The sequence below is a fragment of the Anguilla anguilla genome, chromosome 2, assembly GCF_013347855.1.
Source record: "Anguilla anguilla isolate fAngAng1 chromosome 2, fAngAng1.pri, whole genome shotgun sequence".
NCBI classification, from domain to species: Eukaryota; Metazoa; Chordata; class Actinopteri; order Anguilliformes; family Anguillidae; genus Anguilla; species Anguilla anguilla.
Window position 1 is genome coordinate 37,388,067 of NC_049202.1, and position 72,089 is coordinate 37,460,155.

Sequence of the window (72,089 nt, forward strand, 5' to 3'; positions counted from 1 at the left end):
CCGAGCCGGGGCCTCTCCCAGCCGTTCGCCCGTCGACGGACTCTGCCAGACTCTGCCCTGCCCCTGGGAGGGAGGGGTGAGCGGGCCGTGGGAGACCGGGTCTGTCTGAGGGGCTCGCTCCTCCGCCGGCCTCGTCAGGTTACGCCAAGAAAAACAACCCAGCAGGAGTCAGAAGGAGCCCTCCTCTCCTCCGAGCGGGGGGTCCGCTGGGTAGGCTCTCTCCGGCTGGGGCAGGAGGTGGAGAGGTGAGTGCAGAAGAGGAGGAGGAGGAGGAGGTGGGGGGAGACGGGCTCGGCTCCTGGGAGTTTGGCAGGTCTTGGTTGGGAGGGTGTGTGGACTTCACCCTGGGACTGCGCCCTGGGCCTCCCCTTCTCTGCACCTGGGCCCTCTCACTCTCTACGTCTCATTCTCTCTGTCGCTGTCTCTCACTCTCTTCCTGTCTCTCTGTCTCTCTCTCTCTCCATCAGTCTCTCCTGCTCTCGGTCTCTCTCATTCTCATTCTCTCCCTTTCTCTTCATCTCTCTCTCCCTGTCTCTCTCTCTCTCACTCCCCCAGTCTCTGTCTCTCTCTCTCTCTCACTCCCCCTGCATCTCTCTCTCTCTCACTCCCCCAGTCTCTGTCTCTCTCTCTCTCTCACTCCCCCTGCATCTCTCTCTCTCACACTCCCCCTGTATCTCTCTCTCTCTCTCTCTCTCTGCGGTGTGTCGGCGGGAGTGGGCCGGGTGGCCGGGCTCCTCTGCGGAGCGCTGAGGGATGGGCAGGCGTTTCGGCTCAGTTGGAGGCGCTGCTGTTGAAGGAGCCGGAGGTGGAGGGCATGGCCCCGCCCGGCGTCCCGGTGGTGGACACCGACTTGCGGATGTGGGGCATGAGGAAGGGGTCGCTGGCCAGCTGGTGCACGTCGATGCGGTCCTCCTTCCGGTACGCCAGGCAGCGGCGGATGAAGGCCTGAGGGGCACCAAGCGCGAGTCAGGTGTGCACACACACACACACACACACACACACACACACACATGCATACACATACACACAGACACATAGACACACACACACACACACACACACACACACAGGCGCACACACACACACGCACACACATCCAAGCACTCACACTCTCACACACACACACAGGTGCACACACACAGACACACTCACACACATGCATACACACACACACACAGACACACACACATCCAAGCACTCACACACACACACGCATACACACACACACACACATGCATACGCATACACACAGACACATAGACACACACACACACACACACACACACACACATGCATACACATACACACAGACACATAGACACACACACACACAGGCGCACACACACACACACACACATCCAAGCACTAACACTCTCACACACACACACAGACACAGGTGCGCACACACAGACACACTCACACACATGCATACACACACACACAGACACACACATACACACACACAGACACACACACACACAGACACACACACATCCAAGCACTCACACACACAGGTGCACACACACAGACACACACACGCAGGTACACACATGGCACACACACATACGCACACTTGGCACACACATGACGCTGGAGTCCCCACGTGGAGGTCCATACCATGTGTGTGTAACAGCAGAAAAGTGCGCGCGCCCCGGGCTGAGTACCTTGGCTTCGGGCGAGACGACAGGCTTGGGCGGGAACTGCACCTCCGTGGCCTTCAGGATGGTGTTCTCCTGCAGGATGTCCTGCTGGGACTGGTTGTGTCCGAACGGCTGCAACGGGGGACGGAGGGAGGACCGATAAACAGAAACAGGAAGTGAGGCGGAGCTGTGGGTCCGCGCTCGTCGCGTTTGGAAGAAGAAGGAGCGGGGCGGCGGCTGCCCTACCTTGCGGCCGTACAGGCTCTGGTAGAAGATGACCCCCACCGACCACACGTCCACCTTGTTGGAGATCTTCGGCGGCTCCTTCCCCACCACGAAACACTCGGGCGGCAGGTACCTGCGAGTGAGGGAAAACGTCACACACCCAATACTCACACCACTGACCAATCACTGTGAGGTTACAGATGACTGCTGTCAGTGAGGGGTCACCTGACCTGGGTCTCATCATTTATCTGAAATAGTGAAACCCAGGGTTCCCACGCTTTTCACCCATTATTTTCCAGGACATTTTACGTGACCAGCAGCTGTACAGAGGGGGACACCGTGATCGCAAACGGGGTGGGAGTGGAGGGGGGGGGGGGGGAGTGGGGGTGTTGGGGGTGTTGTTATTGTGATCGCAAATGGGGTTATGGGAGATTTCAGATCGCGATCGCAAAGGGCACCCATGGTTTTTGTCTATAACATTACACGAAAAATACTCTCCAAGACAACTAATCGTTTTCCAAGCCGTTTAGGCAAATGACTCATTTCCCATGACTTTTCCTTGACTGGAAATAGGCCTTAAACAATTCCAGGTTTTCCAGGACGTGTGGGAACCTTGTTCCTACCGATAACTGACAATTTAAAAGAAATATCTTTTCACAAATACGAATAAGATTTTCTTGTGATCGTATATTTTGGTGGAAAATTCTCAAAAACCCGAACGAGTTCTTTTGAAATGCACTAGCAAGTTTATGTAAGCATTTAAAATAAGTATTTGATCCAGGTCGGAGGCAACATTCAATTCCCAAACGAGCAGAGATAAGTATTCAAACAGATAACCTGTACAATGTCACGGCTTCACAAACCGATGGTTCACAATGCACTTAAACTCACTTATTGAACTTATTGACACACAAGCCTTTTACCACAGAGAATAATCCGTAAACTTTAAATTTCCAGTTTTCCCAATTTTACCGTTTTTCCGATTCCATCAGCAAAGCAAGCTTAGCACCAAATGAACAGTAGACCCCCTGTAGAGTCCACTGTGCATCTGTGATGGTGAGACGGGGCCCGCTCGCTTGCTCTCACCAGTAGGTCCCGGCTCCCTGAGAGGTCAGCTCCATCCCGTCCACCGAGTTGTAGCTGTCGTCGTCCATTATCTTCGAGAGGCCGAAGTCGGTGATTTTGATCTCGCCGCAGGCGGTCCCGTTCACCAGGAGGATGTTACCTGCCCAGATTTATTCAGAGACCAACGGTAAAAAAACCAAACTGCACCCACGCACCTTCTTGGTCATGAAACAATAAGATCCATGCACAAAGCTAGACACAAAGAACCAGCGTTTACAATAAAAAAAACTAACAGCTGCAGATCTGTAACCCTTTTTCAATCATTTTTCATCAGTTTTCAAAATAAGAGCAAAGAGCCCATTCATTAAGACCAAGCAATAGATTTCAACTCTGTGTTATTAGAAATGATCAAGCCAAGTAATAGGTTTTGCATGTCTTGGTGACTGCTACACAATACAACATTAAATTACACCAGACATATTATCTCAAGAAAGGCAATATTGTAATACTTTATTACATAATTAGCTCCACCCCATCTCTCCCACTAAGCCCCGCCCACTAAATGCCTGTGAGCTTTTCCGTGGGTTGCCAGGTTGGACGGCGAGCCGAGCCGAGCCTGGGCTGCAGGCGGGCGACGGCGGCGGACTCACCGGGCTTCAGGTCGTAGTGGATGATGGGCGGTCGGATCTCGTTGAGGTACTTGAGGGCGTTGACGATCTGCATGATGATGGAGCGCCCCTCCTTCTCCGACATCAGCTTGTGCTGCTTCAGGTAGAAGTCCAGGTCGTTCCCCTCGCAGTACTCCAGAACCGTGCAGAACCTGGGGCAAAAAAAAAACGGGCCACCGTCACGGCAAGCGCGGGCAGACCCAGCCGTGGCAAAATTTACAAGATGAGAGACTCTGCTGCAGTGCCCATACAGAGATAATAACGTCTGTCAAGAACATCCGTTACCAAAGACTAAAATTTAATTAGTTATTTTAACCCAGTGCGCCTACTCGTGTCAGCAATTTTTCATGGAAGAAATTTTTAGAGTTTTTTTACTTTATTAATACGACAGCCTCAGATCCTACGCTGCAATGCAGTTTATCACGTCAGCACATAAATGGCAAGAGACTTGACCTGGTTAAATCCATTAAACCCATGACTAAAATGGGAATTAGCTGACTGTTTGTGTGACCCTTTACACAAAAACACGTCTAAGTAACTCTTTCGCAACGTACAAACAATTAAAATGGCAACAGAAAAATGAACATTCATCGCACGTTTGGGGAACAGCTGGCCTACTAGTACAACACCAACAGATGACAATCTATTATAATGTCACACAGATAACACATGCATTCAACTTGAACTAACTAAACTAAAAATGCGTATGAATTCACAAGATCAGTGATTTCTCCTTTAACAGAAAATGGCCATACTATGCTACTGGCCATAAATGGCATCTAAGCAATGTTTTACCAATTAGCCAGCCATATTACCATTCTCTTTGAATAAAATGGATATATGATTAAACATCAGCAATTGGTGAAAACCTCTTGTTTTGACAATCATCAGTAGTAAAATTGAAAATACCAAGATATGACCCATGTGCCGTATTGTACTGCATTCTGGGATCAAAGTGGTTCTGAACAAATGTTCCTGATGCATGCTGGAATCTGTAGTCATTTCTCCCAGTCAGTGTGACACTATCACTCCATAGCATAGAAATAGATGGCTCAAAGACAACCGTAGCTTGCAGTGGTGAATTGTTTTGAGTGTCTGAAATTGCTAATTATTTTTATACAAAGATGGACACCACGGTGTTCATTCACGTCCACCGCAACTGAATGGGGAGAAGGACAAATACAAGCAAAAGGGTTCGATTATTCGCCCCCGCTGCAGCAGCCACTCACGAGTCGGTGTCGAGCGAGAAGTAGTCGTAGAGCTTGACTATTCTGGGGTGGTCCAGCTCCTTGTGGATTCTGTACTCCCTGCAGGCGTGTCTGAGTAAACGGCAAAAAAAAACCAGACCGTTAAAACATCATCACAACAGGCATCCAATGCACCCTGCAAACCCACTGCGTTCACCTCTGCCAACAAGCACCGATGACGATCGACAAGCAGAGGAAAAGCGCCAGAGGCACATGACTCATTGCTAAGCAAAAGCCCAATTTGGGTACATTAAATGAGTGTGTCACTTTTTGGGTTTACTAAAGTATTACTTCACTAAAATAAACTTCAAGTAACTCCAAAGCAGCTTTTACGGTGATGTTAATACGTATGACCAGATTCATTTGATAGCGTTTATTCACAATTATAAATGTGAATGCCAGATTTTATATCATGTGGGAGTGTCTCTGACCCAGCAATGTCAGGCTGCACACATAGAGGCTGGGCCAGTCAAAAACATGTACCAAATCTGGCAGTGAAATATCATCAAATCCCTACCCAAGGAAAAATTCTCCCCATTTTCTCAAATGCATATGTTGTTACTTTCATATATTGTGGTAGTAATCTCACCAATTATAGCTTATAGTGGTATATCCGTGGTAAATTGCTAAAATAAGTGATTGCAGAAAGCACAAATACTGTTGTACATATATTTAATATAAAACAGGAATGAAGTCCTATATACATAATCTGTACACAGGGATATTAACACAATCAACCATCTTCCAGTGATACAGGGGAAAACGTTTATATGAAAATACTGCTCCACAACCACAATACACATTCCACAACGGAAATGAGTAGATTTTCTAAATGGCAAATTAAGCACGAGTCTTCCCAATTGTGCGTTTATGAGAAAGTCATTAACTACCAAATGAAAACTAAATATACCAAAGGACTAATGCTTGTTCTTGTAACCTTCCCTGAAAAAACTGGATAGCAACACGTCATTTAAATTCTTTTGGTTTGCTTTATAAATTGGTGTTTGCGAGCTGTATTATTTAAACAAAGTGGAACTGCACGGTTCAAAACACTGGCAGTAGAATCCTGAATGTTTTCTTCTCCATTTAAAATGGGCACAGCACACTACTGCCTTCTACTATCAGGGAGTGAGGGCAAATGGCTACACATATCAGATCACATAAAAGCTAAAATAGCTGAACTCTATACACATAGCATAATACAAAGTCATGCAGCTCGGCACTGTCCATAAAGTTGCGGTAAGCGTGTCTTTATGGGAGACCAACGGTTAATGTAACACGGAAGTCTCTTGAGAAAGAGCCTCAAATGTAGTTCCTGAAAACAAGCTGGTCCACACAAGGGCCGTGCCAACAATCTGCCAACCTGTGATAGTAAACGAGTAACCGCGGTAACATGCCCCTGTGACGGTAACGGAGTAACCGCGGTAACATGTCCCTGTGACGGTAACGGAGTAACCGCGGTAACATGCCCCTGTGACGGTAACGGAGTAACCGCGGTAACATGCCCCTGTGACGGTAACGGAGTAACCGCGGTAACATGCCCCTGTGACGGTAACGGAGTAACCGCGGTAACATGTCCCTGTGACGGTAACGGAGTAACCGCGGTAACATGTCCCTGTGACGGTAACGGAGTAACCGCGGTAACATGCCCCTGTGACGGTAACGGAGTAACCGCGGTAACATGTCCCTGTGACGGTAACGGAGTAACCGCGGTAACATGCCCCTGTGACAGTAACAAAGTAACCGTGGTAACATGTCCCTGTGACGGTAAAACCCAATTAACCGTTGTTCATTTTGTCATTCTGCAGATACCATAAGACACTCCTACAGCTATTATTCCCACGCAGCACACTAGCGCTTATAAACATGTAGGGTGGTAACTTACAATAACAACACATTTATTTTAATTAAAGCGGATGATGTTATTCTTGTCAAGGAGAAACGCAGCTGCTCAGAGCCGTTACTTCGAGGTTGCTGTTCCGCTGTCTGTTTACTCATGCAGATTCATTCAGTTTTAGTTTTCTTAAATCACCTGTAGGCCTACGGCAGGCCTGCACAACGTTACTGCTTACACTGTAATGGCAAGTCATCTACGAGCAACTGAAAAAGTAACGAATGTGTGTGGCGAATGTTTCCAACTGAAACAAGTGAAAGGGCTAAGGAAGATTTCCCACCCCCGGTTTAACCGTTTAACCACGGTTACTTTTAAGTAGGGTTAACCGATTATTCCAGTTCGGTTACCGGCACAGGCCTAGTCCACATTATCAAGCCATACGCACAAGGAGCCAAGATTAATAAAAGGAAACGGAAGACAAAACACTGTGCTGAGCCCCACGTGTAGCAGGCAACGTACATCAAAACGATAAAATGAGAGGGGGGCTATAATCTAGTCTGGTGCGTCTCAAGGCCTAACATTTGAGAACATCTGTAAAGGGAAGCAGGTGTTTGAGGCGCGCGGTTGAGGTTAGCGCGCGCTGCTCTGCGGCGTCCTTCGCGCTCGACGACGTGTGACGCGCGAACGCGACCGCAGCGGCGGCGGCGGCGGCGGCGCACTCACTTGTGGTAGTTCTCCTTCTTCTCGTCCCGCCAGTTCTTGTTCAGCTGGTGGATTTTCACGGCCACGTACCTCTGCTCCGTCAAGTCGAAGGCCTGCGGCGAATCCAGACAGACGATGTAACCAAGCACTCTACAAATCAACCAATCACCACCCCCCCCGCCCCTCACGTGACCAGTACAAGCAGCTGTGATGCGCCACCCAATGGGATAATAGCATGGTATCCTGGGTCTTTAATGTGAGGGACATGCAGCAGTGTGGAGCTACATTAAAGCCATTGGACAAGACGGTATGACACTCAGAGGGGATCCGTAAATTTTGGGTGATCTGCGCAAAAGCACCGAAGACAGGCCTCACCTTGTAGACTTCGCTGAAGCCTCCTCTGCCCAGTAAGTGTAAGAGCAGGTACCGGTCGTTCAGCGTCGGGTGGTCTTTGAACCTGGAGACACAGCCGCGCAGAGGGACACGTCAAAACCGCCATCGTCGCCGAGCCGTAGAAACAAGCAGAGCGTTTAAGCGACTGTCTGTAGCACCCGGCCGCGTACGACCTGCAACTCTGGACGGAGTGTGGCACAGTGGGTAAGGAACTGCGCTTGTAACCGAAAGGTCGCAGGTTCGATTCCCGGGTAAGGACACTGCCGTTGTACCCTTGAGGTACTCAACCTGCATTGCTTCAGTATATATCCAGCTGTATAAATGGATACAATGTAAAATGCTATGTAAAAAAGTTGTGTAAGTCGCTCTGGATAAGAGCATCTGCTAAATGCCTGTAATGTAACAGGCCAGCTGAGATACAGGTCCGCTGCGCTCACGCAAACCCACTTACACTGAGGGTCGCTTACACTGCAAGTCACTTAGAGCGCCTGCTCAATGAATGTAAGGAGTCTAATGAAATTCCAGCTTACGAATGTAACATTTCCACTCTTAAGACTGAAAGAAGTATTAACGCGGCGTTCGTTTCTCAGAGAGAGAGAGCGGTTGTAGGAGGAAAGGGGCCGCACTGTGAGTTGTCTTCGTTGTGTATCCTCTTCAGCTCGCGGATGTGCAGGTTCCGCACGCGCTCCAACCGCTCCAGCTCCGCCTGGATCTCCGCCTCCTCCTGCGGAGCGCAAACCAAGCGCGTCAGAGACGGACACGTTAGCCACGCAAACCAAGCGCGTCGGAGACAGACACGCAGATGGACAGACAAACAACAAAGTCATCCACGGGGGGTGGACAAATGGACAAAAGAATGTCAGGCATGCAGAGGGATGGACTAAAGTATGTCAATCGCATAAAGCCTAATAAACAAATATAATTAGAAAGAGACCGACAGAAGCACATTGATTACACAGAGACAGATACGAACACAAAAACTCTTTCGAGCTGGACACTTGGGCCAGACAATCAGCTAGGAGAAAAACTCTGGAACCAAGGCCATGGGAAAGATACATCCACACGCCCTGACACACAGGAGGTCACAGACAGAAGAGAGGGATGCTGGGTACCTTCTTTAGATGTCCCAGCCTCAGTTTGAAGATCTCCTCCTGCTCGTGATACTCTGCAAGCGTCAACCTGTGGAAGCCAGTCACAGAGCAGGGTCATGACCTCATAAGAACACAAGCGAGCGCTCATCAACAGAGAAAACAAGTGCTTTTTGAAGGTAATGACAATTTGCAAAAGACAGACTTTTTTTCCCTCACTGTTCTGGGCCTCTCAGTTCTTCTCAGGATAACCCTGAATTAACTGTTAAAAGATGCCACCCGATATCCCCCAGTTTAACTGGCTAAAATTATTCTCTCCCTCTCCACCACAGCTGACGTGTCGTGAGCGTTCTGGCACAAAATGGCTGCCGTGCATCACTCAGGTAGGGGCTACACATTGGTAGTGGCTGAGGTGAGTTTCCCCCTCATCGCTGCAAAATGCTTAAGAGTTTGATAAGCATGCTATGTGAATACAATACATGAATAATGTAAACAATAATAACAACAATAACCATATTATTGTTATTGCTATTATTAATTACAAACAGAGGCTGTGAGACCGGGCCTGCTTGTGCAGGGCCGCGCCCTTACGCTTCGTTCTCCGAGCCGTTGGTCTTGCTCTTGCGCTTGTTCTGCTCCAGGCTGGGGGGCGGGGTCTGGCCCATGGCGGGCGGCTTCCTCTTGGCCAGCAGCTTCCTCTGCCTCTCGATGTCCTCGCGCTGAGAGTTGATCCTCTCCTGCTGCCTGCGGGGGGAAGGGAGGGGGGGGGGACACAGATCCAACAGGTCAGCGACACGGCACAAACGGCGGGAATGGAGGGGGGGGGGGGGGGGGTCCCGTGAAGTAAGAGGCAGGAGAACCACGCCCCTCCGCGTACGTCTCGCCCCCGTGCGTGCACTCGATCGATTTACACGACTGGATTTCCGCCACTGCGTGAAGCAACGCTATGGTTTTTGGATGTCCCCACAAGCGCGGCTATTTAGGACTCGTTTAATTTAAAAGGACGACAATTCTCAAGCCTTTAACCCTTTGAAGACTAGGTTTTTTTTATTTTTTATAATGTTTTTTTCTAAATTCTCAGTGTTCTAGAACTCCACTGCTTTCAATTGCCAGAGTGTTACGTCAGCATTAGAATGCTCAGATACACTTCCCTCAAATACGCGTTTCACACTGCACATAGTTTAACCCAGGGTTATCTGTAACCCTGGGTTTGAAGTTGACCTTTTCACACTGTACATTGTTAACCCATGGCTAGGTCTGAACCCAAAGTTAATGATTCTCACTGCTTCTTGTTAGCCCCGTGTTAAATGTCAGTGCAAACACGTAACCAATGTTTGCATTCCAGAATGAAACGCATTTACTCGCTGCTCCCGATGTTGCATTACAGTCTTTAATTTGTTTGTATTCTCTTACATCTCTTTAGTTTTCCCCCCCACAGCTGATCAGCAGACCTCATATATCCCTGCCTTTGACAGCTTTGCAGACATCTGGTCAAAAAATCCAGTTTACTTCTACAGGTGCCATCAAGTTTACTTTGAATGGATTTCTCAGCTTACAAACTAATAGATAAATTTGTCTCCTCCTGGGACCAATTAGTTTGTTTCGTTACTTGTTTAGACATGCTTTTTTTGCTTGGTTTTGTTTTATTATTATTATTATTATTATTATTATTATTTAGCTAACGTTAGCTGCCTCTCATTTTTAACCAAAACAATTACACCAGAGGTGCCGTGTTTGAAGTACAGAAATATATCATCACGCTCTTTGTTTATTCTAACCTCAATTCACATTGGCAACAGTTAGCCCTGTTCACAGAGATAACCCCAAAAATTTGGGGATAACCGTGCTCGGAAGCAGGGCCAGCTAACCCTAGGTTAAAGTCTGGGTTAGCCCACTTTGGAACACGCCAGGGTGAAGTGTGTTAACCTAGGGTTACAACAGTTCTAGAATGCATTTAGCCTAGGGTTAAGCACAGTGTGAAAAGCCTGATGTTTTCCTAGGGGTCAATTTGACCTCCATCAGTGTGACATGTTGTAATAACCAGTTAACCTTGTTTTTTCATCTTGATACCGTATGACATTTCCTAATTGGGTGGGATTAAATACTAAACATGCAATAAACAATGCTGCTTTCAAAAGTCATGTACCAACTTGGGGTCATTTTACCCCCAGGCTCTGTACCTGTATATAATAAATAAAAAAAATGAAAAAGGTTGTAAATTTTTTGTGGGTGATTCCGTAGGCACTTCACCATACTGGTTTCAAACTTTCTCCACCAACTTCAGGCTCTAAAATGCGAAGTTTCTCAACAAATTCGTAATATTTAGGAATAAAGGGCTAATCATTTTAGAGATATTAAGAAGGTAACACAAAAGGTGCCAATTTTCTATTACAATAATTTTGTGTCAGTTTAAACCACCGGGGTCAATCTGACATCAAACATAAAATACATACTAATATTCAACATAATGGAAGGGTTAAGAACATTCTAATCACATATTTGTGATATGACACCACAAAGGGGCAATTCTGCTAATTTCATTTTTAGTAGTAGTTCTTGATGAAACCATTCACAAATTAAGCTCTGCAGATGTTTGCGAGTAGCCGCGGGATTCATTTCGGAGAGATGTTGCCGGTGAATTTTTTGAATGTAAACTTTCGGCGCTTTGAGGCCACGTGCAGATGGACCCGCGAGGCCCGCTTTATCAGGCTGAGCTGCAGACCCACAGCCGCACCCTGACGCTAGGTACCGGCCTGAGGAGAACCAGTAGGGAAAAAGCGAAGGGGGTGGGGCTGGCGCCCGAGAGGAGAGTGAGGAGGAGGAGGAGGAGGAGGAGGCTCACTTGATGAGGTTCTGGAAGGCGTATCCGTCCGTCCACTGCTCGGTGAAGGAGGCCCCGTGCCGCACGGTGGTGAAGTGCCCCAGACGCAGCCTGTCCTGCATGCTCTTGTCCCGGCACGCCATCTTCTCCTGCTTCGACTGGGGGGGGGGGGGGGGGGGGGAGACGCGGGTCAGCCTTCACGTCACAGACCACTACAAATCGAACCCCGGTAAACAGCGCTTACTGGGACGGAACGGCGTCACGAATCGCGTGGCGGTAAAGGCGTGAGAAACCACAAACCCAGGGCCGTCCCAGTCCCGTTCCTGGAGACCTTCAGTCCTGTAGATTTTCACCTCAGCCCTAATTTGGCACACCTGATTCTACTAACTATCCGCCTCAATGAGATCTCCAGCTGTTGAATGAGGTGTGGCTGTGTTAGGGTTGGAATGAAAACCTACAGGACGGTACATCTCCAGGAGCAGGGTTGGGCTTCACTGGACTAGCCCCTTCTCAGTATCCCCCCCCCCAATTATATAAGCCGCGTTTCCACCAAAATTACCCGGAACTTTCAGTCCCAGGAACTACTTTACCAGGAACTAAAAGGTTCCTTCAGCCAATGGTTGTCTGTGTTTCCACCGGGGTCTAAAGTACCGCGAAGATTAGGCAAATTAGCCCACTGACGTTGTCGTCGGTCCATCTGTCATATGATTTCTTCTGTAACCCCATACTACCACCGAAGTAGCCTACATTATTTTCTAATAACCGGGACAGCCCGGAGGGGTTTATTCCACTTATATACAACGGGTTACCAACAATGACTATATATGGTTACTTTTGTATTTATTGATTTTCATATATCCTCTCAAACACATTCATTAACAGCAGAAAACATGCACACGTTGTAAACAATTAGCTGTTTTATTACTTTCTCGTCGTCAATTCCATATAGGCTAATCGCAAAATGACAAGAATAGAACGAAAACTCGGACTTGCGTGAAAATGTAAATTAGTAGTGGTACAGCCACCGTTTGCTTTCCTTCGAAGTTACTGCTAGCCGAGCAGCGAAGTGTGCCCTCCAGATGCGAACCATGCACCATAAATGAGTCCATAGTCTTCCTGGTCTTTTCGTGGAATTGAAAAATGGCAGTAAAATTGAGTAAAATTACGGCAGTCTGAAAAAGCTAAAGGGAAGATTACTAGAATTAACCTGTTATTTTACCCGGATAAAAAGTGCGGAAGGTGATTTCCAGTTTGCTTGTACTGTATCACCAATGATAATTATGCAGAACTACCGCATACCTCACATAACTGTATCAAACGTTTTGAGTCAATTACAACGGGCTAACAAAGAAAATCCGGAAGAAAATATTCAGCAACCGAATTAATCCGTTTGAATGTTTTGGTAGCCTACGTAATATGCTGTCCCAGCACGAATGCTTAGCATTTTATAAAACGAATACTAAAGCAAGAAAATAACAGAAGAGCACACGTTATAATTCCAAGACGTTGATAGGCTATAACCAAAAGTAGGCTACTGCGCCGCATAACATACAAGTTTGATTTGAAGTTATGAAAATAAATTGGTTTGCCGCTGCATATTTTCAAACATGGCGGGTAATGGCGGAAAATAAATACAACACAAACGCTACGAGTACTCGACCAATCAGAAATGTTCAGCGCTGCAAGCTCCACCCAAAAGGTTCCTGTACTTTCGGAAAGTACTACCCCCCGAGCAGGAACGTCTTGGGGGGTAAAACAAAGCCCCCAGAACTAAATTTAGACCCTAGTTCCTCAAAAGGTTCCTAGTTCCGGGGTATAGTTCCTGCGGTGGAAACGCGGCTAACGAGACACATGACCTTGCAGAAGTCACACAGATATACTACAGAGCGACAGCGGAGCCCGGCGACGGTGATGAAAGCCAGAGTGCGAGTGAGTCACCTTCTCGATCAGCAGCTTCTTGCTCATGGTCACACACTTGTTCAGCCGCTCCTTGTACCGCTCCAGCATTCGCTGCTGCTCGTCAATCTGCCGCCGCAAGTCGCAGTTCGCCTGGGGTGCCGACAGCAGGAAGCTGCCTTTCATTTCATTTCATTGCATTGCATTTTATTTCAGCAGACTCCATTTTGGCTCAGGCAGCCGGGCTGAAGAGTCGAGGCCGCCCTGAGCCGTAATGGATGCAAACACAGCAGCCCCGTTCGCAGTTCCTGCCTGACCCGCCAGCCAAACTTTAAGTTACCCAGCCACCGCAAAACTCACCCGTAACAAGTCGTCTATGCGCCCCTCCTTCTTCTCCAGGTCCGAGTTCTTGTTGTTCTCCAGCGCAGTCAGCTTCTCTATCGTGAGGTCAGACTGCGGAGACAGAGAGAGCACGCGGCTGCAGCAGGAGGACGCAGAGCGCGCAGGGAGCGTGTAGGGGAACGCGCGTCTGCGGCCTCTTTAAGCGGCGGCTAACGCACTCGCGCTGTCGCGTTCCTCGTTTGCCTGATGCCCAAAATCTGAAACCGCTCGGTCTGTATAACCACGGTGCGTTCCAGCCTGAGGCCTGGGGTAGCCTGAGGTAACATGCGCTTCTTACTGCAGCTCAGGTGAGTCGATTTTAGGGGGGGGGGGGGGGGGGGGGGTTGGGACACAGTGCGGAGACAGAGGGGAAATGGCGGGGGTACCTGTGTAGCTTTGTGTGCGGTGTGGAGCGAGATGGGCTTCAGAGAGCTGGTGGAGTGGTCTGTGTTAGCAGAGCCTACGGAGGAAGGGCTGCCCTGCTGCACCTGTAACACACACACACACACACACACACACGCGTGCACGCACACACACACACACACACAGACAGACATACATACAAACACACATGCACATGCACAAACACACACAGGCAGGGAAGGAGACACTAAATCAGTGGCCAACAACCTTCCAGAATGGAGACACGTAATAGATATATCAAACACACCATTTAACAGACTTTACTGACACAAACAAGTCATTATTCTGCAGCGGGACCATGAAGAGAGAGAGAGTGTGGAGAGGCTGAGTGAGGTGTGTGAGAGACCCAGCCCTCAGCAGTGAGAGACAGAGCAGAGACAGCCAGCGCTCACCGAGGCAGGGGGGTTAGAGAGGGAGTGCTGGGGGGAGGAGCGGACCACTGGCGGCACACACCGACCCGGACTGGTACCAGGACCACTACCACCCGCAAACTGAGAGAGAGGGAGAGAGAGAGAGAGAGGGAGGGAGAGAGGGGGAGAGAGACAGAGACAGAGAGAGGGAGAGAGAGAGAGAGAGAGTGGGGGAGAAAGAGAGAGAGAGAGAGAGAGTGGGGGAGAAAGAGAGAGAGAGAGAGAGAGTGGGGGAGAGAGAGAGAGTGGGGGAGAACAGAGGGGGGGAGAGAGAGATGGGAAGGGAGGAGAGATGATGAGGGACAAGGGAGAGAGAGAGAGATGGGGAGAGGGTGGAGGGAGAGACAGAGAGTTGAGGAAAGGGGAGAGAGAGAGATGGGAAGGGAGAAGGAGAGAAAGAGAGAGCAGACAGATGAGGAAGGGTGTAGGTAGGGAGAGAGCAAAAGAGAGAGATGGGAAGGGACATAGTGAAGGTGGTGAGGGAGGGAGAGAGAAACAGAGCAGAGAGGAATGGTGAGCGAAAAAGCCTCACAGAAAACAAACAGAGCAAACCCTAACCCTAACCCAGTGGAGAACGTAGCCTGGTGTTTTGTATGCTATTCTCTCAATAATGGGAGGAACTCCACATACAGCATCAGTCATACGCACTTTCCAAGCAGCCTACAGTGCTGAGGGCCAACGGGTGCTCTGTACTTCAGCAAGCCTCAACTCACCTCAAAATAATCACTAATTTTATGCCCTCTTGTTCCTCCTTTCCCTGAGGAAAAAAAGGGAAAGAAAAAACAATCAAAACGGATGGAATGGGCTTTGACCATACACGAGTGGAAGAGACTGAGGAACAGAGACAGCGGCTCCTCCTCTTCCTCCACCGCCGACATGTTCCTTCAATAATGCAGATGCATCGCTTCAATAAGACTGGGGGGGACAACTCGCCTTGACTGCCATCGTAAGGTTCTCCTTTCCTCTTCCTCGTCCTCTGGTCATTGGGCTTCTTCTCCGGTGTCTATCAAAAGACACACAGGTGCACACACACACATGCACACACACACACGCACACAGGCACACACACACACACACACACAAAAATAAGCTCCATGGTCCACTTCACTGGAGGCCCCAGAGACCACCCGGTGAAAACATAACATCCCCAGAACTCTGTGGCAACACTAAAGCCCGGTGATAACCAACATCACAGAAACATGAGAATGTTATCCATTGGTGGGACTGTGCTGAGGGGCGGGTGAAGTGGGAGAGATGGAGTGAGTGCGAGTGTGTGAGTGTGTGTGTGCCTGCATGTGCATTTCGGGTGGCAGGGGTCTTCAGAAGTGCTTGAAAAATAAGGGACACCTAAGCTTCAAAAACACAGGGCCACACCACCGAATCATAAAGACAATTTTGAGTTAAACAAGTGTAGCCAATTTGTACATTCTCTCATTCAACTAAACTCTATTTAAGTACAGTTAGTTTGAGTCAACATTTATATAATCTGTGAAAAGAACAAACATCACAAAACAAACATGATACTTTGCCATCTGTTATGTCAAGATAATTGCAGGTTTCGCAGAATTCACCATATCCACATGCTGCTCGCAAATAGACGGCATTTTTTTGCCCACTACCCGTACGTATAATACCAAGGAAAGGTTCAGGAATAGAAGTTTTAAACAGACCTCCAGCTCCTTGTCACTGAGAGAGCCCACGCTGCACAGGCTCTGATTGGACGACTCGTTGTGCGCCGAACCCTGGAAAAGACAAAAAAAACAAAACAAAAAAAAGAAACACCACAAATCAACCAGTGAACCCTGACAAGAGCCCGCGTTCACCAGCCTGACACAGGTAGCGGCGACGGTAACTGTATCTGTCCTCTTACATGCCTTTAAAACGTATTCAATGACTTTGCGTCACGAGAACATACGGTTCGAAAGAGACCAGAGCAGTCAAACTGAAATGAAAACAAAATGGCTCCTGGAAAGGCGTACCCCCGTTTGATCACCCCGTGCTACAATAAGACGCGACGGCCTCGGCAGCACACTGTCAAGGCAACAGCAGTGCAGTCAGGGTGGGGCACCTGCCCGGCTGGTAACCATGCAACCGGGATAAAGACGAGAACTGACAGGCAGTCCGGTGCAGTGGGGGCGGCGGGGTGGGGGGGGCTGACACAGATAACACAGCGCCCAAGGTCAGGACTCAGGAACAAGCCAACGGAAACCATTTTAAAAACCGAGACAGGCGCCACCGGAGTGCTCCGATTTTTAATCTCGTTTGTTCGACTGCGGTCGCTTTCTTCAGCTGGCCGCTAAAAGCGGGGGCCGCAGCTCGGGAAGGACGACTCCGGCCCGCGCGCCAGCGGCTGCAAAATGGCGGAGGAGGCACGCAGCGCAGCAGCGCCGCGTCGCAGCGCCGCGGCAGGAGAAGCATTTTATGCGACGGCATCCGTCCTCTAGCCGGCGTGCGACCGGGTGGCACGATCCGCTGCGACGCGACGCCAGGGCTCAGGCTGTCCGTCAGCCCAGGAGAAGCCTCCTGACTCACCCGGCTCCTTGAGCACGAGCGGCTTCGTTAACCGACGCTTCCCCGGGAGCCGGGTCTCAGAACGACATCCGCGTTCAGAAAGGGGGAGACGGCCCAAAGCGAGGCGCTGCGGAGACGGTGCCCCCGTACGGCACGGCCCGACGGAGCGCCAGGGCCAGGGGGGGCAGGGACCGCCACGCAAGCGTACCGCCACGCACGCACGGGGCCTGGCACCCTGCCCGCGGCTCAGCTCCCGCGCAGCGACCGCCTCCACAGCCCTGCGCCCTGCCGGCACCCCGCAGACGCAGACTCAAACGGAGGGACATCCCTCGCCCCTCGCCCCTCGCCCCGCGCCCCTATTTTAGCAAGCCCGCCGCAAAGCCTCAGGTCTCCATTTATACACAAGCTGAATGCAGGGAGCGAGGAATTGTGTGTGTGTGTGTGTGTGTGTGTGTGTGGGGGGGGGGGGTGTTAGGGGTTAAGGGAGGTGGTCCCCCTGCCAGCCCCCCTAATTTCCTTAAAGCGGCGACAGTTAAGAAAAGCCCGTCGTCGCCGGCGACGGCCCGGTTCGTGCAGAGGGTGGGGGAGCAGGAGGACCTCCCCGGGCGGAGCTCACAGACCTTGGCCACCCCCATGCCCGTGAAGCGCGCCTCCAGCAGCTCCTGCCGCCGCGGGTCCAGGCTGTGCAGTTCCTCCATCATGTCTGCGGAGAGAAGGGAGGGCAGGGAGACAAATGGGCCGCAGTCAAGAGAGCGGCGCTAACATTAACGGAGCGGGCCTAGCCATGGCGCGCCTAGCGCCTACGCGGCTGATGGAGGGCCACACCGATCGGTCCACTTTCGACAGAGAGCCCATCTACACGACACTGCGCAAAGTCACTTAAAGTGGAAGGCCCGAGATTCAGGAGGAATAGCTCTCACAATCGAGGATCGATCTGTGACATTATTTAAGGGGGTTTTTACTTGGCTTTGTTACCATAAGGACCGTAGATCACCTTTCCCTCCCAGACAATACAAGCCATAATATTAAATGATGCAGTAAAAGAATATTTCAAACGCCCTTTGCTATTTTATATTGAGCGCAATATCAGATTTGGCTTCTGGGACAAAAGCTAATGGGGGCAGGTTGTATGAGGAAGAATGTCCCTCACCGATTTTAGAAAGTTCTTTCCAAAAATACCGACCCAAAATGGACCCAAGTGCAATGGAGTCTGAACAGCTGTGAACCCTATCACACACCCAGTTTTAATAGGAAGAGATGTGTCTTTACCAGGGCTAAGAGCGTATCATACATTAATCCATGGGAATCGACGGGTTTTTGAAGCAAGAAAGTAGGACCATTTTCTGAAACCATTAAACTATTCTTGTATTGAGGTAAATCTGTTGCGAAACTGTTCCTCGGGCAGAATGCACACTGAATGATTCATGCAAAGCCCTTTAGGTAATGTTACTTAGCCAACAACCAAACAAGGTGATTGGAGGTTAAACTAATCAATTTGCAAACGTTACCTAACTTACTGCGTTGATAAACTATTGCAAATGAAGTCGGTTTTCACACAGCGACACAAGATATTTTCATAGACATGTACAAATACCCCGGACATGTATAAAGTATACATGACGGCGTAAAACGGCGTTTAAAAACCCCACACTCTTACTTTAGTTAACCAGTTAACCTAAGTTACAGTACAGTGCTCAGCTAACGTTGAAGCAGTTTATGATCCAAGCATCCTAGCTACGACTCCGTGGTATTGTTACTTGGCCAGGTTTTTTTTACTAACGTAATACATTTAGTTAAACCCATAAAGATGAAACAAACAGACAGCCATCTCTGAAGGAAAATACTAGCTTACTAGCCAGCTAACTGGCTCACTATTACCTAGCTAGCCACCTCGCTAGCACATTTCATCCAACAACCTAAAATGGAGATGATGATAGTTGGCTGGCTGGCTGACTGACCAGACGTCGTTAGCGAATCGACTAAATAAATAAATACCACTGCAACGCACTGTTGTTCGAACAAACGCAATGGAAATGAGTTTCGTTTGATCTGTCGGTATCTAAACTATGTATGCATAATAGTCAAGTCAGCTCGCCAGCCAAGTTACCATACTAAGAAGACAATAAAACCTCTCCCAATATCCTTCAGATTCATCTCGGCGTTGCAGCTAGCCAACTCGTTTAGACAACAGCATAATTTTGTTAAACGTTATATTTGTCGAGGTTATTGTCACAAAGAAAGCGAGCTTTTTTGTGGTGTCTTCCCTCTCGTTTTACACAAAATACATACGTACATCGCCATCCTCAATAAACATTAGACGAGGTTATAATCCCCCTGTCGCCAGCCAGCTAGCCACATCGTTTAGGTTACCTGCAGCGGTGTCGTTTTTCACGGGCCTCGGGTCTCTCCGGGTATCAACCACTTTCCCCTTCCAAACAGCCCCAACACTTTCACCAGAGGCCTTGTCGAAATCCCCGTCCTCTCCCAGATTCGGAGTCCAGAGTGAGCAGTGCAGGCCCTGTTCCTTGGGGGCTGATGGAGAGTCGTGTGTAGGCCTAGAGATCCTCGGGATTTCCCAAGCCCCTTTCTGCCGCTGCCCCTGCACGGGTAACCCCGGGCTTACTCGCCTCCGCTCTTTGTGGGCCCCAGCCTAGCAGGCGTTCTCTACCTCGGCTCACGCTGGACCCGACAATACCATTCACCTAAAAACGTTCATTTGGAGCAAGAAAAGTGCGTCGCTAAACTATATATCCAAGCTTTGGCTATTCTTTTTTTTCTTCCCAGGATAAATCCAGATCGATAGCTTGCTAATTCTAGCTAGCTAGCAACTTAGCTAGCTAACTGGGCTCATTGGTTCTCAGAGTTCGGTCGATGTAAAGCAGGTTCAGTCAGCAAACAGTCTTCGCCTCATCTCTCGTCTGCAGCGTGCCGCGGAAATGACCTCTTTCCGATCAATTCGGCCTATTTGGTAGCTTGTCAACTAATCCGGATCGATTCGGTTCGTTTCTCTATTTTTTTAAACAATGTAAACAATAATCAGTAAATCTCATTCTGTCTCGTGAGATTGTCGAATCGTTTCCCCCCACCGCGCCTGAAGTGTTTACTCGCGCCAATGAAAGACTTGACTCGAATTTGGAACTGATATAATGAGAGTCGATGTCCCTGACGAAAACTTCACCACGGCTCAAAATCGCAATTTACATACATCAGCACAATATCTTGGCCAGTGTAAGTTAATGCAAAACACTGGATGCACAAATGGCATTTTGCATATCTTTGCACATATGGCATTTCGCATTTCTGTTACTGTTGCTCTTTTATCACTACCCTATATTGTTCTTTGTGCTGTATCATTCTGTGACATTTTACGCACCTCAGTCATAGGTCCAACGTTAGGACTTACAGCTAAGAAATTCCACTTATTTTATTCTAATAGTTATTAAGTAATGTGATTGGGCAGCCACCAGTAACCAGTTTTATTTTTAGTTATATTTGTCTATATAAATACATAAAAATGATAAAATATGATGTATCGTATAGGCTAGGTCGGTACGTGATTATTTATGGAGTAGTTGTCCTGCAATAAAAATGAATAATTGTGGAATACCCATGAAGTAATACAATTAATTATTCAATGCATAAAGTCATATCATACACAAACAAACCTGTGAATACATATATCAATAGTAATTAATTTTTCATCATTTGTTTATTTATTAATATATGTCTTTCCTTTTATTTCCTTCTACTGACACATGCATTTATGTGGTCAACCAAACCACTCAGAAAAGTGCAATCAACTACGTGATGACTGAGTATTTGGTGCTTGGTACGAACTGGTATGATCAGAAGATCTGTGGCATTATTTTGAGAACTTACGCAAGGAAAAGTATGATTCGGCACCTGTCAATTTAGCTTTGTGCAGTTAACATGAATTTTATTGTAGTATTATTGTAAGTGTTAATTACTTTTCATAAAAGCAAGTAGCTCACAGAGGAAAGCAGAAGTCTGTTCATTCAGTAGGAGCACCCTGAATAACAGCTTTGGCATTCAGGCGATGAAGGACAAACTGTCACACTTTAGTGATACAGGGACCATGGGACAGCAGGTTATTTCCTCCCAGAATCAGTATGCTGTCTTACAGGCTGGGATCAGCTTTGTTAGCTGGTCACTAAGTGAGCACCAACCATCGACAGCGTTACCTGAAATGTAGCAACATCAGTGCCACACAAGCTAACCAGGCAGTTTAATGTTTTAATAAAATAACTAAACTTATTTTGTATATTTGAATCAATCACGTGACAAATGTGAAAAAAAATTTAATGTGACAACACAAGGAAAATGTAAGTATTACCAGCAGCAGCACAGTACTGGAAATAACTGTGGAGCTGAGCTGATCCAGTCAGCTTCTGGACCCTGAAGCCGAAGGGGTTCAGTTCAGGATATATGGAACCAATGACGAGGGGATCCTGGTAGCAGGAAGAAATGGGGAGGAAAAAAAAAAGTATATATATATATTTTCCGCCTGGAATATAATTAAACATTAATGTTACGTATTTGATTCATTGTTACATTTGGCCTTGATGTTTTGGACCAATGATAGTTTTACCAAAATATTTTCATCTCAACAAAAGAAATACAATAAAAGAAAATGATGACACTTGTCCATATACATATTTAATGGAACATTTTTTTCATTGAGGAATGCATAATGTTATATTCAGTAATGTTATTCAGTACATGAAAGCATTAAAATATCTGTACGCTTTGAGGAGCACAGACAAAACCTAACTAGATTACCTCTGAAGTAATTTAGCACTTGTTCTTTTCTATTCAATCTACACCTTATCATGTTTGCTTTTCCTGCATATATCAGGGCCAGGCGGTATTAAAACGGGAGGCGCCAGCTTGGCAGCGGTGCTGCTGCTCCATTCGGTGTAGGGATGGCATGGTGCAGTGTGCAGATTTGTGTCTGAGCTGCCCCAGTGATGCATATGTTGCATCTCGGTGCTGCACGTGCACAAGTTCAGAAAACCACATATGAATAATAAATGTCAAGTCAGTGGTGATGGAATGCCATTGTAGATATGAAACCATTAGTGAAGCTGACTGTGGATCCATTAATTGGCCTCTTGCTCAGGATGACTTTTAAGTGAAAGCCGATAAGCCAAAAGTGCGGTGGGGATTTTATTAGTAGGTTGCAACTAAAGCCTTGCAATCTCTTATACAACCTTGGGATCTATATAATTGCATTACTCTGAGCAACTCGTGCCCCGCAGATGGATCCTCTGGGCTTCTGAAGCCGCACAATTACAACAGGTTAATTCTCACGACGTTCCCCTTTATGAGTCCCGCCTCTGGTCTCCCAGCAGGCGGGGGTCTTGTGTAAAGCTTTTTAGAGCTTTTCGTTTAATCCGAGGAACGTGAACTGCCGGGTCTGCCGCACTTCCTCACAGATGTTGCTGCACTGTCATATTGCAGTGTGTCACCCTTCCGCAAGCCAAAGTGGGCACCGGGACTGTACAGGGATTTTGCCGCATGAAATTCATTCACCGGATAAGCTCTTCGGATTGTGACTTCACGACTCCTTTTCTGTTTTCGGAAAGGCATAGCCATTCAATTGAGAATCCTGGGAAAAGACTTTTGGGGAAATGGTCTTGATTCTCGACACACTCTGAGCTCCCCATTTCAGTAAAGAGGCTCTAAGGCAGGGAAGGTGAGGGAGAGTCTGCTGTAAGAACTTCTTCTGAACAACGCTGTGTAATTTCTATGTTAATGCGCCCGCTCGTTAGTGCTAGTGCTCCAGTCTATTGGCTGTTGCCTGCTGGGAATAGTTGCCACATCAGTGCTTGCAGTTTTTGCCCTGGCACTGGCTGCTGTGTGGAGATTAAATTTGCGCACTTACCAAAGTACATCTGCAAGTGTGATTAATTTATAAATTTTAAAAAAAACATTAATTGCCACATCTGGGAGGTGAGCCAGGGTGGTTGACAGTGGTTGACAGCTTGCACACTGCATTGTGGGATTACAGTGCAGCCAATCCAAGTGCAGCTAATTTGCCACTCTGCCTGCAGTAGACGTCCAATAAATATGCAAGTATGACTAGTAAAATCCAGGTCTATGAATTCAATTATCGTAACAACTGTGGTCCCCCCATGTCACAGCAGGAAAGCCCTAGTGCTGTAATTAACCCTTGTCTTCATATTATGCATGCACCCCATGTCCACAATGACCCACCTTTGCCAGACCCCTGTGATAAAGCCTCTTCATTAAATTTTAAACCCTAAATCAATGTTTAATGTGGAAACAACCTGTCACTCATCTCATCAGGGAATTGGTGAATAACTGTTGTCCTGTTTCACAGTCCAGAGAGACTGCAGTCTACACTACTATTTTTACAACAAAGCACACGTCATAATTGAATATATTAATTTACATTTTGCTGTAATAGATGTGTGGCACTTAACTTTGATTAAGACTTCTGATTTCATAACTGAAGGCTTAAAAAGACTCATAAGACAATCTTTGTACCCTGATGGTGTCCCTGTTTTATGAAAATATAAAAAGGGCAATGGTGAACATTTTCTAATGGTAGGGTCACTCCAAGGAAAGTCATCAAATTTCAAATCATTAAATTTACGGTTTTTCACTGCTCTTCAATTTCAAAGAGGGTTATTTTTGACCCTGAGGGCAACACAAAGGTTAAAGGTTTCTGGAGTTGGTTACTGAGGCTACGTTTGTGTGGGTGTAAAAAGCTTTGATCTCATGTACCGTCTTACCCAGTTCTGTTGGACATGTCCATTTTGTCTAAAATCTGGATGCTGGAGTAGTATCGGCGGACTAAAATGTATGGAGAATCTGTTTGACAGTCTTTAATTTACTGGTCTTAGCAAATTGTGAGATGTCAGGAGAGAAAACACAAGAGGAGTTGCTGGAATGGAGGTGGACACTGGACAACCCCCACTCTTGTTAGAAGCAGTATTTGTGAACCACAGAGCTAATTTATGGCTTCAGAAAGTGGTCTGGATCAGAGGAGTAAATGTGACCTTGGCACTTAGCATGGCCATATGCACATACTAGTAATACATTTTTCTGCACTAAAAGTGAAGTAATGACCTGGTCTACTATGCCATGAAGTTGGTGCACACTTGGAAATTGAATTGCGGCCATTTAAAGTGCGATATAAAATTCATAGTTTTGTAGTTTGTGTGATGATTGACAGCTTAAGTTACATTTTGCATATATAACCACAGCAGTACATGCATACAGGAAATTAGTGTCATTGGTAAATATAACTTACATTCCACAAATACAAAACGCTTTGGGAAATATGACTAAATCCAATATACCTCTACACATTTGAACATATATTTTCCCAAAGAAAGTAATAATTTGTTTTCATTTGAGACCAGCTGCAGGCCATATAATGAAATGAAGTCCTCAGTTGTGTGTGGAGGAACATGGAGTAAACTCCTGTCAGTATAAACAAAAAAAGAAGACACTCATGGCTATCACCAGAGAGGGGTGCCATTGTTCCAGTACTGAGATTGATGCAAGCTTACTGGAGAATGGCGGCTTTATTGACATCATTACATTACATTACATCACTATGCACTTCTATGCCAAGTGTTTTTTTATTCAAATGATACATGTTGTAAAATAAAAATTCAATACTATTAAGGTTACTTTTTAACCTAAATACATGATGACAAGAACATACCATTCAGCACATCTCGGCTAATGGCTAACACCAGAGGAGGGCGCTGTTGCTCTAATATTGAGTTTGGTATGAACTTACTGGAGTGTGGCTGCTTTATTGACATTGCTTTGCGATTTTACGTTGAGTGCTTTTTCCATTTAAATGATCCATCTTATTAAATGAATGTTTGTACTGTTAAGTTTACTTCTTACTTCCATTCAGCCCATCTAGGCTCCAGTGCATCCAGCACTTCATCAGGCTTGGACATGAGCAATCCTACCCATGTGAAAAAATAGTATGCTGAAGTATACCTGAAGTGTACTATTTTATACTTAAGAACACTTTGAGCATAATTACAGTTTATATCAAGCATGTTTAGTACGCTTTTTTTCTCACAAGGGTAGGGTCTTTGCTACATGACTTTGTAAGCTTAATAAAGAATAAATAAATGAAATTGCATGATACTTTAATAATTCAAGCATTTATTTAAAATCCATTCCTGATTGGGTAACATTGTAAACATTCCAAAACAGAAAATAAAATGTGTAAACTAGTAACAAAAGGCCTCCCTCCCCACAGGCCACAGTTGCATGTTTCTAAGAATGGGACGGTGCAAACAACTCCACCCTTGCCCTCAGTCAGAATCCAATTTGTTTTTAAAAGCACAGAAAAAGCAAGCGAAGAGGCATCAGAATATAAATAAGGAAAGTTATGTGATGTTCTTTGTTCTCCTGTGACAGATGTCCACTCTGAACACAATGAATCTCAATGTCAATCTCCTTTGGCTTATCTAATCACATTGCTTGAGTCCGAAGTACTGTAGGTACGGGTGGGATGATGCAAATACTTAGCCGACTTGTCAAATTTACAAAACGTTGTTGTGAAATGAAAGTTGCCTGACAAACATGGTACAATGTTACAGCATGTGAGAATGTTGTACATTACTTCCAATGTGACTGCATGCTTGAGTAACTCATAAAACTTTACCCATGCACATTTTAATCATTCACACAGCAGTTGTGACGAGACCTGTAGGTTCTGGAATTTAGTAACGCGTCTTCATGTTTAATAATGAAAACTGAGTGCAATGTGCACTGGGCTAATCAATTTAAATATATACAACCCGTATGTTTCTGTTTTGAGCAATGGGTCATTACCTCATTGTAACTCATTAAAAAAAAAAATCTTCACAAAGGTGACATACAGTCACTCAATTACTTTCTGAATAATAGCGGTGGATGGTGTGTCTACACCCACTGCTGACCTATAATTTGAACAGCAGACATTACAAGACAATTCCTTATGTACGTAATCAATAACATAAAGACTCCATTACTGAAACACCCAAGCAGAGGGGAGTACAGACTCAGATTCAATAAACATGACTCAAAAGAAAATGTATACAAATATAAATATAAAGCATTTCACTTAAAAGTTACTGAAAACAAGACACATAAGACATTTTCAATATCATTCAAAAGAAAAATGCTATTTCAAAAAGTGTGGAAGGGACAGTGAAAGCATATGCAAGACCTCACTTCCATGGCTGAGGGTACAGGCTATTCCTTATCTGAGGAGTTTCCTGCAGGAAGCGAACACAACGTATTTTTCGCTCTATGTACAGTGGATGACTAATCTCTGGCCCGCAGCGTTGCTGGCTTTCCATATGCAAGTGTGGCTGACAGTCCAGGTTTAGCTGCTCTTCCTGGGCACACAGCCGTCAAACGAGCTGCCGTTACTGCAGAGCGACTGCTCAGGACACACTCACTCCTGCTGAGGTGCATTGTGGGAAAGGCACTGTGTCTTCTTCACTGCGAAGCAGTGCAGATTCGTCCCTGGTTCTGGATAATATTTGTACCATTGGTACTAGAATTTATTTGACATTTCTTTTTCTTTTTACTTCAATGGGTTATTACAAAAGTACAGCGTATTTAATGTGTCCAACTAAAGCACTTGTCCCTAGTGCAGTGAGAGATGCTACAATATGTATTGCTTGGTATCCCCTGCCTTGTTGCTCAATGGCAGCTTGGCTACTTGATCGAGCTCATGCCATCTGCTTGCAGCATTTGTGCAATAAGCAGCCTCTGCCAATGGGTCAAGCCTACAATTACAATGAGCAATTCCACATTGAAGGATGAAGGTCAAATTTAAATAGTCATCCAGAACATTAAACGACCATCTTCTGAGTAACAGTATATCCTGGCAAAGGACTCCTTAAGACCAGCAGTACTGCCCCCAAAAAAGGAGCCTGCCCCACTTCCAAATCTAGGTGAATCAGTCATATGCAGATGCTATATGTAAATGGACAGGACCCAGTGGAGTACAAAAAGGGGAAGGGCAGCTCGTGATTGCATAGACTTCTTAATATAACCGACATGTGACCTAAATTTAATCCTTTAAAATTCTATACATATTTACAACCAAAAATAGCATCTCATACAGTATTCAGAAATTCTTCCCGTGAAAGCACAATCTGCACACATATAACACAAAACATTCCAACAGCTTCTAGGAAATGGATTGGTCCAAATTCACCCCGCCCCTTCCCCCCCCCCCCCGGCTCCCATTCACCGACCCTCGTCCCTTTAACCCCAGCACTGGTTCCACAGTTTTCGACCCCTGAGTTTCGCTGGTTCTGACTGGGTGGGGCCCACGTCACTCCTTGTTGCCGCGGTACGTCACATTGGTGAAGGTGGAGGTGGCTCCTTTGTACAGGGGATTATGACCCTGCAACATCAGACAGAACAGAATACCCTGATCAAATTACGGACAGCGCAGGAGACTCGATTACTACGAGAGAGCTGCAATTCATGTATTCGCCAGTAGCTGGCAGCACTACTAGCTGATGAATACAATAAACAACCAGTGCTCTTGAACATGTGGACACTACTACACGCCACACGGCACCTCCGAACAGAGGACATTAGTGGGCCTATGAAAATAAGGGGATTAGAGAGGCCCAGATGTGGGCAGAGAGACAGTCTGTGAAGAAATCAGCATGAGACTGCATGCCATGGCAGTAAAGCCTAATTAGCATTGCCTAATTTAAAACAAATACGCCCCGGGAGGCAGAGGCGTTCTTTTGTTCAGTTCTGAAGCAACAGTTCGCCACAAAAACTACTCCCCTCAGCTCCCACTTCCAAAATATTTACACATTGCGCGGAAGAGGAGAGAAAATTAACGTTGTCAGGATTAGCAAAGAAACTGGAAATCAGGCTAAAAACAACATACTTTGTGTATGACTTGCTTAATTGAATCAGTTAATATGGCATCCATTTGAAAGTAGCTCACACAACCATATGCACATTTAAGCCTATAAGCGATATGAGTGGTTTGTATTGGTGCTCACTGAAGGTAAATGCACTGTGTGGATGAGTAGGAGAACCTGCCCGCGTAGGAGTGTGAGAACATGACCGGATGTGTGTGCCCCCCAGTCAGGAAAGGGGGGGGGGGGGCAGTGTAGTATAATGGGTAAGGAGTCGGTCTTGTAACCTGAAGGTCACAGGTTCCGTCATGCCCTTGAGCGAGGTACTTAACCTGCATTGCTCCAGTATATATCCGGCTGTGATGTGACGTAACGGGGCATAAACGTGACCGGGGTGTCACGCTCAGTCCGCGCGAGCGCTCACCGTGTCCCACTTTGCGCGAGCGCGCTCCTCCTCGAATTTGGCGAACTCCCGGCGGTCGTGGATGGTGACCAGGAGCTTCCAGATGAGCAGCGCGGCCAGGCCCAAAAAGAGGATGGCCCCAGCGACCGAGAGCAGCACCACCAAGATGTCCGGCCCTTTGGGACAGTCTGGAGCAGAGAGAGAGAGAGAGAGAGAGAGGGAGGGAGGGAGAAGGAGAGAGGGAGGGAGGGAGAAGGAGAGAGTGAGTTTAGTTTGTACACCAGTGTTTGCTTCCATTTCTCACCGAATTGTACTTTTCACGATGGCGCCCGTGACTGCGTTGTGCAGTATTTGCCTCCTGTGCGTCTCATTAAATCGGGCCTTCACAGGTGTTCAGACCCTGTGTGCACAGTGACTCTGTCTCTTTCGCTATCTCTTCCCTTCCGTCCCTCTCTCGCTCTGTTCCACCGGCCGCCTTCCTGCCAAGAACGCCCGCCCTGAAGCAGGTAATTTGTCAATGTGTAATGAGCAAACTCAGTTTTCAGTCTAGACATAATAAGACATCGCAAACACATTAATTCAGCTGTCACACCCGATTCCACTGAATCAGCTCTTCCTCGTCGTCCAGACAGCAACATCAGCTTGAACCAAAACAAAGTAACCAAATTGTAACTTGAAGTATATGCACTGTAACACTGTAGCATGGTAGCAATTCAATAAGCTTTTCGTTTCCTATTTAATCTGTAATCCTTTATAAAGTACTACAATTCCTTTATATTTTTTATGAAAAGTATATTTTTCTACATTATACAGTATTTTACTTTTATTCTGCTTGAATCACATAGCATTACATAGTACTTATTGAAGTATCTATTAATTGTTTTCAAAAGCTCATTTAAACAGTAACAGTTTAAAATTCTTGTTGCAGTTTTTAGGCTTTCTGATAACTTTCCCATTAACCTATGACTAGCATTGTATTGTTCAGTCAGTGGTGTTTGTAGTAACTCTATGGAAAAGTGTGCGTGTGTGTTCGCGCGCGTGTGTAGTTCCTCTGCCCGGAGTATGTTTTCCTCTTAAATATGGCTCCATCAAAGTGAATGATTATCTTGCTTCTCAGCTCATGCCTATCATCAAAGGACATTCTCTGAGACAATACTAAAGTGGAATTTGTAGTCTCTCTCCCTCCCTTTGCTCACCCTCTCTCTCTCTCTCCCTCTCTCTCTCTCTCTATCTCTCTCTCTCTCTCTCTCTCTCTCTCTCTCTCTCTCTCTCTCTCTCTCTCTCTCTCTCTCTCTCTCTCTCTCTCTCTCTCTCTCTCTCTCTCTCTCTCTCTCTCTCTCTCTCTCTCTCTCTCTCTCTCTCTGATCAGCCGCCGCGGTAAGTGCGGTGTCAGCGAGCCGCGTGGAGGTGCCACGTTGTTTACCGCGGCGGTTTACGAGGAGGGGTGTTTTGTGTTCCAGAGACGTTCGCCCCCCTGCTTTGCCGCCGCCTAATCAGGACCAAACTACACGCGCCGCCCCGTTAAAAAGGCCCGGCCCGCAGACGCTCTCCACGGGATCAGCCTGCGGGGATCCACCTTTAGAGCTCTCACCACCAGCCAGCACCGACCCGGCTGGGCCCAGTTAACGAGCAGATGTAGGCCGGCATGTGGGATCGCTGATCAGAGCGCGGGGACTTCAAACGACTGGGTTAGCCGTCTCTGCATCGCCATGGTTTCCTCTACGGTTCCTCACAATGCCCGATTTTTTAAAAGCTTGCGCATATGCATCTGAATTTGTGACATAAAAGCGTAAAAGCCAGGAATTCAAACAGAAGCCTCTAATGTTAAAAAAAAAGTACATTTACAAAAAATACTGAGGGCAAAGCAATTTTCTAATATGTTAAGTATAGCGCTGCACACATTATTTATGTGATTGTGACATTCAAACAGGGGTCAAGGGGTCAAAAGCTTGATCAGAATCAGATGGTGGTATTCTCTGTTCATTGCTAGATCTAGATTACACTTAGTATTACCATTTATGTTTGGGGTAGATTTTTTTAAATAACAATTTTGGTTGTTGTGTTGAAAATTACAATTACGAAAAACTGCCTAGATATCACCACGGGAAGTGAAACAGTAACAGTACCTGGGAACTGCACAGAAAACTGGTCGAAATCCAGATTGCAAAATAAGTCAGTACTTTATACGATGTCAACAGCAGGTAATGCTGTCAAATCGTGTTTTAAAGAGCATCTCAGTGAATGATGGAATCGGAACTGCTTTGAATTGTGGGACAGGGTGTGAGGAGCACAGCTGTAGTCAGAGGAAGGCTGTGGAGGCTGTGCGTTGCTGGGGTGTTCTTCGGCACCGTGGGAACCGTGAACCGTAGGGAAGTCAGACGGCCAATCTGGGCACATGGTTTCAGTGGTGGGGAGGTGACGGTTAAGTCACTGAGGTGGCTGAGTCATCGCCGTCAAGGAAGCTGTAAAAGGCTTGAAAAGGCCGTGCCATCGCTGAGCCGCGGAGAAAGCTTGACCTGACACCCGGGAGCTGACGAGTCGTGGCTGAGAGCGTGACTTGTTCCCGGCCCCCTCGTTTCCCTCCCCGCTACAGACCCAGGGAGCGGGGCTTCAGAAGCCATCTCCCCCCTGCGGGCGTTCTGCATGGCAGCCGGGGTGGGGGTTGGGATTTTGGGGGGGGGGGGGCGGGGGGGGTCTGATGCAGAAGGGGGGCTTACTGCAGAGTTCGAAAACTTTTAAATGAAAACTTGTGTATTTTCAGAGTTGATGGGAGACAAACACTCCTGCTGTACACACACCCAAACCCACTCTCTTGGCTATAGGCAGTGCACACGCTTAACAACAACGACACACTGACAGGCATGTGTGTGCACATACACACGCACACACACACAACACATAAAGACAGTGTGAAGCATGTTCTTGAGTGCCTGTGCGTATTTTGTGAGAAATCTCGGACACCTGGTGTCTTACCTGGTTCCTCCACCACGTATAGGATGGATTTGCCACTGGCGTCTTCATAGTACTGAAAACGCTCCACGCAGTCATTCTCGTCCTTGTAGGTGCAGTTCACAGCGTTTTTGTCGTGGAACACTAAGGACAGAAGGAGAGAGGGTTGGAGAAAGAGGGAAAGGGTAGAGGAAGGTGGATGGTCCAAAACCTTTCTCAACAGGAGATCTAACACTCCACACTCTGTTGTTGTGATAAGCCAGAGCAAAAGGAAAGCCTTTTAAGTGATAAAGGCTCACAGGATTATGAGGATATCAGTATCTTCATATCTATACTGTCTTTCCCTTTGCTGGTATATTTTGGGAAAGGGGTATTCTTTTTAAAAAATAATTTATTTCCCCCGTTCATGCTGTCTTGTTCTTTTCTGTAAGAGGGAGCACAGCCAGCGTTGGTCTTATACGTTCAAATCCTGAAACTAGATACCTAGCTAACACAAAATGTTCTCACAATGTCACTGGAATGTTTTGTCGGTGTTACATTGCCACTACATGGCAGAAACATTGTCAGAATGTTTTGTGTTAGCTGGGTAACTCCAGTTGTGTGAGGAACGACAGTTTCCACTTGGAAATAGTATAGTTCTGAATATAAAGCTTCAGAATGTTCGATATATAACAACAATGCTTTGTATTGCAACTGTTTTAAAAAAATAGATCCAGGTGTTTGATCTATTCGATGGCAAAAAGATGCAACAAAAAACTATTTAATTTTAATAAATCATTTTTGACAAAAAAGGCCAAATCGTCAAATACCGTAGAACGCTACCCGTCAAAATTCTCTAAAGGCTATTTTCGCGGCTGCCATTCATCCACGTGCGTCTAATGCCCTGACTCACCCAGGTCGTCCACCAGCTGGATCTCGTCCCTGCAGATGCGAGCGCAGGTGTTCTTCTCGAAGAGGCTCCCCCTTTTGAAGTGCTTGCACTCCACGCACTCCCTGCAGGGGGCGACAGCGCACCAGTCATCCAACAGCCGAGGAGATATACCGCCCCCTAAGGGCCGTCCTCAGACGCCAAACCGCTGCCTCTGGCCGAATGAGCGACCGCGGCGTCCCAGAGAGGGGGCGGAGACGCGAGCTCCGCTCGACAGAAGAGCGGGAGGAGGAGACAGAAGAGGGGTCATGGTGTAATGCTGGGCCCTAACCCCTGTCACAGTGAGGGAATGTTATGAACGCTGAGCTGGAATCAGGCACCCTGAGTATAATCATTTCTGCACCGCGGGCTGTCAGAACCGGCCCTAGGGTTTCAGTGGCCCTAGACATTAATGCTGTTGTTGCCCAAAGTGCACCAACATAAAAAAAATAGTAATAGTAAAAACACTATCGTGTGGCCCAGGATTGGCTGTGGCTCTAAATAACGACACAGAGTGTATACACCAGCGGCTGGGTCAGCAGTCTGTGTTTCCCTTTTCCTAACACACGTAATGGAGAGAGAGAGAGGGTCTGCTTTCGGGCCCCCGGCGGCGGGGGCGGGACTCACTTCTTGATGGTGCAGGCGTCGGGGCAGGTGGGGCACTTGTCGCAGGTGGCCCCGTAGGCGCCGGGCTGGGTGCACTCGCAGCTGCCGCAGACGCACTGGCCCCGCCCGCTGCACAGCAGGCCCAGGCTGGACATGCAGGTGTCGGTGCGCGTGGAGCAGTTGCAGTTGTCCCCCTTCCAGTCCGGGTTGCACTGGCAGAACCCGCAGGAGCACGCTCCGTGACCTTGGAGAGGGGGGGTAGGTGGGGGGGTGGGGGGTGCGAGGCGGAACCGTCAACATGCGTTCCCTGTACGCCCCTGCTCGATTGATTCGGAGCACTTTGACAATTCACAGTGCTAAATGTGGCAAAATGGGCGATTTAGCGCTTTAAAATATTATGACAGGTCGTGCTTACAGTGCTAGGAAGTGTTTGAGTGCAGCTAATTGGCATACATGTGGCACATCTATCCAAACAGCTTTTCTTGGGTTTCATTTTAAATGGACTTTTCCAGATGGCTTGACACGAATTCCAGTAAGAGTGCGGGGAAGTATTGATCATCTTTCAGATACAAACACTGGTTACTCCTGGGATTTCAAACTACTCACCCATCACACACTCTTACTGTGGAAGCCCATGTCTGCATATTCCTCAATACCAAACCATAATTTTTCAAATGCTTCCACCCTCACGTATGCACATTGCTCTTTAAATTATTATGTACGTATAGCCGCGATTCCACCCAAAGTACCCGGAACTTTTAGTCCCAGGAACTACTTCTCAAGGAACGAAATGGTTCCTTCAGCCCATTGTTGTCTGCATTTCCACCACGGTCTAAAGACCCGCAAAGATTAGGCAAATTAGGCCACTGACGTATGTAAAAGCGACGTCGTCGTCGGTCCATCTGTCCTATGATTTCTTCTGTAACCCCATACTACCACCAAAGTACATTATTTTCCAATAACTGGGACAGCCGGAGGGGTTTATTCCACTATAATATATACAAGACTATATATGGTTACTTTAGTATTTATTGATTTTTATCGACTTAATCACCTGAAATTGAAATATTCTTCCATGGCCGTTTGGGCATATTATTTTACCGTTGTCAAGCAAAACTCTCGTTGGTAGTTCGACTTAGACCGTTGTTATGCAACAAATAGGATATAACAGGCCAATATACAGATTGTAACAGTTTTATATACCCTCTCAAACACATTCATTATGTTTTTATGCGAACATTCACTTTCATGTCTTGACATCCAAGGCGACAGAATGTATTCACATTCCACAAATAACTGGCAACAACAGCAGAAAACATGCACACGTCGTAAACAATTTGCTGTTGAATTGACTACTTCGACTCTCATCATCAATTCCATATAGGCTAATCGCAAAATGACAAGAATAAATAGAATGAAAACTCGGATTTGCGTGAAAATTTAAATTAATATTGCATTGGTACAGCCACCGTTTGCTTTCCTTCAAAGTTACTGCTAGCGGAGCAGCGAAGTGTGCCCTCCAGATGCTAACCATGCACCATAAATTAGTCCATAGTCTTCCTGGTCTTTTTGTGGAATTGAAGAATCGCAGAGTAAAATTATGGCAGTCTCTATAAGCAAAAAAGACGATTACTAGAATGAACCTGTTATTTTACCCTGACAAAAAGTGCGGAAGGTGATTTCCAGTTCGCTTTTACTGTATCACCAACGTAATTACGCAGAACTACTGCATACCTCACATAACTGTATCAAACGTTTTCAGTAAATTATAACGGGCTAACAAAGAAAATATTCAGCAACTGAATTAAACCGTTTGAATGTTTTCGTACGTAACATGCTGTCCCAGCACGAATGCTTAACATTTTATAAAACGAATACTAAAGCAAGAAAAGAACAGAAGAGCACACGTTAAAATCCTCAATCTTAATTTCTCATCTGTTCCAAGACGTTGGCAGGCTATAACCGAAAGTAGGCTACTGCGCCGCATAACATACAAGTTTGAATTCAAGTTATTATGAAAATAAATCGGTTTGCGGCTGCAGATTTTTAAAAATGGCGGTTGAAATAAAATACTGCGAGTAGTCGACCAATCAGAAATATTCAGAGCTTGCGCCCCACCCCAGACGTTCCGGTACTTTTGGAAAGTACTACCCCCCGAGCAGGGACTTTTTTTGGGGTAAAATAAATTCCCTGGAACTTAATTTAGGAACTAGGTTCCTGAGTTCCTCAAAAGGTTCCTAGTTCCTGGGGAAAGTTCCTGTGGTGGAAACTTGTACGTGTGTGCTTGTACAAACATGCATGTGTGTGTGTCTCTGTGTATGAGCATGCGTGGGTGTGTGTGTGTGTGTGTGTGAGCATACATGGGTGTGTATATGTGTGTATGTGTGTGTGCTTGTACAAACATGCATGTGTGAGAGTGTGTGTGTGTGTGTGTGTGCTTGTACAAACATGCATGTGTATGAGCATGTGTGCGTGTGAGCGTGCATGGGTGTGTGTGTCAGTATTAATGAGTGACAATGCGGTCCATGTTTCCTCCTCTGCAGTATATCACTACTGAGCAGACCCCGATAAACAATGTAGAGGAAATGCTCAGAGAGCAAACAGCTCGGATATAACCAGCCACGCTGGCCCCCTTCCTCCCAGGACTCTTCCAGCCTGTAATTACCATGTCCTGGAGCTGTCTCTCTCTCTCTCTGACTCTGCTGAGGAACAACCCCCCCGGCCCCCGCCTCCCAAACATTCACTCGCAGCCCCTTCTCCACCTTCCCCCGCTAGTGTATATTTAGAATTGTGACATCATCAGTGTGTGACAGTGCAGACACACATTCCCCTGATAGTCATCAGCCATTAGCGAGGATATAAATTCAAGGCCGTGAGAATGTGGGGGGGAGGGGGGGGGGGGGACTCAAAATGGCACTAGTACTATAGGTTACACAGACGGCTTGCTTCATATTTATTTTGAGTGGTACTTAATGCATTCACTCAGTCAGGACTCAAAACCAGTCAACGCTGACAACAGCTCTGACCAAACACTTCTGCTGTGAGCTGAATCATAAGGACATAATTACAGCATTCAAAATAGACATGTTCTCCATGCCATGCAGGTCATATACGTACATGTCCATATCTGATCGTTTTAATAGGCATTACAAAATACATTAAAATGATTAAAGTCAGAGTTAAAGTGGGTGGGGCACAGGGCATGGGGTATGCAGAATCCTCAAAGACCTATTGGGGGTGCATACCGTATACAGCGCGCGCACACACACACACACACACACATAAACGTGCACACACACACATAAAATTGTCATATTTGTTTCCTTGCTCATTTGAACAGGCCGTTGAGATAATGAGAATGTCCTCTTTCTGCTGGCTCTGAGGTCGCCGCCTAACGTCGCCCAAATTCCCCAATCTGCCCTCCGCACAAAACCTCCCGTTTCCTTTTCCCGTCGTTTCCAGCGCCTGCGTTCGGCGCGGTGTGCGGCGCGGTGGGGCGTGGCGTGAGGCCCCTCTTTCCTGCCCCCTTATTCGCTGAGCCGGAGCGAGCGTGCGCGCAGGGCCAGGGCGGGGCCGGGAGAAACGCGGAGACGGAACAGATAAGAGAGCGAGCGAAGTACGCGGCAGATAAGCTCGGCGGAATGCAGAACGAGCCATGCTCCATGCTGGAAAAAATGGATAAGAGGCGACCTTTAAAAAGGCACGAGGCTGTGTACATGCCTCACTGAATTAGTCATTATTTTCTATTGTAGGTTGTTTTTGATGATGATGATGATGATGATGATGTTAAGATGATGATGATGATATATGTCTAACCAGTCGGCACAATGGCATTCTATGGCATTTTAGGTGCTGACACTGAATTAAGTTCATCTAATTGGATGTGCAATTTGAGATGTTCTGGATTATGTAATACTGATGCCGATAGGTAGTTTGATTGGGTGTTGATCTACCGATGTTGTTGATGTGTTGGTTGTTGTTTGTTAATGATGTTGTGTTGTAATTTATGCTGCTAGAACACATTTTTTTACCCGCTGCCTACCCACACACACCCCTTCCAAAAAAGGACCACAATGGAAATAAGCTATTAGCTTATTAGCCTATCCTTGATAGTTTTTATTTTAAATAATGTGTATGAGAAGCTGGCTTCAGATGCATGTTTTTCTTGAGTCTGGCTTCGCCACGGACTGGAGACCCAATGGCTCACTCCTACGTGGTACAGAGGCCTGGGTCACGGCACACTCGAGGAAAATAAACACAAACGTTACCGTCGGCATTAATCATGAGGTCAGAGCGCTAACCGGCGCGCCGAAGCGTCAGGCAGCAATTCATCCTGCCGAGCGCTCCAGCCTTATCGGAAAGCAGCCATCCATTCAGACGATATTTCTGGGCATATTTCACCTGTGACAAAAACAAATGTCCCTATCAGCGCTCTATTCCCGACACCTAATAAAAGTGATAAAACGTGGGTTTTTCTTCTTGTTGCGTTCGCGATTTCCATATCGGTCAGTCAACTTTGCGTCACCCAATCGGGTGGCAAACTCTGAGGGTATCTGTGCCAGGTGCACCCAGCGGGCAGATAATCTGCCACACCGTCTCAGTCTGAAAAAAGAGGGGCGACAAGGACACAGAGGGACCGAAAGTTTAAAAAAAAAAAAAGCGGTCCCTTTGTAGATAAGACTCCTCATGGACATGCCGCACATCCCACACACATCAGTGCTGATAGGCGCGTGTCCCCTGCAGACCAGGGTTGTTTTGGATTCAAATACTTTTCTACGCTTTACTGATCTTGTCTGGTGTATTGGAACCAATGAAATACCCTCAAAAAGTGCTAACCCCCGCCTTCTGGTCATATTGGCAGGCTCAATTACACCAGGCAAGACCAATAGAGCACAGAAAAGTATTTGAATCCAAAACCAATACGCATTTGGCCCAGGTGTGGTCCCCTGCAACACGCGCTCCAATCGCACACGCTCTCCCTGTTTGAGAAAACTCAGTTTTCTTCCATTTTTTTCTCCGAAACTGAAGAGAAAAGTTACTTTGACTTTGCGACCTGAGCATAAAGTGTGTGCAGAGTCGACTGAATCCACAGCACACTATCACAGCGCAGCTACTCTTCCTGCGTTTGAAGGGGAGGCCTAGCGCCACTATCTTTCCGCGTAGAGAACCCAGCCTCTACGTAACAGCGGTATGAGCGGTACAAGGTTTTCGGCACGGTCGCAGCCCGCAGAGCCTCCCGCTCGTTATTTCACCCCCCCCCCAACCCCCACCCCCCCCCCACCCCCCATCCCCCCTTTAAACACAAACACACGAGCCGCGCCGCAGAGAGCCGAGGCGTCCTCACGCAGCCAAGCTGCGCGGCTCAAGGCTGACACCGGTCCGCCATGTTTACCGCGAAAATGTGCTTTGCTTGGTCCCGGCCCAGAGGCCTTTCGTGTTATCGTTGGTAATTTTTCCCATGCGGAGGCCTTGGCGAAGGATTTGCAGGACAGAGAAAAAAGACTAAATTCTGAGTAATGCTTCGGAAATGTGTTGCCGTGTTGTTTGGCTTGATTCAGTTTTTTTTTTTTCCAGAGGGTAGAAGGTTAGGTGGAGGCACCTCTGCAAACGCTCTCCACCCTCATCCTCTCCCCAGACACCAGGGGATAACGCTCCGTCAGGAAAAGGGGAAAAAAAAAAAGGAAACGAAATGCAATTTGTCAGGAACTGTGACGCTTGGTCACAGGGACGGTCGGCCATGTTCATTCCTGTGGAGACCGGTCATTTCTCCACGTCTGAGCGAGAGCAATGAAGCACTCGGCTGAACATTCACTCAGCCCTGTCAAGGATATTATGGGCTATGCCTAATCAGCGCAAGTGATTCATAGCCCTACACCTAAGCTTCGGCTTATTTAATAACGTGCTTTGCAGAACTGAACTTGACGTTAAATCACCTGACAGGACCGTAACTATAGCATCACATCAGCGACGGCAAACAATTGCGCAATTATGACAGTAGGGGACGAACGCTGTGATTGGAAAATTGAAAGCGAGTCTAGACACGAGGTGTGATCGGCCAATCAATTTTCTCCCAGCATCGCCGAGATAGATTTCCACATTGTCGGGCCTACTGAGTGAGTTACGCAGAATTGTACTGGACACGGTGCCTGAAATGCAATTTTCACCAATCTACTGGGGCTCAATCCTGTCTCACAGACGTACATGTACTGCGTGTACCTGACCTGGCATCACTGAAGACAAATGTGGACTGCATTTATATAGCGCTTTTATCCAAAGCGCTTTACAATAATTGATGCCTCTCATTCACCCATTCACACACACACTCGCACACCAACGGTGAAAGGCTGCCATGCAAGGTACCAATCAGCTCGTTGGGAGCAATTAGGGGTTAGGTGTCTAATCAGGGACACGTCGACACACCCAGGGCGGGGGATCGAACCGGCAACCCTCCGACTACCAGACAACCGCTCTTACCTCCTGAGCTATGTCGCCCCAAATGCGTGGTTAATCATTCAATGACATATATGAATGTAAACTGTGTGCCTATTGGGGGTGACTAATGGAGAATGGCTTCAATAAAAGCAGCTGACGCTGAGTAACAGCAGTCATGCCAAGAGCTCTCAGATCCCTCCCCCCACCCCCCTTTCCCACCAAGGATTAGCCTGCTCCGTAAATGATGTTACAAAACCATATTACCTCACACTAAACATTCCCTGCAAGCTGTTCTACAAAACCCTTTTACCTCACCCTGAACATTCCCTCCTGGCTGCTCTACAAAACCCTTCTACCTCACCCTGAACATTCCCTCCTGGCTGCTCTACAAAACCCTTCTACCTCACCCTGAACATTCCCTCCTGGCTGCTCTACAAAACCCTTCTACCTCACCCTGAACATTCCCTCCTGGCTGCTCTACAAAATCCTTTTACCTCACCCTGAACATTCCCTCCTGGCTGCTCTACAAAATCCTTTTACCTCACCCTGAACATTCCCTCCTGGCTGCTCTACAAAACCCTTCTACCTCACCCTGAACATTCCCTCCTGGCTGCTCTACAAAACTTTATCGTAATCCAGAACATTCCCTCCTGACTGTTCTGACAGAATAAAGAATTATTAAGAAACACAACAGTGAGAGCATTGTGGGTTGGGGTCGCCCCAAGTTCACCTCTGAGAAAATTCCTTTTTAAGAACATGAGTGTTTTGGGAGTGTTTTCAGAAAGAGACTGGGCCGCGTAGTGAACCCAGCTTTGCCTGTATAGGTACTGCCCGGCAAGAGGGAAAGCGGGAATGGGAAAAGAGAAAATTCCCAGTAACAGCCTGGTAAAAACACGTCAAATATGCACCCCTGGAAATGCTCCAAAGTGGTCTGCATGCTCTCCGTTCCCGGACTGACGGCCCAAAAGATCAAACGGCAGTTTCTTTTCCGGCAGAAAAGAGTTCAAAGAGCTTGCGTAGGAGTGATTAGCATCGCGCCGCGCTGCTGACAGCACATGGCTTCCTACAGTGCTTCAGATTCCATCTCTGCTTCACCTGAAACTCACGGAAAGGCACTCACCACAAAGCTCAACACAGCACGATCGGAACAGCCCTCAAATCAACAGGCAGCCCAACACAGCACTGACCGATTAAAAATGGGGTATAGACCCCCCCCGCCCTCCCCGCCCCCTGCCAAACACACATACACACTCATACAAAAAATTTAAACCTCAAAAACAAGGTCAGATTAAAAAGAGATGTTTTGCTGTGCCTATGACGCAAGAATGTAGCGCAGCAAAAATGTTAAATGATCGTTCGCGAGCTACAGACGTCCTGAAACCACGATGACTGAGGAATAGCTGGAAGAGTAGATCCATTATAAGGGCTAAAGGTACAGTGTTCCCTCCGCATGCACCAGCACAGCTAGACAGACAGAAGGACACTTGCAACTCTCAGCAGATTCAGAACACCCACTGCTGAGTGCTTGTCTTCCCTGACTTAAATGGACACGGTCTGACAGTGCCAACTTTACTTTAACGTTACAGCAAGCATAGCATGGACCGAATGTGCAGTTTTCCCCAGAAACCACAATCAAAAGAGTCCATCTAAGGCAACCCGGAACACACCCGATCACTAATCGTGAATATAAATAGAAGACGGCAACTGATGTTGAGGGATTGACGTGGAAGGACTTGAACCGCTGTCAAGTCAAGCTCAAAAACCTGCAGCGTTCACGGTCTCTGATCAAACCGCACGCGTATGACCCGGTCTCCTCCGACTGCTTTTGGAGGAGGGCCATGAGTTGTCTTCACTCTCCTGAGCGGGCACCAGGGGCATATGTATGTATATATATTTGAAGATGCCAATAAAAAAAAACCTGCAACCAGAGAGTAAATAATTGAATGTGCAGTTTCACTGGTGCGAGTGACACCCTGCTGTATCCACTTAATAATAACAGTCACAGCCACAGTGGCCTGACCACACTTTTCCGGTGCCTGTGTTTAACAGAAATTTCCTGTGCTGTCAAACTTGATACTAAAACACAGTGCCTGTTAATATATGGCAATATATATAAAGTTCACAATACAAAGGATACATTTCTTTGTAGGTGTAATAGAGCACCTTTGGAAGGGGACTCGTCCGACGCAACCCTGGGAAATGCCCGATTTTCTATAAATCCACTGGTAATCAATAAATCCAGGTGTTAAATGTCCTCTTTTTGGGACTGCGCCCAGTCATTTTCCGCCTGTTGAAGAACACTCTGGTCTACATGCCTTGCCGTACATTCACGCTGTGTTTTCAAAGCCAGTCATAAACTAGACGTTAAGATGGACCTGTTCGATCCGAAGACATTGGTCAACGGTGTGTCATTTACAAGAGCTTACTCATCTCCGTTCAGTCAGTTTTTCCCAGTAGCATTGCAGTGTTCAGCTGTTGTGAGCAGTTTATGTTGAGTCAGCTCAGCTGGAGAGCCACTCGATACATGCTTCATTTCATTACAAAAGAAAACATACATTTATTACCGTGAGCCTTCATGCCATACTCTGTTCAACAGCAACCGATAGAAAACCCAGAGTGAATTACTAGCCTGCAAACTGTTGCTGGGAAACAGCAAGTCCGCTAAAAATCTGACTCTTGTGAATGGTGCATAAGCTGTGCTTGCAAGCTACCAAAAATTAATTTAATTCAATTTGTCATAAGGCAGATATGTCACCCCGGAAGTCCATATATGGGTAAAGGTTTGCTCCGCATTACTTCAGACTTCTGAGGCCCATGAGAAAAGCAGCGTGCCTTGAATCTGCTGTGTGATGCAATGTAATGTAAAATATAATGAGTCTCAGCCCTATGAGAACCTCCCTCACCTTGAGCACAGCTCCCCTCCTCACCTGAACACAGCTCCCCCCTCACCTGAGCACAGCTCCCGCCCCCTCACCTGAACACAGCTCCCCCTCACCTGAACACTATTCCTCCCCTCACCTGAGCACAGCTCCCCTCCTCACCTGAACACAGCCCCCCCTCACCTGAACACAGCCCCCCCCTCACCTGAGCACAGCTCCCCTCCTCACCTGAACACAGCTCCCCCCTCACCTGAACACAGCCACCCCCCCTCACCTGAGCACAGCCCCCGCCCCCTCACCTTGAGCACAGCCCCCGCCCCCTCACCTGAACACAGATCCCCCTCACCTGAACACTATTCCTCCCCTCACCTGAACACTATTCCTCCCCTCACCTGAGCACAGCTCCCCTCCTCACCTGAACAAAGCTCCCCCCCTCACCTGAACACAGCCCCCCCCCCCCCCCTCACCTGAACACAGCTCCCCTTTGTAGCGCAGGCAGTTGAAGTCGTCGCACTCGCACAGCTTGCCCCACACCTTGCCGAAGTCGTTGCTGTGGCAGACGCACTGGCCGCAGATGCAGTCGCCCCGGCCGCTGCAGACGGGGGCGTCCGGGGCGGGGCTGCAGTTGTCCTGCTCGCTGGGGCTGTAGTCGCCCTCGGCGCACTCGCAGCGCGGGCCCAGCCGCCCGGGGTGGCACAGGCAGATGCCGCACTCGTAGGTGCCGTTGCCGTGGTTGCACTCGGGGCTGTCCGGCCGGGCCTGGGCCTGGCAGCCGCACTCGCACTCGAAGTCCACCGTGATCTCCAGGGCGTCCTTGAAGCCCACGGGCTTGAGGGTGAAGGTCTTGCGCTTCTCGGCGGGGCAGCCCCGGGCCCGCGCCTCCACGCTGAACGAGACCTGCGGGGGGGGGCGGGGCGGGACAAAGGGGTGGGGCAGGATGAAGGGATGGGTGTGGTTAGCTCCTGGACTTTGGTTCAGTAAAGATAAAGCTGAATGTAGTAAAGGCAGAAGCAAAGAATGATTTAAAGCTGGAACATTTTCTTGGCTGACATTATCTGCGATGTGGGAGGTATGAATAAATATTATGATTTCTGTGTGTGTGTGTGTGTGCTTGTGAGCGTGTGTGTTTGTGTGTGCTTGTGAGTGTGTGTGTGCATGTGTGTGCTTGTATGCGTGTGTGTGTTTGTGTGTGTGTGAGAGTGTGTGCGTGTGTGTGTGTGCTTGTGAGCGTGTGTGTGTTTGTGTGTGCTTGTGAGTGTGTGTGTGTGAGAGTGTGTGTGTGCATGTGTGCTTGTGTGTTGTGTGTGTGTGTGTGTGTGTGTGTGTGTGTGTGGGCGGGCGAGTGTCCACGCGTGTGTACGATCGTGACTTTGCCCGTGTGTACGTAATTGTGTTTCACAGGACGTAAATGATTATCTATATCATTTTCCGCCCTTTCTTGGGAGCGAGCGCCGTTAGGTGCTGTGCGGACGTTCTGAGCTGTAGGGACGGCCCTCCCGCACGTTCCAGACAGCAGGGGCTTTCAGCGGGAGTGACTCAGAGCTCCGCGGCGGCGGACAGGAAACAGGCCGCTCTGACGCCCAGACACCCGCCCAGCCCCGCGTGCAAAGCGCAGCCTCCCCTCCAGTGTGAAAGCCCCTCTCGGGCCCGGGGATGACCTCAGCTCACTCCGAGAACCAGCCACTCAGGAATGACTAGCGTGCTGCCTTCACGGAGCACCAAACAAGGTCAGCGCTTTTGGGCCGGCCGTGGGAAATTCCGGGCCTGGAGGGCCGGTGAGCATGCAGGGTTTTATTGCTTCCACCAGTAACCCTGGCTAAATGAGCTAACTGGCTGTATACACCAATACCGGTTTACTTGTAGAGTAAATCACAGAAAACAGTTGCGTGGAGGTACACAAAAAGCGTTCTTCTGTCATTTATGGGCTTATCAAGAAATGTCGCTAAAATCTCAGATTATTTTTAGGGCTGATTAAAGGCCAGAATTTGGCATGAGAAACAGAAACAGATGTGGCCTTCGCTGTAGTATGTAGTGTAGTGCAGTATGAGGTATCATACTAATAAAGTGTCCAATATATTTCCACTATCTTTTAAGCTCACATAAGAAGTCCACACTAGAGCTATTAATACATTATTACTATGTTATTAATGCTATATTCACATGGGATTGTGTCCTATTATGAGCTATCCAACAACATTAAGAAAAGGAGGTGAAGAAGTGGAAGAAATGGGAGAATGAGGAGGAGAGCGCGGGGGGGGGGGGGGGTACTGACGGTGTCTCCGATCTTGAGGCCAGAGCAGGACCGGAGCCCCTGGATGACCTCTCCGTTGAGGCAGGTGGCGTTGAAGGACAGGGACAGCTCTTCCGGCACTCCCAACAGCTCCAGCTCCACCTTGGAGCGGATTTTCTGTTTCCGACACACACAGCCCGGGTCAGACCGGAAGACGTGACTCCACCCGACAGCCACTACCGTATCGGCAGATACGAACGCGGTCACCGCTTCACACTCCACTCCCTTACTCGCTCGGCACTGCTGCCTTGCATTTCGGTGTCGGATCGGACCTTGTTCAGCAGCCAGACCTGGGTCAAATACGTATATGTTTTTGATTCAAATACTTTTCTGTGCTCTGTTGATCTTGCCTTGTAACTGAGCCTGCCAATATGACCAGACGGCAGGGTTTGCACTTTTTGAGAGTATTTCACTGGTTCCAATACACCAGACAAGATCAACAGAGAACAGAAAAGTATTTGAATTCAAAACGAATACGTATTTGACCCAGGTCTGTTTAGCAGCCCGCTTTAGAAAACCCTCAAAGCAAATATGTTGTGCACTCAGAAGGCGGTCTCGATTTTTCAGTTAATGCGGAATTCCCCGTGTCACATCTTTCCAGAGCGTGGCCAATACACTCACTGCATAGGCGTCCACGATGAGCTGGATCACGTTCCCAGAGTCGTCCGTCAGCATCCCCACCGTGGTTCCTGGAATCAGCTCGCTGTAGTTCTGAGCAGACAGGCGGGGACTGAGTTAGCGCCACACGTCCACTGAGTCAGCCTCTCCAACTCAGCACCTGAAAGGGCCTTCAGCATACGTTTGAACCGCAGACCACCGAGTTTCGCATTACTACATTTAACTAAGTGGGTTAGCCGAGAATTCGGTTATCATTTGCAGCGATGAGCGGGGCGATCAGTGTGGGATGAAAATTTAAGCAACTGTGTGTAGAGGATGTTTATGTGACCAGATTTAGACAGCCAGTTCAGTCTCCCCTGGTCTTCACCTTTTCCAGGTCTCTCATCCTGGTAGTAACCAAGCCCAACCCTGCTTAACTTTAGCAGGGAGGTATACAATGGTACAGGGGGGTACAGCTACCCGTGGCATTGTCACAGTGTCAACCCTGTGGGATTCACACAGTGTAAACTCTATGGTAGTCACACAGTGTAAACTCTATGGTAGTCACACAGTGTCAACCCTATGGTAGTCACACACTGTAAACTCTATGGTAGTCATACAGTGTAAACCCTATGGTAGTCACACAGTGTAAATCCTATGGCAGTCACACAGTGTAAACTCTATGGTAGTCACACAGTGTAAACTCTATGGTAGTCACACAGTGTCAACCCTATGGTAGTCACACACTGTAAACTCTATGGTAGTCATACAGTGTAAACCCTATGGTAGTCACACAGTGTAAACCATATGGCAGTCACACAGTGTAAACTCTATGGTAGTCACACAGTGTAAACCCTATGGCAGTCACACAGTGTAAACTCTATGGTAGTCATACAGTGTAAATCCTATGGCAGTCACAGTGTCAACCCTGTGGTAGTTAAACAGTGTAAACCCTATGGCAGTCACAGTGTCAACCCTGTGGTAGTTAAACAGTGTAGGCCTTTAAACTGAATCTAAAGAAGGGAAAAATAAGTAAGGCAGATGCCTTGGTGAGAAATATGAGCCAGTGACATCCACACAACAAAACAGCTTCTGCGGAGCCTTTCACAACCCTATTAAAGCTGTGGTTTGGTCAAGACTCAAACCACATTGCTATGGTTGTTAATGACTTTGCAGGAAAAGCAATAGGGAGAAAATACACTCAACCTAACTGATCATTTGTCACAGCATTACAACAGTTTTTTAAAACTGTTTTCCAGGCAGATGATAGTCACCTGATAGAGGGGCACCACAGGATTGGTCACCGCAAAGATCAGATTGATGTTATTCTCGGACATCTTCTCTGTTATCAGGGCCAGTGAAGGGTAATCCTACAGGAAGACAAAATGGGGAAATGCTGAGTCTGACGCCATTTACATCGGTTCATCTACCATACCCAATTTACAAATATGAATAGGCCACACGTGCAGGATGGATTCAAGCAAGGACATGTGTGCGCACACGCACACACACACACACACACACACACACACACAGACACACACACTCAAACACATAAACACACACTCTGGAAACGCTTACGTGCTCCTCACCAAGATAGCGGACATGTCGTAGTTGTTGTCTGTGCCCACATGGCACTTCCCGTCGTTGGGCTGCACGATGCCTGCCAGGCGCCCGTCCAGGGCCACGTGCGTTTTAGCGTCAGTGGTGAACACCAGCAGGTGAGAGGCTCCCTGTCGCCAACCGATCTTCTCCTGAGGGAGAGAGGGCAGAAGACAGGTCTGTGATTCTGTGTACGGGGGAGGAGAGAGAGGAACTCATTCATACTCATATTTGCAGTGACGAAATGCTTCCAGGTCGTGTACGTGCAAAGGTGCACCGTGTACACGTGAGAAATAAGTGGGACAGCTGACAACACAGAAAGGGGAAAATGAATGATGAGGTGGAGAGGCAAAGCGGCTGAACTCAATGTGTGTGTGTGTGTGTGTTTCCATGTGTCTGTGTGTGTGTATGCACATGTGCATGTATACCTCTGTGAGTGTTTGTGCATATGCATGTATACCTCTATGTGTGTATGTGCTTGCATATGTGTATCTGTATATCTGTGGTGTGTATGTGTGTGTGCACATGTGTGTGTGTGTATGTGGAAGTACAGTATACCTGTGTACAGTATACACATATGTGTATCTGTGTATCTGTGGTCTGTGTGTGTGAACACGTTTGTGTCTGTGTGTGTGTGTGTGTGCATGTTTCACTGCTTATGGGGATGTCACCTTGCAGACAGCAGCCTGGATAATGGCGTCGAAACCTCCCTCGGGGGCGTCCCTGTTCCGTGACACGCGCTGCTTCTTCACCTCCTCCGTAAAGCGGGACACCTCCTCCGTCAGGGACAGCACGTGCTTATACCCGAACTGGGGCAGGCAGGTAGTCTGGATCCTACCAAGAGGGAGAGATTGGAGGGGGGAGTGGGGCAGGGCAGCAAGCATTAACGAAGCTCTCAACATAAACACCGAACCTCCCCTGAACCAAACCCCCGGCGCTGTCGCCCTTAGCGGGCGGTCCCTCACCCGTAGCAGGGGTTGGCCACGGCCTCTTTGGGGGAGATGTACATGTAGGGGGACAGGGGCTTGTCCACGAAGGCCCCGAAGCCCATGCGCAGGTTGCTGGTCATTTTGCCCATTTTGTCCGCCAGGTCGTTGCCCAGGGTGCGCAGGCGGATCAGGTCGTCCTTCATGGAGTAGGACAGGTCCATCAGGTAGTACAGGTCCACGGGGTAGTCGTCCACCTGGCGCACCTTGACCGTGAAGCGCTTGGAATCATCTAAGGAGGGGGGGGGAAGGGGGGAGGGGTAAAAACGAGAGGTATAGCAGCAGGGCAGGGAAGCGAATGCACGCCGTGGCTCCCTCCAAACAGCCTCCGGTCTGAATCCGCCCTGGACCGGTTCAAAGTCCACGCGCCGGAAAGGAGACGCGCAGCGCGCCGCCTGGGTGCTAGAGCGCACCAATCTGGCGCCGCTAACAATAGCTCTTTCCACTTCCTCTTTCGTTTCCGCTGCAGCCTACCCCGTGTTGTGACCGTGCCGAATCCTGACACACACGAAAGCACGAAGGATCCCGCCAACCGCGGCCAGTTCCAGACAGGCAGGAGGGCTCGGCGAAAAAGGCACCGGCGGAGCTACGCGGCTCTGCGGCGAGCGAGAGCGTTAGCGGGCGGTTTTTTAGAGCGCGGCGCCTCACCTGGTCGGAGGGTGACGTGCAGCCTCTGGGGCTGGATCTGCGTGACGTCGGTGGTCGAACCCGAGGCCTTGTCGCTGAGGGGCCGGTCCTCCATCACGTCCAGGCGGCTCTGGGGGAACTCCAGCGACGCCGACGGGCACCCCGCCGACAGCAGGTTCTGCTTCAGGTCGCAGCGGGACAAGCCCTTCCCGAAACTCTGACGGGACGACACGGGGGGGAGGGCATTCTCAGCGTGGGCGGTACAGAGCGGCGGCCATGTTTTTCTCTGGACCGTGCTGAATTGACAGTAGACGCGTCATAGCCGTGGTGGCGGGGTTACGCTATGAGGCGTTCCAAATCGAGGAGCAGCAAAAATGTCTCTGAAAAAAGGAAGGTACCACATTTGACACCACTCCTTTGCTCCTCAATTTGAAATGCCCAACAAATGTAAGCCTGTCCATTCAAGAGGGCCCAAACTAGCACGCCTATCATACAAAACACGGGCAGCCAACCACAGCTCCTCTTCACTCACTAGCCCTGTGCCTGGAGAGCTAGTTTTACACAGTCGGTGTAGCCCCACTGAGCCGTAATGGAGACACCCGATCAACCGAAGGAGCGGTTACCGGGGGCAGGAACACCCTGCTACCTGACGCCCTCTTGTGCCAGGTGACACCGCGCCCAATTACACGCCGCCTCACTGAACTCAGTCAATAATCCACACCCCAGCGCAGTCGGGAACTGGATGTCAGTCTACGAGGCGCGCTGCACTGTGAACCAACGCTCTAGCCATACATACCAGTCTAAAGCCACAACAAAGGCCGTTCATTACAAGCAAAAGCAGAAATTAGCAATGATACCGAACAAAATGGAAAAAGCCACTTGTCATGAGGGACGCTGTACTTATTTTCTCTAAGTATGCCAAGAATGCAGTGGGAAACCAAATCACTATTTCAGGGTCAACACAAACAGGCCCACAACAGTAAACAACTTTTAGAGAAAGCACTTCAGCTAGCATTAAGACATTTTTATGATGACCCCCCTGCCCTCTTGATTGTTAGATGAATAATCGTGAATGCATACGATGCAGCGATTAAAGGATAAGACCTTGCCACCAGCTAGAAACCACAGGGTAATTGCAAGATCCTTTCAGCGACTGGTATGTTGAGGAGGGGACTGGCGGACGCGTCCCAGCTTGCCCCCAGAGAGCCTCTGGGAGATTTTCCAGGGAAGAAACCTTCGTGTCCAGCCAAAAAAGCAAACAAATACATTCCGTCATGGTTCTGTGTCGTAAACCAAGCAAGACAAAGCGGCATTAGCGGTATTATTAGCTGCTGGGATTCATCTACTCCTCAGTTTGCGCAACGACTCCCATTTCGATACTTTCTGCCCCTGAGACGGCTTGGCTTTAACAAACATTAACTCGTGTTGACTCCAGCAGTCTTAGCAAAGGTTGACTGAGCTGGAAATGAGTGCCGCCGTGTTTAAATAACAAACTCAGGCGCTGATCCAGGCTTCGAAAGCGCCTGAAGTCGTGAGCTAAGAGTGAACACCTCAGCCAGTCACAGCTTACTGTTGGTTCCTCTTTTTCTGACTCCACTCTACGCTTCAGTGGAACTGCAGAGGGTAAAACTGTTGTGGTCTGGAGGTGCAACACTGCACAGAGCCCTCATCTCCGGAAGGGAAGGATGACATCATTTGAACGAGGATCCGCTGCTCTCCAAGCACAATTTTGGAGGGCCCACAGTCTGTTTAATGACTGATGAGGGCATTTCGGGCTGAGGGCCCGCTCGCTGACGTCCTCTCCGGGGGGGGCGAAACGAACGAACCCAGTTAAGCGCCGGTGACTTCAAGCTCCGCGACGGCGCGCCTTACGCGGCGCACAGTGAGTCAGTATGTCTGCTGGAGGGCAGTTCAGCAAGTTTCACCAAAAACTTGGAAAAACCAGCGCGCGATCATGGTCCATACGAATCATCACGCAAACCAACGCAACGCAGCGTAACGTAGGCGTCCGTCGATCGTGGATACACGTTAAGAACGATCGGTTCTGATCGTGTGCGCTCCTCGGGAAACGTCCGCTGTTAGTAAATATGCCAGCCTGAATTCCACGTTCATCCTGTTATGCAATATGTAGGCTCGTTTCCCTCCCAGACGCCTGGAGAAAGGGAAATGAAGATTCGGGATGTACAGACGTGGCCTTACCTCCTGGAAGCACCACGCGCAGCTGGGGTGCACGGCCAGACACTGCTTACAGGTGCTGGCGCCCCTGGTCGTGCAGATGTTGGAACCTGAAACCGGAGCACAATTCGCAGGGAATTAGCACGCGTGCACTGCATACGTATTACATACTGTCCTCTGCATACAATTCAAACCAGACGGAAGCAGCTAATGCTAAATGCTGCACGTACTATGGTTGCTAACGCTTTAGCCATTGCGCAGTTAGAATCACACAAACGATAATATTCGGAGTTAGCCTAAAGACAACCATGTGTTCCCAAGGCACTTCACCAGCACAGATAACAGCTTGGAAACTGACTCAGTGCTTGGAAGCAACGGGATCATTTTTCACTGCTTTGCCACCTTATCAAATCTTGGCAGCGCAGACACGGAACAAACGTTTTCGACTCCGCTTAATTAAAAATAACACAAAGAAAAATGGCACCCGGCGTATGCTCGCGGCATGTTACCCAGTATCGTGCCCAAGTGTGGCACAGACCTATTTGAGACAAACCGAAAAGTATGCCAGTTTCACAATATGCTTGGTTTTTGTGGAATGTGAACATTTTCTTGTATGCATTAGATTATACATGAAAATGCCAGGATGTCTGAACTTTAATCAATGATCAGCATTCAGGTTGCATTTTGTTGTACCTTACTTTACATTACATTATATTTTGTCCATTTATGAGAGGCTTCCAGAGGAAGACGAAGTCAAATTATGGATGGCTGACAGAAGTTGTTGGAAGCTAGTTTAAGCAATTTTAGCTTTCAGGTCCAATGCTCTGGATAGCAATAGCACTGCACACCAAGGCATTTCCATATCAAGTGTAAAATCTGTACAAGAAAGTCTGAACATTTTGCAATAACATGAAGTTTATCTTGAGTGACACACATTTCTGTTTGGTCCAAAAGGGGCCCATGTCCCACTTTGGCATGATAGGGAGTTGGCTTGCATGCGCATGAAGGCACACACACACACACACACACACACACACACACACACACACACACACACACACACACACACACACACACACACACACATACACAACTGTATGCACGCACACACACACACACATACATACATACACCTGCACTCATGTACGCACAAACGCAAGCATGCACACACACACGCACGCACGCACACACACACACACACAAACATACACTTGCACTCATGCACGCACGCGCGCACACACACACACACACACACATACACCTACACTCATGCACGCACACACACACACATACAAACGCACACACACACACACACACACACACACACACACACATACACACACCTGCACTCATGTACACACAGGCACATTCCTGTAATTCCCTGCTTGGTGGGCGTTTTGTTTGTGCAGAGTCACTGTGAGAGCAAACCGCCGGACAGGCAGGGTCTGGATATCGCGGGGCGTGTAAGGGCCTGCAAGGTCCGGGGGCTTACTGCACTGCTGCAGTTATTGTGGCGTAACAACGCTGACCTCAGCCCGATGACTGCTACCCAGGAATGGGGGCGTAAACAACAACAAGGTGTGAAACGCAGTCAGCGCAAACACGCCCTGAAAGGCATTCTAGTGCCTGTAAGTGTGTTCTCAGCCCAGGACAACAGCCAAGCAAGTGAAAACACTAGGAATACATGCAAGGCCCTGGCCAGTGGCCACGTCTCACTTTATTCCTCTATAATTCGGAAGAGCTGATCTTAGCGTCCTGTCCTGACCTTCCCAACTGCAACAGTGTTCCTTCTAGTCGCCATCACTTAGGCACGCATGGATGCTCTGTGAAATTCCAGAACCTGACCCATGGGACGCAGCCATTCTCAACAGTCACAGGACACTTGAACTCCATATTGAAACTTTAACTTTTACATCGGAAATTGTGCCCGTCCCCTAAACTTGCTCGCCCTTATCCTGACAACAACTTCAACTTCAACTGTGGGCGGAACGCAGCCCAGCCCCTATTTGGGTCTAACGCTTATTCAGCATGAGGTTTGCAGCAATTCAAATCCAGCGTTTGAAATTCACACTCCTGTGGCTGGTACCTCCTCCTTGGCTACTGTTGCACCACAGCGTCTCAGACGAGATGAGTCATGTACAAGGGCAAGTCCTCACCCAATTTAAACCCCCCCCCCCCCCCCCCCGCCGCCTCTCTTCTCCTGATAACACAGCAAGCTTACGGTGAGATGGGAAACACTCACAGAGATGACTGAGAGAGCCCGATAAGAGCAGAGCAAGCCCCGGAAGATCCTGCACAGACGCTGGGCATGCACCATAGTGATTAACATCCTGCACAGTGCCCTCTCAAGAGGCCTTCACACGACACACCCTCCCCTCAAGCTGAGCACTTCAGAAAGGAGGGTGGGAGTTTGGATAGGCTGAAGTAACAGCTGGTTGTGATGAAGGAAAAAAAAAAAAGAAACACAAAATACCAGAGCAATGGTATGGAACTATTTCTATGTACAACATGAAAATTTTAAAAAAGGTAATACCTGAGTGTTTATGAGTGCAAAATCTGTACGATGAATTCATTCCAATAATCCAGTGGTTCGGTCCAGGTGACCTACTGTGCTGATATTCATTGAAACCATAACTGAAAATCCTGTTTTAAACTACTGTAACAAGAGTTTAATAATTCTTAAAGATTCTTAGACATTTTTACTGTTTACTGAGGGATTTATCCACCTAATGCCACCTTACATCAAATATTTCCTTAAATGCTGCAAAGAGAAAACGTCCAAATCTTCATATCCCAGGACTTTTAATCATTCGGATCTACTAATGGTTTCGCTTTCTGTAATGTGCTGCATAGCAAGTGGGTCTTCAGAAGATTTTTAATTAAATGATACTCTGGTTGGTGAAATCAGTGAGCCCTATGTGCTGAAAGTTTGGACACCCTTGTCACTTGCAACTAATTATCTATGGAAAATGAACAGCTGTAAGCTAAATCTGCACTGTATTAATCAGTTGAAGGGGGGAAAAAATGGACGAACTTAAATGAATGTTTTCATCAACCTGAACTGATCAGGAGATTAACTGCAATAAAATACCCACATACAATGGGCCTCTCAGGATTTTGAGAACCTCTGCTTTCATGTATTTAGACAACTGACATTCACTCTTAAAGTGGATTACTACACTGCAAAATTATCATGAATCAACTCAAGAAAATTATATAAATTCAATTGGGACCACACGTACTTGATTATTATTATTAATGACACAATCATAGTTAATTTTACAATGTACAGACTTAGCCGTACTTGGCTTCTGAAAAGACAAATATTCTAATAACAAACCTGAATGCTTCGTATTTACAGCATTATACGTCACAATATGTGATATTATTCCGTTATAAACAAATATGAGTAGAATTAATTAGGTTATTTAAATAGTTATAGTAATCAGTTATAGTAACATGTTAATATTGTAAACATTTCAGCCGTTTTTCACTCCGGAATTAGTGCACCGGTGCATGAATCCAGCACCCTCGTGTTTCGTCTTGTGGATTAAGCTCGACATTCTAAGTTTCCTTATAAGGAATTGTACGCTTCTTAGTCCCAATTAGCCGGGGTTGTTTCGGTGGTGATACAGGTTTATCCCTCATGTTCCAGTATACATTTATCCTGTCATCCCGGATGGCCAGTAGCCTAATAATAAGCAAAGCAAAACTCGATCTAAACTCATTCAAGCAACCTCTACGCAAGAAAGAAGTGTGTATTATGGATGTCCAAACAAACCAGTAAATACGACAAGGCTGCCTGGAACCAATTATGAAATAACTCAAACATGTTGTGATTTAACAATAGAGCGTTTAACAAATAATGAACGATTCAATTCATTTGCTACAAAAGTTAGGTAGCTGCCTTACAATCTTCAAACTTACCCCAAACATCCGTCGCAATAAATAATACCAGAAAATACATCCAGATTTGTTTACTTCGTTGCGGTATGCAGGTACCCATCTTGACGGCAAGTTGAATAGGTATAGCCTACCGGTACTGCTCTGCAGAGGAACGCAGAACACTTCGGGTGTTCTGTCACTTTCTGTGCCGCTCCTTTTCGTCAGCGATTTAAGATAACTGGGTCACCAAGTATACAGTACACAAGGAAGTTTTTTCTTGTTCGGAAAGTAGCCTAAAGTGCTACGGCACGGACGAGAAACGCGGGGAGTCGTCCAGGGGGTTGAACTTGTGCTACACACTGGCCAAGTCAGCTTTTACGAGCACTTATAAACAGGGCTCAGATGGAACATCACTTGGCCAAAACTACCTGACATTGTTTCCGGTTACTCACTCTAAGATTTGCACATCCTATGAGAAGTTAATCATGCATCACAACCCAACACGAACTATTGGTCCAAGGAGGCAACAAATGAAACATTTTGATTCAGTTTCAGTTACCTTCTGGCATAAGGGACACATTAAAATGTGAAGTTAACGGCATTTATCATTTCAATTATTTCGTAAACTATATTTAATTTGACTCAGTGATTACTAAATTGTATAATTATAATTCGGAACATACTGATTTTCAAACTCATTCATCAATATGTAACTTATTTCACGTGTAATGTTCCAGTTAGACTCGTGAGTAGGCTAGTAGTGAATCCCAATATAGGCTACTGCTGTATTGCGATACATATAATTTAATACAAAAGCAGGAAGCAGGGTCTTATTCAATATGTCAAAACCTTACATTTTATTTTCTACTATCAATAACAGCACATACAGGTTTGACAAAATATCAAGGGATCAAATCATTTTTTTCTGATTGTGATTACCGGTAAAACGGGCATATTCTGTGCCATAGTAAAAAGACAAAACTATGTAACAGAAGGCTTCGTTTAGACAGGCACAAATAAATACTACCACCACACATTTCAGTGTGGCTGTAACAATTAAACAGCTATTACTCCAAATGACATTATTAATAGGGAATATGATTTTCCGTGTAACCATGTTAACTTTTTGCATTACATAAAGATTGTTTTTGCTGTGAAATAGTCATTATTTTGAGAAGTGGCTACTGAGTCAGCGAGGAGAATTACAAGTTCGAGCCACAACATGACTCGTCCTTCATTGCCCAGATGCATTACAATTACCTTACACCCTGGTTCTATTTAAAACCAAATCTTTAGCCTACGCCGTGCTGTCCACAACTATGCTGACCTCTGGCCAAAGACTAGTAGGAAGCAGACACTGATGTGGGCAACTCTCCTTCCAAGCAAATGTCAGAAGTAGCCTTCACGAAGGGGTGCAGACGACCAGGGTGTTTAAGTAAGGAGGGAGGGAAATTGAGTCGCTTTCTTGTTTTCATCTGTGAGTGAGTATGGAGGGCCATCTAGTGGCTGTACGTTTTTACTTCTCCAATTCGCCAGTCCACAGGAAACGGCTACAAGTGAACCCCCGCTGGTGCATCATCCTTTTTGAATCATTTATCTGTGAATATTGTGTGCAGAGGAGGAAACAGTTGTGGAGAGCATTTCAGTGATAAGGAGAAGAGCCCTTTACATTTTCCATCAGCGAGCCACAGAAAGTACCAATTAAAGAATACCAGCTGTCAGCCGAGACCATTAGTCCCACTGCCTGAGAAACAGCAGTGACTTCATACTGTAACTCCATTCTACAGTAGTAATACACAAATCTGGGGCATGTGAGTGACCGGATTGGGTTTTTATTCTTCCTCAGGTTTCCTGAGAATATAAAATAGTGCATGACTGTATACTACACGGATCAGAAATAAAATGGCTTGGTTTTTAATGGTGCTATCATTTTCATGTTTTGTAGCTTCTATTTGACAGGTGAGTGTAAGAAGGCTGCAAACCACTGTTTTGAACCACTGAACCAGCTCAGCTCTCTCTTTCTCTCTCTGTGTGTCTGTGTGTGTGTGTGTGTGTGTGTGTGTGTGTGTGTGTGTGTGAAAACAAAGTCCCCTGATTCTATTAACGTGTAGTGTATCCTTTCCACTTTATATGTATCATTCTCAATGTAATATAGCAGAGAGTGGACAGACTGTGCCTCCGTGACAGAGAGCAGAAAGAAGAGAGGGAGTGTAAGACAGTACCATAGAGAGGGGAAAGATTAGATCAATGCCCATTTCCACTGCAGCTGCCTCTCTACTGATATTGACTTGGTGGTGGGAGCTGAACAGACAATACCTCTCTCTGATCTTTTTGCTTATTTTGTCTCTTATTGAATTATGTCCCCTCTCCTGCTTCTATTTTCTGCCTGCCCGGTTGCTAAGTTACAGCCACCAATGTGCTGGAATTGTTATGCCGAAAATAGGAAAAATACACAGATAAGCTGCAATGCTCTGGCTGGCCGGTGGCATTTCTTATGATTGTTCCCGGGGTGTTAATGCTCTTAGGATACCTCTTTGTTGGCTGCTTGCTCTGGTTTAGGATTTAATATGCCCCCACCACCAACAACAAAGCCAACAATTGCAAGCCTTTCCACAACCCACCTCAAAGCCTGTGTAATGCAGGGAAAAATGACTAAGCGGAGACACCAACACACAAATTATTTCTGGTAGCCAAAATGGCTGGACAGGAGACGACTTTCAACTGTAGCCCTATGGAGAATTCTTCCAGTCTTATTTCAGAGGAAGTCATGGTTTTATTCAAATCCTTGTTTTGATACAGTAACACAGTGTTTCCCAACCGGTGTGCCGCAGCACTCTAGTGTGCCGTCAGGCGAGGTCAGGTGTGCCATGTGAAAAATCCTTTAAAAAAAATTTTAATGTTCAAATAAATAAAAAAAACTTGAATGAACAAATCCCATTCACAAAAGCCAAAATAAATGTCAATTAAAATGCATATCGCTTAATTAAAACCCCAAAAGAACATTTAGGCCTTCTGTTGGCACGTCACATCAACGTCAGTACGTCGTGTGGAGGGGGGCTGCAGGGTGTTAATTTTTCATGCTTTCGAGAGCGGTGCGCCATGAGATTCTGTAAATGTGGAAAGTGCGCCGCGGAAGGAGAAAGGTTGGGAAACGCTGCAGTAACAAATTGTGTTTGCCTTCGCTATATTTTTTCATTTCTAAATGCTGCTCAGAAGGCGGCCAGTCAGGAGGCGGCTGGAGCTGGGAGACTCAGGTCCTCATTGGGTCCCATGGGAAAACGGGCTCCGGGACTGGCCCCTAGTCAGGATTTTTCCTCTTGGCCGGTCGCTAGCCATGAGTTTTCTTTCTTTCACTCACTGGGAAAATTTCCTGCATAAACGGTAACCGACCTCAGACATTTGTTTAAAAAAAAAACCCCCCATTTGTTCTCCTGCGAGCAGAGAGCTCCCCATTCACACGTGTTTAGGCCACTTCCCATATCTGTCTCCGCTTTCTTTTTCGCTCCGTAGCCTGCTGTGTAACTGCAGGTGATATTCCCCGGAGAGCAGTCGTTGACCAAAAAAAAAAAAGGAAAAAAAAAAAAAAAAAAACGTGGCAAAGGTTCCATCAGTGTACATAACACGTTCCAGGGAGAGCCTTTGGAGAGGGGTGCAGGACAGGGACTAAAGCTGACATTTTGTGACAGTTGAATTTTTAAACAGGACCTAAATAGGAGTTAGATCGAATTAGGCTAGAGTGTTGGTAATGGGGAAGAGAAAACTGGCCCTGACCTGCATAACAGCTCATTAAGGCCAGCGCATTATCCGCTTAATGTGACTTAATGCATAATAAATAAACGGATTTTCACATTCAAGCGCAATTTGTCTCCCCACTCTGCCGCTCGGTTCTTTGTGCCTGTGCTCCCACTAACAGATTAATTAATGACTTCATCGGGGGCGAATCGACGGTCCCCAGAAGAGGCAGTCGTGGATTCTCCTGGTCGCCTCCGCGCGCTGTCAGTTTATGGACTGAACCATGCGCATTGTAGGGCACAGATAGAGCTTGAGCTACTATTTGAAGACCATGTAGCTTCTGTGTCTATTATCAGAGCTTCCTGCAGTTCTTTTGGAAACACACCTTATGTGTGCACTTGGGAAATAAATAAAATATTTAATAAAATATTCTCTGAAAGCAGACAATCTGGACCAGGCATGAACCGAGAGCAATCTAGGAATCAACACTTGAAAATGATATTATCAGACACAAAGTCTGATCGATCAAAAATATTTAATTAAAGAAAAATGGTTATTGTCATCATTTCCTTTCAATTAGGCACATTTACCTTACATTGACTGTTCTATAAGAATGTTTTGCATTCTCAAAAAGAGCAAAGAGACAGTAAACTGGTCAGAGTAGACAGAGAAAGAACACAATATTACCATTGTAATTTACCAATCTAAATAAATAGGGAAGCATTGAGAGAGAAGAAACAGCCTGTGACACGGTCACTCTTAATGCATGAAAACAGTTCAATGAGAAATGATATAATGAGAAATGACAGCAGCGGCATAGACGACAGCGTTCTAGGGGATTCGAAAATAAACGTGAGCAGCGAGAGGGAACCTATAGACGCCATTTTGAGGCAAGGTTGGGGGACCAGGTCAGATGTAGTGAGACTCAGTCCCTAAGACAGATTTAACGCATCCACTATCCACAGGCCCATTATGATCAAACCGGCAGCTGAAGCTCAGCCGTTGCCCCCCCGGGTGACAGCAACCACAGTACGGCTCCTCACAGCCGGAGTACAGGCTAAAGTGTAGATTTCTCACTGCGCTCCGTCTCGGTTGCTAAGGGATGTGGGTCCCTCAGTTTGTGTTGCTAGGCTCCTCGTTCCCTCCCGCTAAGTTGAGGTGGATTTCGTGTCTGCTTCATCCATGTCTGTTTTTCCCTTCCAAAAAGGGGTGGGACATTGTTGCTAGGGGGTGGGACACTGTCCTGCCCGTTACTAAGAGTGTGGAGTGTGTTGTCATGGTTGTTGCTAAGGGGGTGGGACGTTTTTTCCTGCCAGGTGGATAAGTATGAACGTATATGCATGTGTAAAAATTCCTTTTCAGCCATCGTTCTTTGTGTTTCTGCTAAGCTTTTCTTTCAATGCCCATGTCTAGAACTTAAAATGATGAGCTGGAGTATTTCAAACCAGAAAGCATTCAAAAACGGAGAGAAGGAAATGTTCCTTTTATACTGCCGTTCTTGAAAGGACGACGCTTATTTCAGAAACTCAGGTGATGAATAACCAGTCATGCATTAAAAAAAAACACTTAAGCTCTCCAGCTGTGGAAGAATCTCATCTGCTGTCAGTGAAGCAGTTTCCACGCACAAAAGAATTCACCAACACCTCTTAGGGAGAAACCAAAGGATTAAAAGCAATACACGCTGGATATGACAAAAAACTTACCCACTGTGGATTTCATCGGAAAGATTTTAAATGGACTACCACATCGTCCATGACACCTGCACACCTTCTACTGGCTGTTTCTGAACCTCTTTGCATTACTGATCAATGCAATAGATATAATATCTGATTGTGGTGTTGCACTTGGAATTATTGTAAATGTCCCAAAAATTGAAATATATATATTTTAGATTAAATTTGCATGGCATTCTTAATATTAACACCTTAATATGAATCTCTCAACATTAGTCTAACCGTTGATCATAATAATTTCAGCCAAATCACTTCATATATTCCAGGAAAAAAACTGAATCTGTATGCAGCCAAAGCATACAACATCAATATGAGATAAGCCTATCGATAACTATTTATTTTTATGAACCAATGCAGGTTTAATTAAAGATAAGATGTTAAATTGGCTTACCATTATTAAGACTTATTCATTTTTCATGTAAAGCTGCTTATTCTGGTCATGCTTGAGTTGAAAAAGAGATTTCTTGAAGGGTAACAGTATTCGATCCATTCTGAATCAGAAGGACACTATTTATAGACGTGGAAAGTGCTTTTGAACAACAACTTTTGTTCACAAGACCAACAAATCAGTTCCACTGGGGTGGCCTTGCAGCATGAGAATTTGCTGAGGTGGAAAGTCCAGGGGTCAGAAAGCAAAAGTCCTGCCATGTGTTTCTTCCGGCTGATTTCACTAATTAATTATTTCAAACAAATTACTCGGGAGGACTTTCTAAACTTGTATTTTTCACCTCAGGGGAACTGAAATGGAACTCAACCCTTTCTACATTTTAACTTTTTTTTTTATTAATCTCCTCTCAGCCAAACAGCTACTGTCTGTATTTATTCGAAGACAATAACTGGGAATATGCATCCATTAACCACAGAAATAATCTATTTGTTTGCAAAGGATCCAGTGACTTACACCCTTATACACATGGGGCACAGTTGGAATATTAATCCTGTGGAACTATAGAATACATCATAAACAACTGCATTGCATTGCTTCCTCAAGACTACAGGCTATTCTGTAACCCAGAAACCGAGCTAACGAACAACAGTTCAACATCAACATTTTAAACAAAATGGCGAGTTCACTGCAGAAGGCCACGGAGAATCCCATAAGTTAAAGATGCTAATTATGATACATTGAAATGAAAACGTGTAGCGCACACCTGTAGCATCAACACTTGTCAGAGGATCCTTGGATCAAAACGTTGGGTTTGTTGAGAAAAGCTTTCGCCAGGGAGAAGCTCAGGAACAGTTGTCCCTGAGATCGGGAAGCATCAGTGTGCAGCCAAAGAATGTAGTCCAGTCACAGCACTAACAGTTCTAGGTGAGACAAATGGCACCAACTCAGCGATGGTCCAACAGGGCCCTCAAATCTTCCGCAAGAAGCTAGATGGAGTATAACAACCGTAACAAATTGTAGGGCGACATCATATAAAAGAACAACATACTACAAAATGATGTGAAATTCTAATGCAACAAGTAATGTAACAAACTGTTTGGCTTCTCAAATACAAAATGAGAGGAAAAAAGAAAGAAACAAACATGTAGCAGTACAACTTAAACATATCTGTGAAGTTCATCAGCTTTGATCATCGCAGATGACAGGGTTCAAAAGTCAGTAAAAGGTTCGGGAATGCCTAATAGGTAGAGAACGATAGCAGCTGTTAAGAAATTATGCCGTTGCTCGATGTGCTGGGACCGTGGACGGACTCCATTAAAAAAAATGACCTTTGACACTGAAGCTCTCAGCGCCATCAGAGACTCATAATGGATGGGCAGACTCAGGACAGAGGCTATCATGTAATTTTCTCCCATGGAAATAATATAATCTGTTTCAGGTGACACACACAGAGCTGGTGCATTTGCCATGCTCGTAAATTCACGAATCGACACCACCTCTGTCATGTGACCTGCGTGATGGACTTGTAGCAGCAAGCCCATGGAGATGGCTGAACAACCACGGTTTCCCCAGCATCGTACTGGACCCCTGGAGGAGCCGTGCCTATATTTTGGTTGGCTGGCCATTTGTTGTACAGCCTCGTCATAAAATGGACTCAACTTTTAAACTGATACTGCGCTGAACCTGCCTTTGATGTTTCTTCTTCATTAACAAGCATGCTAATTTAAGTCCAGATCATTCATTCTCAGCCAATTCCTTTTCTACTTCATTGTAGCACAACAGTGCATGTTGTAAACTTCACTTTAATTAATTTAAATCATAGCAATGAGACAGGGCTTTGTTAATAATTTTGATCATAACAGAGTAGAGATCAGTTGTAACTTTAATCTAGTTACCAGTAGTGTTTGCAATAAAGAGCAAATGAAATGCTCAAAGGTAACACTATCACAGACATCAGAAATACTGGAGGCGATGCTTATTTATGCAGCTTGACTATTAATTGTGGTCGATATTAAAATAGGAGCTCTTTGTCTCTCTACATCATTCTGTGTAAAACTAACTCTGATAGAATACCCTTAACTGTAATACAATACATGTGGTCCCTATTGTACATACATACTCTGTTTGAGTTCATTTAATGCCTAAGATGTTGTTATGTCTATTTGCATCCTACCAGCTGTTACTTGCGTACAAAAATAAACAACAAAATAGAAAATTGAGAGCTAGTTATATTTATATCCTGCATCTCTTCCCTCTGTCAATCTACATCTGCCTTGCACACACCACCCAACACCATACACACACACACACACACACACAAGCACGCACACACATACACATACACATACACACACACACCAAATATTAAAACATTTTGTCTTAACACAAATTTATCCCTCACAGCGCACCATAATTCCAACATGTTTTACATTTCCCTAACAATATTAAATACCTTTGAACTAATGTAGGGTGCAGACAGCTTAATGAGGCAAATGCAAATGGAATAAGCATAAGTTAAATTATGAAAGCAAATAAGGCGAATGCCTAATAGAAATACAAACTAATGCCAAAGGAGATATTTACCTGAATCCAATTTTACCCTGACTACATTATTCTGCTGGTCTCAACCTTGGCTGCATGCCACTGAAGACCATTATAAAGGTATCTGCCTGAAAAATATCAATGTTTATATAAATGCCCACATGTTCCATGAAGAAATATGGTCTTGGTAAATTCAGATTTTGAGAAGGTGTTTGGCTTTTGTCTGTGTGTAGTTGGCACTACATCTTCTCTAACATACTAACATCAACAAAATTCCCTTTGCCTTCCCTTAGGAACTTATCATTTATCCAAATACAACCCAGTCTTTAAACAGGTCGCAAACGAACGCAGTCAAAACATCCATAAACATTCTACCTAACAACAACGAATTTTCTCTGGCCAAGAGTGTGAAGACTTAGAGAATTAAGCATTCGTCTAACCGTATATTGTTTCCCAATAACCGTTTTAAGAAATTATTCAGTGTTTTCCTTGGGAAACTGGCGACATATTTGTCAGCTATTACCTTTGGTGACCTGTATGACCAGAAAGTGTTCAGACAGTATTACTGACATGCGCGCTCGGAGAAATCTTAACTTTAACTTTACCAAGTAATACAATATAGCTTACAGTGCGATGCTCTGTCAAATAGCCTTGGCTATATTTAACAGAAGGCACTGAACATTTAATTACTACTTAATGCTGTCTACCCGAATCATGCAAAAAAAAAAAAAAAAAAAAAAAAAAAAAAAATCCAATTTAGGCTATCTGTCAGAACGCAGTAACTCACGGGTTGACACTTCTGCACTTGCTCTTCAGTCATTGTCTGGGACTGCAATAAGGAATGTTTGTCATAAAGATAGAAGGGTATTTAAGGGGCTATTTAATTAAAATGTAAACCGTTCTAAACTTATCTTTAATCCCCGGGAACATCGCCAATAAAACAAAGAAAAGAAGTCAATGGTGACTTCTCTGAGAACGTTCGATGAACTGATTCATTATATTTTACTGGCAACTTAAAAGTATAATCACTTCGAGAAAGCAGTTACTTCAGCTTGTGCATAGATTGTTTAATGACGTCAGTGAAAGACAAATAGCGATGCTTCTGCTGCTCACAAGGTTGCATGCATAATTTAAGATTAAAATACAGTCCTATGGGATTCGCATATTGCATTAATTGACAAAATAAATAAACCCAAACTTTCAAAATAAATAAACCCTTTCGCAGACACATGCCATTCACACATGCCTCCAAGAGAATTTTAACTGTTGCCTTTAATATAGTGTCAAGACTATCGTAAATGTGCATAGATAATGATTTTGTTGCGAAAATCAGAAGACTGGCACGTACGCCATGTTTTTGACGCAGCAAATTTGACGAAGAAAAATGACTTCTAATTCCAAATCTTCCAATCACCACTTTACTGGCAGTGCTCCATCCCCCATTTTGGCTCATCCCAGCGTTCAATGCAAGCAAACCTCCCCCAGTTCGGTGGTGGTGTGGTCCGAAGGGAAATCATAATCCATTTACAGAAGGTGTAGCTGCTTTTGAGTAGCGCAAGCGAGTTGAGTTGCTGAGCTGCCACACGGGAACTCAAACGAAGAAATAAAAACACTTGACAAGACATGCCCAAAGGGACTCATTTGAGGCAAAGCTACGGAGATATATTAGGCTACTGCTAGCTCCCGGAGTATAGCTACTATTCCGTTCAGTCTTTCCTGAAAACTGTGACCTTAATTGTATTACCAGTGCTAAGGGATTATCGCATCAAAGTTTTGTTTATTTATTTTTCCAAAATACTAATATTTCCTGATATCTACTTATTTAATGAAGTGATGCTAGTTACATCAACAGCATTTAAACGTTGTTTAAATGTTATAATGTTATTATTTTGACAACTCTGAGTCCGAACACCAAGAACTCTTGCGCCTGATTCTGAGGAGTTCGCTTTCCTGTTGCACCATCCAAGTATTGTCCAAAAATGAACGTCACGTTTTTAAACCAGACTGCTCTGGTGCACGGCATCTTCACAAACAACTCCCAGGACCTTGCTGGCACACTAGCCGGCTGTTGCAACGGGAGCACCTTGACCACAAATGACGGCGGTTCCCTGGTGCTACCTCCGGACGAGCGGAACCTGTTTATCATGCGCGTTGTTCAGATTGCCGTGCTGTGTGTTTTGTCACTGACAGTTATGTTTGGAATCTTTTTTCTCGGTTGTAACCTCATGATCAAATCAGAGAGCATGATTAACTTTCTCGTGAAGGAGCGGAGACCGTCCAAAGAAGTGGAGGCTGTCATCATTGGACTTAACTGACGAACGGATGGCGCTATTGTTGGCTCTGTTTGAGTGTAGGCTACCTGTTCAAGGTATTACCGAGGGTGCCGTTTGCGGTTTTCAGTGCGGCGTGATATATGCAAACTACTTTAAATAGGCTATGTGAAAAAGTCGATTAACCTGGATATTGGTCCATTCAAAGAGTAGCCAAGTCCGGCCATGAACTGCTAGGTGCTTCAGTACAGTCAATTTACTTTGAAAAATATGTTTTATGAATTCTGAATGTATTGTTGCTTTACATTTTGACGTGCATCTCGGAGAGGAAAATATTAATTGCTTTTATATTTATCAACGAAAATATTGTTAAGTGTATGTAATTTTGAACAAATCTTTCTCTTCCTAAATACTTGACCTGTACGGGTAAAGACAAGTTTACAAGTTTCTTTTTAATTTATAGGCCTAGGTCTAATCGTTATATATTGACTGATCAACCGGAATGGTTTGAAATGGCAAACCTATTGCATGCATATTCGTGTGCTTAGAGACTGCATCAGTGAAGATGCCTTTTAGGTTTTTATCTTTTTTTCATACATTTTAAAATGTTTGCTTGGGAACGCTGTAGCAGGAGATGTGTGCATGTTTATCCATTGTGCATGTTACATGTACACTTTCTCAACACTTTGAACCAAATTAAGATTAATCCGAAAAGCATGAGCGATGCCTGTTTGTCTATGGTGAAAGTGATTCCAATGTTTTGCACTTTGATGAAATCCTTAATGCTGCATGATTTTGTACAACAATGAAACTTTAACGATATGCGCTTCATATGAAAGAAAATAAAAGTCTAATCGTATTCGTGGATTAGAAATTGGTTCCTATTATCATTTCTTCATTAGAGTCTATTTAAATATTTTTAACCACCCGACTACAGCACAGAATTAATCACTTTAAAATGCATCTGAAAGAACAGAGGAGGTTATCACATTCATATGGTAAACACCTGAATATAATCTATAATTTATGGGTCTGAAGTATGTCAAAAGGTCACCATTTAAATTACAATTGTTTTGATGTCAATGAAAATAAATAACTTCTGAATATTAAATCGTGTTGGCATGTTCATTAAGTTAATTCATTAACCCAACTGTAGACGGCAGCACAAACTGATATCGGTAAAGGTATATGTGGTGTCTGATGTTAGAAATGAATAATTAATTGAATGTTTTAACAAATAACATGAGCGTTCTCGTATAATAAAAATTAATGTTGGCTTAGGCTATGTTAGCTACTACAGATAAATGTGGAAGTGACATTTCTTCTGGGTATCGCAGATGGTATTTAACAATTGAGACATGCAGTAACTAATTAGACTGTCATCACATAGAAGCATGTATCACATAGTTTAGAGAAGTGACAGCATCAAGGCAACAGGGCACACGACATTCTAACAAAGTAATGTACTTTTGGGTGGGCGAGCAAATTTAAGTAAGGCGAATTTCAAAGGGCAGAGGCCAATGTCATGCGCTTACTCTCTAATGAGGAATAGTATGGATCGTGAAGTAAAACGAGTGTCCTTGGATGCAGGATTCAATTAATTAAAACAACTAAACCATACCCTACATACAGCATCTGAGAGAAAAAAACTCAATGGCACGCCCCCTGTAAACACTAAGGTCGGAGTTTATCACAAAATTGGTAAGTGCAGGATCGAGTCGTTATAGGCTACCAAAAAGAACTTGATCTGAGAGATGGTCATTACTGTACTGTGGAAACGACTCGAAATAATATGTTACCAAGTAAAGAGCACTAAACTTTACTTGCATGGTGCCCATAGAATAAAATGTAATCAGATATTACAATAGGCTGATCCGTAACGGTCGGTTTATTGACATCCTGTTGGTACGCAGAAAAACCACGGACAATAATTCCAAGTAGCCTATTGCGAGTAGCCTGGTGTGCACAATCACGTCTCCGCTGCATTTTAAACGAACAAGAAAAAATCTCCATTAAAATTACGAATTATACCTATTTAAAACGACAGGAATTCATTTTTGCTTTGCGGGGGCTATGTTATGTAATAGCCTACGATGAATCAATGACCCACGAAGATGTCTCCCACGAGTTCAGGGCTAATTTAGAGTTTTAAAAAGTTGTGCTCAAGTAGTAGCTGTACAAATAGTTCAAACAACACCAACGAAAACTAGATTTTGGTTTTGGAAAAGATTTGCAAGATATTGATGGAGAAAACCACCTGTGGAGTTTGGTGCGTATTCGGGGTCCTTGGACGTTTTATAGTCTTTGCATTGGTGAGGATTAAATCGTTTATTATTGTACCAAACTCTACAATGGTCCATGCAGATAACAACATCACTATCATTTGCACTGCACAGGATAAAAAGCAACTGTTATAAAATAGATCATTAGAATTCATGTAGCAGCAGCAACTGTTGCACTGTTAAGGCCTTCTTATTTAAGCCTTGAAGTAGGGTGGAATATTGTAGGAACGATTTGACAACGATGGTTTTATGTGTGTAAAGTTTTCTTTTCTAGTTCCCAAAATCGAATTACGTAATGACGACGGGCCAAAATGAATGCGTTCTGGACGTATATAGTATAATAGTTAAAATGTCTGATATTTGTTGTTTTTGCATGTCACATCAAACAATTTCAGAGTAAACAATTGTACACATGGTCCCTATTGCGTTCATTTAAACGCTTGAATTCATTTAGGCTACAAATGAGAATTTTTCAGTGTGAGAGTGCTTCTGGTTCCACGCCATGTAATTTCAATTTTATGTTTCGTTATGTATCATTTCATGTTAAAATATAGTTCATTTACAGACAGGCGAGTATACTGTAGGTCATGTTGTGTAGGCCTATATTGTACGTAAGTCTGAACAGGGTAGGCAAGCAGAGTCATTCTTATTAGGCTACTGTGTGAGCGGTGCAGCTCATACGGTGGAATTCCCTAGTTGTATAAACAAAAAACCACGGTATAATTAATCACAGCAGTCTGTGTATTGTTCAATTGTACTTGTTCTTTCCATACAACGGTGTTTATATTGCTATCATCAAAACATTCAGCAATCATGTAAATGCTGCTAATTGTGGCTTTATGACTTTCAAGTTGTTTAAGCTAACAAACATGACTTCAAACAAATGTTTAAAACATCACATAATGATAAAACATTTAAAACTATTAAAAGCCATGTAAAATGAAAAACAAACTTGTAGTTAATACACATAAACTCACGTAACAACATTGACAGCAAACTGGCAAATATAAGATATGAAGTTAACCAGTTAGCTAGCCAGCTATGTTGTAATGGATGTAATTCTTTTATCTACCCAGAACTAACCAGGCAAGTCTATTGAGAACAAGTTTGTATTTACAATAACAGTCTAGCCAAGAGGGCAAACAACAAAACACAATAAAATAAAGAAACAGGAACTTCAAAAACAGCACCTACATAAAATAAAATCAAGACACAAGTCAGAGATCATTTGTAGCAGGAGCATGTCTATAAACATGTTGATGATCAGAGACTTAAAACTGAAACAAAATTGTTCAGTCTTAAAGTTTGCAGCTTGTTCCAGTCTGAGACTCCAGCATGCTCAAATGAGGAGTGGCCCAGAGTTGTGCTGATTTTGGGGAGGGGGGGGGGGGGGGTCACCAGTTGGATGTAGCAGGAGAATCTGGTTTTGTAAGCATGGTTGAATAATAACGGAAGAGATTACAGGCACCGACGTGTCAGGCCTTGATGGGTTTTTAATTAGGAAAGTCTAGTGAAGCTCTCATGTTCTATGCACTAGTGACCAGTTTACAGAGTAGAGACTACAGTGGTATGTTCTGAAGGGGGCATTGGTAGCAAACCTGATGGCTGAGTGGAAAATAACATCCAGCCAATGAAGTGAAGCCTTGGAAGCAGATCTGTATATCCATACATTTCCATAATCCAGTATAGGGAGAATGGTTTCCTGAATCAGCATCAGCTTGGCAGCAGGGGAGAAGGAGGACTTTATGAAGACATCCAAGACTTGATTGGATTTTTTCCTAAAGTTTTGAGATAAGAAGTAAAAATAGAGCAGAATCTAGCCAGACTCCAAGGTATTCATGTGAAGGGACCAACTGAAGCTCAGTCCCATCCAGAGCAGTGATCCACCAAGCAGCTCCTACTGCAGCAAAAATCATAGAAGCACAACTCTTAAGTGGTGGAGGTGACATTAGGAATAACAGTAGAGTTGAGCTGAGGCTCGGAACGTGGGTGCACATTTATACATCATCAGTTATAGAGAATCAGAATCCGGCAGAGGAGAGAGCATTTTACAGCGGTGTTTATATTTATTTATAAATCATTCAGACATCTTGGTGGGCAGCACAATCATGTCAGATAACTGCCTTAGAAGGTAGCAATTACACAGACACAGTACGGAGGTAGTGAGCGCGTCACTTGATGGAACATCGAGAGGCCGTGCGACCAACAGGCACTCGGAATCGCGCTTCTGTAAACAGACACCATTTGTGGCTCTGTTTGGAAGGTGAGTGAGTTCCAAGTCTATCCCATCACTGCTATATCCTCTGTGAAACTAATGTGCAGTGAGGCACTGCTTCTCTTCATTGGGCAGTCAAATGGCTGAGCTGTGCAGCCACAGCAGTGGCTGACGACACATCACAAAGCAGGGCTGCGCCGCACCGCACTGATGTCTTAGCTTGTCAGGACAGAACAGAAAAGAACTTGCTAGAGCATTAGCAACATACTAATGAGCTAACACCAGCATTACATTACATTACATTACAGGCATTTAGCAGACGCTCTTATCCAGAGCGACGTACAACAAGTGCATTGGTTCACGATGTAGAGGTGCAAAAGAAACACTAGAGTGAAGTAAGGATCGTAGTGCCAGAAGTGACCACATCGATCAGGACTCCAACCCTGTAGAGTAAGCCAGCATGCATGTGTAACTGGTTATATCCTGCCTTACATTATGGTAAAGATACAGGTTTTCTTGCCTTAGGCGATGGAAGAGAATAAAATATGTTTGAAGTTAACTGGGTTAGTTATTTGGAATGTACACTAATGTTGGAATTTAATCAGTATCGGCTAATAATTTTTTCAAACGAACCAAGTTTGATTAAAAGGCTAGCCGATTTTTTTAAACTTAGCTACGTAATAGCTATCTCTGACTTTTTAAGATGAAACGATGTTATGGAAACTGGATAGTTATGAGCCTGGCAAGTGTGGTTAGTGAGTACATCATTTATTGAAGCCAGAACAGAAAATATTCAGTGTTTAAATTGCAACCTACAATTGGAATCCCACATACATGAAACTATTTCTTCAGAAATAGTAACTGACTGTTTGACCATTAGCAAAGCACAACCTTGAAGTTGGTGGGGTTTGAGCCCTGAGTTTCTTGTGTTAAGTGGGTAAGAATGGGAGCCAAAAGAAGAATATTGTCGGTCTGTTCTTTTGTCTGTTAATTAATTATAAAACCAGGCATTCTGTCAGATGTGCGCTAATAATAATAACTGAATGCTTACCAAATCCCAGCCAATCTAAGTAAGACTCTAAATGTTGGTAAAAATCCTTTGCCCTTGTGCTGGTGAATACATTACATTAAAATTACACTGCACCACTATGCTTGCTCATTCCTATATGACACTTGTTCAACTATCCAGAAAACAATGGCAGACGCTTCTGGAGTTAGAATTGCCTGCGACAAGGGCATCTGCATTAAGTGTGGTGAATTTAAAGGAACTGTTCACTTCCTAGGTTTTTAGCTGACATCGTTTCAGTTGCATGTTTTTGATTGGTCCAGACAGTTTAGTGTGCAATGACGATTACAGATATTTACATAAATCACTGTGTCATGTATAGGGCACTCAGGGATACATGGTCTGAATCAAATAAATACATATGAGTATGTTGATGTCTTGACATGTAAAATTTGGGATCAACTGGCCATTAGAGGCGCTATAGAAAATATGCAGGTTGATTCTCCACCATTTCAAATTTTTGACAAAACCTTCCGCAAACTAGTCCTGGGCCATTGGGCTGCCTGTCACCAAATAAGGCTTGAAAGAATCTGTGGAGTCTATAATTAAATAATTATTTTAAAATGTAGAAGTTTCAAAACAGTATGGCCACCATTTGCAAGTCAATTGTTGGCATAGCCATTTTTACGCAAACAGCTTTGACTTGTGAATGCTATTTTTACGCAAACAGCTTTGACTTGTGAATGCTTTGTCCAATCATCACGAAACCTGACATGCATATGGAACGGTTGCCTCTGATGCAGCGTGGTAATTTTGGCGGCTATATTTGCCAAAAGTAGGCACCGTAAGAGGAAAATACATAAAAATGCCTCAGACTCCTCAATTGCTTGACCACTCAAGTTGAAACTTTGCCGGGTATTTGTATCAGTCTCCCATTAGATGTACAATTATAAAATCATATCTGTAAAAATATGGCCAACATCAGCCAATCAGTTTTTAGTGAATATGCGAAAGGCTTGACAATGATTGATCCTCATGAAACTTGTGCGCTTGTTGACCTAGGTACAACCATGTCATTTTGGGGCAGAGACCGAACATGTTTGAACCATTCATCCAATATTGGTCCTCACAGCTTAAAAATTCATAATTGCTGCATGCTGCTAGGACCTCGTTAATTACCGCTTGGTAATTATATTTATGTTTATAATTGACACCAGCAAATAAGTCTATTCATATGCACAGCCTTGGGAAACATAATGTCATTATACCTTCCATTGTAAAGATGGCAGATCATCAGAAATTTCTCTAAATATCTAAACTATCCTTCATTCCTCAAGAACTCTCTGAGCCAAAACACACTAAATCTGAAATAATGA

General features: G+C 45.7%; 2 protein-coding genes across 3 annotated transcripts; both read right to left on the minus strand.

The window, feature by feature from the left end:
• Positions 1-604: 604 nt before the first annotated feature.
• Positions 605-20,459, minus strand: LOC118221483 (serine/threonine-protein kinase tousled-like 2). 2 transcript variants are annotated; one of them, XM_035406603.1, is made up of 21 exons: positions 19,675-20,459; positions 17,925-18,007; positions 16,464-16,535; positions 15,727-15,796; positions 15,507-15,550; positions 14,776-14,874; positions 14,347-14,448; positions 13,940-14,032; positions 13,622-13,732; positions 11,705-11,841; positions 9,454-9,606; positions 8,887-8,953; positions 8,401-8,498; positions 7,757-7,838; positions 7,403-7,494; positions 4,828-4,917; positions 3,581-3,750; positions 2,952-3,090; positions 1,887-1,998; positions 1,665-1,772; positions 605-945 (listed from the first exon to the last, which is right to left on the minus strand). In XM_035406603.1, the coding sequence occupies exons 2-21, from the start codon at positions 18,003-18,005 to the stop codon at positions 772-774; spliced, it is 2,094 nt and encodes a 697-aa protein (XP_035262494.1). In that variant the 5' UTR covers positions 18,006-18,007; positions 19,675-20,459; the 3' UTR covers positions 605-771. The 2 variants fall into 2 exon arrangements, with proteins under 2 accessions (XP_035262494.1, XP_035262495.1); XM_035406604.1 differs by lacking the exon at positions 14,776-14,874 and having other exon boundaries at positions 19,675-20,458.
• A 5,005-nt stretch (positions 20,460-25,464) lies between these two features.
• On the minus strand, positions 25,465-54,934 carry LOC118221252 (integrin beta-3-like). Its single transcript, XM_035406137.1, has 15 exons — positions 54,589-54,934; positions 50,686-50,771; positions 48,508-48,703; positions 47,839-48,091; positions 47,545-47,707; positions 46,864-47,025; positions 46,546-46,641; positions 45,296-45,385; positions 44,657-44,791; positions 42,852-43,281; positions 33,095-33,317; positions 32,453-32,553; positions 31,585-31,704; positions 28,633-28,799; positions 25,465-27,730 (listed from the first exon to the last, which is right to left on the minus strand). Exons 1-15 carry the CDS (start codon positions 54,665-54,667, stop codon positions 27,659-27,661), a joined length of 2,373 nt encoding a protein of 790 aa, XP_035262028.1. The 5' UTR covers positions 54,668-54,934; the 3' UTR covers positions 25,465-27,658.
• Positions 54,935-72,089: the final 17,155 nt, after the last annotated feature.

Bases quoted from the DNA above. Each gene is read 5' to 3' on its own strand.
- LOC118221483 (XM_035406603.1), bottom strand. From the start codon at position 18,005: ATGATGGAGGAACTGCACAGCCTGGACCCGCGGCGGCAGGAGCTGCTG. The intron at 15,551-15,726 runs GCGAGTTGTCCC...TTTTTTCCTCAG, and splicing joins ACCTTACGATGGCAGTCAAG to GGAAAGGAGGAACAAGAGGG. The intron at 1,999-2,951 runs GTGAGAGCAAGC...CCTCACTCGCAG, and splicing joins CAGGGAGCCGGGACCTACTG to GTACCTGCCGCCCGAGTGTT.
- LOC118221252 (XM_035406137.1), bottom strand. From the start codon at position 54,667: ATGGGTACCTGCATACCGCAACGAAGTAAACAAATCTGGATGTATTTT. The intron at 47,026-47,544 runs GTGACATCCCCA...TCTCTCCCTCAG, and splicing joins TCCAGGCTGCTGTCTGCAAG to GAGAAGATCGGTTGGCGACA. The intron at 44,792-45,295 runs GTGAGTGTATTG...TGTCGGAAACAG, and splicing joins TCATCGTGGACGCCTATGCA to AAAATCCGCTCCAAGGTGGA.